The following is a 56,458-nucleotide window of genomic DNA, read 5'->3' on the forward strand; positions in this document are numbered from 1 at the left end:
CTTGCACTTCTTTTCACATGTTATTTAAGCAGACATTCCTATGATTCTTCCAGGACATTTAGACTAATAGTATCAGATAGTGGAATTCTAAGCAGCAATTATCCAGCATGTTCTCTCACGGAGCAAGTAAACGTGAAGAATCCGAGAGCCGCTGGCCAATGGCTAACCTGACTTAAAATCATTACATGCAATTACAAACACCACCCTTCTGCTGCAGCAATTTGCACAGACGTGCCTGATCAGGAAAAAAGAGCTGCTTTGATGTTTGTTGACGTGCTGATTTACACGTTGTCGTGCAACGGTGCTTTCCTTCGAGCAACAGAGATTCGGTGCTCATATGCAGTGCATTGTATATATTCTGTATAACATACAACAAAGTAAATATTATTCAGCATGATATACCCACAGACACAAACAAATACATAAAGGTTTTGTCTGAATGCATGAGAGAACAACAAAGAAAAATGAGCCTATGTGGGTGGAAAAATAAACACAAAAACTTTTACAGTCATGCTATTGCATACTGTCAAACGCCCTTATCTGGTTATAGCACAACGAGTTCTAAACTAGTTCTAGATTGTACTGCACTTAGAGTGATAGCCGAACACAGTACAATAAATAAAATGCACTTAAACACAAAACATGTAAATGTATTAATAGGTTAATATTAATAGGGTGTGTTGACACTTGTTTTGGTCTGGACTGAAAAAAAAAATTATATGTTTAGTCCTCATACAATTCACATTCACAACTGTCTTTTTTAACACCAAATCAAAAGACAAAACTAAAGGCTAAACCTGATTGGACCACTTTAATGATGTATATTTTGCAAACTTATGAACATCCAAAATTGCTTTGGGCTGGGTTAAATGCATTTGTTGTATGTGTGTAAATATGTTGGTATTTTTACAAGCTGATAACTGACAAAGGAGTGTCGAGGAGTGAAAACAGTGCCAGGAATTCCTCCATATGTGGTTTTGTACCGAACTGTAAAGGGCGACTTACTTTAGCTTCTACGACTAGAAGAACAAGGTGTGTTTGAGCATTTTATCCATTTTATCTTGTGTCATCACATCCTGTTTATAGTTCATTTAGATGTATTTGGCCCACATTGCATTCCTATTTTCAGTCAAACTCCACCAGAGTTAATTTGGAAGTGGACCGAGGCTCACCTTTTCCGAGGTCTCGGTCTTCTTGTATGCTTGTTGTCAAAACATTCACATATTTATCCTCGTTGTAAGTGAATTGTGTTTAGTCTGGATATTTTTTCACCTTAGGTAAATAGATTTTGCATTTTTCCCCTGCAGCCTGCAGCTCTTTCAGAACAGACTTGCAATCCACCAGAACCAGAGATCTATGCATCTCCCTTTTCTAAATAATTATATAACGACTGAGACACTATTGCATTCATTATCAGCTGTGACGAATCTCAGCAATCTTTCTGAACCCTCTTCTCTGATGGCTGTTGCAAGCAAAACATTTTCAAAGAAGAGGAGGAAGGACTGCATGCCAAAAACGGCCTTTGGTCTTGACGGGTCTTATAAACATACCAAAAGTAATTGCTCCAAAATGCTTACCTGGAATGAGTTACATATTGTGAAGGGACAGTTGGGTCTTTTCACAGACCTGGAGGAAGGTGACGCAGTGATCACTGCAGTGTTTTTGCATTGTTGGCATCAGGAGGCTGGGACAGAGTTAAAACAACAGATTTGATTCATTAAAGCCGTCTTTTTGCATCATCCCCGATTTTAAACACTGTGTGCATTTTTTCTCCCTGTTTAGTTGAGCTGCTTATTGCTTAGTCTACTGTATATAGAGGCATTCACCAGTTAAAGTGTTTTATTGGTGACAGGTGATTGGTTAAATCAGCTTCTTTTAAGTTCAGCTAACAAGGTATTTGGACTCGCACACTAAACTGAATGTCACTGCTAAAATATCATATGGTTTAGCAAAACATTGCATACTTTCCAAACAACATTTTTTTTTTTTTGTTGTAATTTTTAAATAATAAAACAGTAGAAATACTGATCAAAATGTATTGTAACACTTTGTGGTTGTCACACATTAGTAGATCGTGTTCATTGTTAATGGGATGATACCTTTCTCTCAGACATTGCTATTATTAATATTATATTAATATTAATATTGCTATTATTTAGCAATGGATCACTAAAAAGCAGCAAATGGATTAAACATTTTAAATGTGGTATTTCCTTCCAAAACATACATGATCATCTTTATTTATAACTTCGAAAAACATTTTTTCATGTGTATAGTTTTTTGTTTTGTTGCAGTAGCTTGATTTAAAATTTTCCAGATTTCTTATTGGTTTGATCCCTGATGTAGCTGTCAGAGGACAATCTCAGCATTATATAAAATAGATATAGTTGCCTGTGTTTTTGGTGTGACTGACAACATAAATGCCCTTGACAGTGCTAGCTGATTTGGGTTAAAGAGGTGCATTGACACTGTCTGTTACCATTAAGTCTCTATTATATCCAGTCAGGCAGAATGAAGGGCAGCTTCACGTATGATTTTCATGCTTTTCAGTCCACCCAGACCTTTGGATGGGGCACAAACAGACATGAAATGGACTGAAGCATGGCTGATGACAGCTGGGATGAGGCTCTTGTCCACAGACACAGATACTCAGATGGTTCGCTTCATGCCCTCCAATCATCCATGCATGAGGAGGAAACTAGAAACAGTCTTCTCAGGGGTATCATTTACAGAGCCAAACACTGTTTGGTGCCAGTGCAGACAACAATAGGTAGATTTACTCATCGCTGTGACATAGAGATTTTAAAAAGGTGACAAATTCAAAATCACAAAATTATATTATGACGTATTATGTATGAAAGTAAACAGCATGGATCAGTAACTATAGTTCACGCAGCTTATTGAAAAACCTTTCTGGCATGCATAGAAACTATTTCTAAGGTGCAATATTTAAATAAAAAATTGCATTTTCAAAATATGTTTGAGAATTGCTGACTACATATTTTAAGCCTAACAAATTTAGAAGTCTTCATGGATTCATTATAACGCGTGAAATAAAATGCACTCTCTTAAAAACAGAATAATGTTGTGAATGAATGTGCCCTAACAGCTGTTGTTTTGTTTTTATTATACTATAGGCTAGTTCAATTTTAAAAAGAAAATGCTGATGATATAAGTGTAGATAGCATCTATTCCTAACAACTGTGCATGTGTAGTGCGAGTTTTTTTTTCACAAACCCTGGTTAGAAGCACATTATAACACTTACACTTTTTTCAGCTTTATTGGTGAAACTAGAGCATAAAGTATAATTATTACCAATATAAATCTAAAAATAGCTTTGAAATTTGAAGAAAATAACTGTAAGAGAAAAAAACATGAAAAAGTGCTTATTCACAGGTTTACTTAAGTATAGCTCTAATTCTTATCGAGTAAGTCTCATAGACAATTTTTTTTAACTCTCCAAGAAATTAAAAGCAGATGTTTTGTATTTAGGTCTAAAGATTTTCTCAAGAAAACACTCTTCTACTAAAGACTATAATGATGTCCAGGTTGTGTAGATTTACTTGGTTACGAAAAGAAAGAGTTTGCTAAACTGAGCTTTTATTCATGGGCAAGAATCAAAAAGAACAAATTAAGTGAGACGGTCATGAAAGCCAATGCAATTATCCCCCCTGACAACGTACAGGCTCTCCTAATAAACTTTTTAACCTAATTTTATCGCTTTTTCTCTGGCGATAGATGCAGACCGTGTCTCAAAACCTAGAGTGCGTTCTACCTAGACAGCCTCGACTGCTTTCAAACGATTCGGAAATGCTTTCTAGGTAGGCAGCTCGCTCGGTTTGGAGACACAGCCACAGTTAATTCGTCGACGGGCTCTGCATATCAATGAGGCGCTCGAGCGTGTGTTTATAGAAGCTCAGAGCGCGAGCACCTCGTCAGATTGAGAAGAGCGTGACGTGAGCACAGAGACAGAGACGGCTTCATCTTCACGCTCGCGCTGTTTGAGCATCTCGATTATTGAATCTGAGTGTTACAAACAAACCGGAGACTGCTGGAGCTTCTCAACAAACTATTGGGGATGAATCGCTGTACGGCCGCTTTACTTTTGCTGGTTATCGCAGTTTATTCAATCAACACAGAGGGTGAGTGTGTGTGCCATGTTTATTTTTATTTTTTATATTCTATTTTATTTTTATTTTTTTATGTATGGTTAAAGTGTAAATCAATACAGAATGCGGCGTTTTAGTTATTTAGGTCCGGAGTGCATGATTTTAATATCTAACAAATGCATGCTTCTTTTTTTTTTATCTCTGCTTTTAACTTTTCATGCAGAATAGCAGCGCCTTATGCTGGTGCAACTGTCAAATATCTCCACTTGTCTCAGAAAATCTAGTTCATTCTGCAAAACCTGGCCAGGGGTAGTAAAGAGTGGCTCTTTGTGTTGCTGGATGAGTCTTGTTGGCTCGTTTGGAGATGATGCTGAATGGAGCGGAGAAGATTGATGAGGGATTAGATGTAGGTCACGCGTCTTTCAGCATCAGCTCACCTGCTGGAGGAGATCGAGGGAAAACAGAACAGCATGACACTTTAATGGATCTCCACCATGCAGTCTGCTGTGCTGTTTGTTGAATTTTGTACAACCTCGTTGTCAGTTCAGTTTTGAATGCGTTTGAAAGTCACAAAATGCTGCCGGGAACATATCAGAAAGCATCTCTGGAAGAAATGTCCATGTTATATGCATATTTTACCAGGAAAAAACAACTAATTAAGCACATCTACATCACAGATTTTCATTAGCCTACATTAATGCAAAAAGTCAACAAATAAATGCTCATTAATACAGCAGTGAAGTTATTGTTTAGACACAATGTTAAAATCAGAAAACAAAACTATTGTGCATATCAACAGTAATTGTTCTTTTCTATTTAAAAAAAAACATACAAATGAACAAATTACATGAATGCATGCTCATGCATATAAAATATGTAGTTTTTATAAAAGAATGCATTTGTAAAAATGTGTTCACATTCACATTTGGCTTTTCATTTTTAAGCTCTATTATGCAAACTTCGTTATCTTCTCTTCAAATGTATTTTCTTTTTGTGATTTGTGTGCAGAATGAATCAGATATCTCTGATGATTTTTCTTGAGACTAACCTCTGTGTTTTATTCATTTCTTAGCATACAAGTGCAGATGCACGAGAAAAGGACCGAAGATCCGGTACAAAGATGTACAAAAGCTGGAGATCAAGCCTAAGCATCCATACTGCCAAGAAAAGATGATATTGTGAGTTGCAAAAAAGAATAAAAAATTAAATCTTTGATATTCTCGTTTGGGTCAGTAAAGTGTGTTCGGTGTGTTTTTATGATCATTAATGATTTGCAGTAGGTGCTTATTAGCTATTTATTATATATTTATTGCGCAGCTAAAATTTCCAGTGTCGGCTGCCCCTAGATCAAGCTTGATCCATTGTGATCCAGCTCAATCCAGTTCAAACCAGTTTCAAACCTGACTGTAGCTGTCAGGTAATGGCCACCAAATGCATCATGGACTTCCTATTGACCATAGATGACCATCGTAGATCAGCTATAAATCTTATAAAACCAGCTTCCAGCAGAAACCATTTTAAACTGGATTTTCAATTAGGATCCGGATGAGAATGTAGTGGCACACTTAGAAGATTCGATGGTCCAAATGAAATTGACATTGTTAGGCATGGTTAAATTGTGACAGTGCATGAAGCCTGAACAGTGTTTATGAAGCTGTAAGATCCAAACATGTGTTCTATGGTGTGAAGCAAACGTGTGTTTGTGATAAGCATGTCTTTTTCATAGACATTATTATACATTCTGTTCCCCCTGCTTGTCATTTTAGGTATTGCAGCATATTTACAGAGCTGTAATAAATTCAAACGAAATTCATGATCGTAGTTAGATAATTTTTTGAGTGTTCAAAAGAGGTTTTAGTATCATATGCTTTATATAGAAATCTCATTACATATGAACAGAGAGAGAGAGAGAGATCTTTCTGCAGTTTAGATCCATAAATGTTGTTCTGAACTGCAGGAACTGTAAAATAAAAGTGGTCAAATATGTGCAATATTAGATATTCTCCATTCAAGTGCTGTGCCTGTGTGATCATTTGAAGACTATATAATATTGTAAGTATTTCAGCTAGTCTTTATACTTCCATAATTAATAGTTAATGCAGAATTTTTTTTTATATAGGAATAAAAAAATAATAATCATTTGTGACCATGTTTGGTAAGTAATCTCTGGACGTTTAGCTCATTTGTCTGGATCTGCATTGGTGAGCTCTGACCAAACCCAGAGGAAAGTGTTGCTTCTCTTCAGTTTATGGCTCTGGATTCTGAGTGAGTTTAACATTCTAGAAGCTTCTCGAGTCCCACAAGAGCTCCTGCCCTGCTTTAAGAGGCCAGTCAAGAGTTTAGGGTCAGCAAACATGTTCGAAATAAAACACTTATTTGTACTCTTGGTCAGCTCGCTTCAGTGTTTCCAGTGACGTGGTAAATATCTTCTTAATAGGCCAAATAAGCTGCGGTATTGAATTCTGCTTTTAATTTGTATTTGTTTACCAGTTACCGGTCGTGATGATTCACCTCAGAATCACTCAGAAAGAACTATTTGTCAGGATTTGTGCAATCTGCATATAACTTAAATTATAATTTAAATCAAAATATTTAATGCACAAGGACATTTATTAACAAATAAAGTAGCATTGTTATTATTTTTATGATTAATGGCATGCATGAAATATATCAGGGCATATTGTTTGTGTTGCTTGATGACTAATGTTCTCCCCGTGTCTCATCCTGTTTACCCATCTTCTCCTCTCATCCTCTCATCCTCTCATCCGTGATTGTGTATGTACTGTATGTGTTTACAGTGTCACCATGGAGAATGTGTCCCGTTTCAAAGGGCAGGAGTACTGCCTGCACCCCAGACTCCAGAGCACTAAGAACCTCGTCAAGTGGTTCAAAATCTGGAAGGACAAACACAGGTAGCTTTCAGTAAACCTTCACTGATTTCAAACATCGCTTCTATGTTAATAGATATAAACGACTGCGAATATAAAACCCTGGTCAAAACCCAAATGACTCATGTCCTTTGACATATTTCCAATGTTAAATATTCAAGCGAAATTCAAAGAGAAAAACGGGAATGCATTGTGGTTGTTGAGCAATTTGCAATTTCAGCCAAAAAGGAAGGTTTTATAGTTATAGTATTAAGTTATAGTTTGATTAAAGACTATAAACATTTTCTATTTTAATAAAATTCTCTAATCTTGTGTACAACAACAACGTTTCTGTGCCTCAAAAGGTCTTAAATCAGAGTTTTCTTCAGTATTTGTTTGTTTGTTTATTTATTTATAAAGCACACAAATTACAGCAACACTGCTGCCCAAGGTGCTGTACAAAACAATTCCAAAATAAATCAAATACAATTTAAAAAATTTAAAATTTAGATATATGATTAATACAGTCATCAAGTAGTAGAAAAAGCTTTTGACAACAGATAAGATTTTGACTCCTTTTTAAAAACGGACAAAGAATTTACCGCCCTAATCTTTTGAGGAAATGCATTCCAAAGTTTGGGACCAATAACCGAAAAAGCCCGGTCCCCTCTAAGCTTTAATCGGGACCTAGGTACAAGTAGGAGCAGCTGGTTTGAGGACCTAAGGGATCTCGTAGAAGTATGAAACTTTAAAAGGTCTCTGAGGTAAATGGGTGCCAACCCATTTAGAGATTTAAAGACCATCACTAAAATTTTGTACTCAATTTGGAAGTGTACCGGCAGCCAACTAAGAGAGAAAAGAATTGGAGTAATGTGCTCCTGTTTTCTTGTGCCAGTCAGCATCCTGGCTGCAGCATTTCAAACAACCTGCAGCCGTGATAATGCTGACTGACTGATCCCTGTATAATGTGAATTGCAGTCCTCCAAATGAGAAAAGACAAATGCATGAATTGATTTCTCCAGATCTCTAAAGGAGAGAAAGGATTTGGCCTTTGCCAGGAGTCGCAAATGAAAAAAACAGGATTTTACAACAGCATTAATTTGCTTGTCGAAGTTGAAAACGTTATCAAAAAGCACCCCCAAATTTTTTACCACCAGTTTGTTATAAATTTCCAATGGTCCCAAATTTACTGACTTACTACTGCCAAAAACAATAATCTCTGATTTATTGTCGTTTAGTTTTAAGAAATGTTGAGACATCCAGCCCTTAATTTCCTCAAGACACTCAAAGATAGCTCACAATCTAGTGAGTTTACACTTGAAACAAGAGCAAACATCTGTCATTGGGTTATGAAAGCTAACCCAGCTGACAGATATTTGTTCTTTTTTCAACCTAACTCAGTTTCTCAGAAAACAAAGACTTTTTTTTTCATCTGATGTCATTTTTTTCTTGTCATGTAAATGTTTCTTGACACTTGCACAGAAAACCAAGAGAAAAATACTGATGAAAATGTAATGACAAAAACAGTTATGTTTTTTTTAAGCTATGTCCATATTCTAGTGGCTGAGAGCAAAGGTATTTATTCAAGTGCTCCATTCAATGTTTTCCTCAAGTTTTCTGTACTTGCTCTTAAATTTATATTCAGAAAACCTCAAACCCCAGATAAGATGGGGAACATTAAAGGTGCACTCAGTTTGTTTTTGTTCTTAAAGTGTTTATTAAAAAGCAATTGAATAGTACTTATGAACATGTATGAAATGTCACCATAAAATCAAAATTCTGATATTTTAGGAATATTGCCGTGTTTTTTATTTTATTCAATACAATTCAATTCAAGTTTATTTGTATAGCGCTTTTTACAAAACAAATTGTTACAAAGCAACTTTACAGAAAATTATGTTTCTACAATATTTAGTAGTAGATAATAGTTTGTGCACATTTGACAGGATTTTAGAAAAAATAATAATAATACAAGACGTAGTCACCTAGATGATGAACTATCAATATTATTAATTAAGTTATTATATGATTCAGTCACACATTTAGCAATAATTAGTTCTGTTTGTTGATTCAGGGTTAGCATCATCTGAGGTCCTTTTTAAGTTAAAATTAACTCATTAACACATTAACTTTCCCTCATCTGAGTGATAAAATCTGTTTCATGCTGGCTTTAAACTCATGTGCACTCAGAAGCCACCACTAGGTGTCAGTATAAGCCCAAGCCTCATACTAAACCTCTCAAATATGTGTTTTTTGTCCCTTTGTAGGGTGTATGAGGCCTAATCGTTCTCCATCATGCACGAGGCTGAAAACATTGCGGGATGCACTGCATCTCCACTCAACCGTGGAAGACCAGAGGACCAATTTTTTAAAGCATGACAAAGCATATACCCAGACAAGCTTATCGAGCACACCAGTTATGTTAATGTGGAATAATTTATAGTCATACGAAAGTGTTTCTTATACAATGTAATTATGAGCCAAATGCGCAGTTATGGCCGAGAAAAAGTCCCTGTGAATCAGCAACATCTGTAAGAAGTGATCATTACATTTTTGCGACGTGTAATGTTTTCTGAAGCATCAGATCTCGGTCTGATTCATTGTGTCGTGGCGTATAAAGGGGTCCTGACACTTATATATAGATACCGTCTTGTTCGAGTGTCAAAGTCACAGTACAAGAGAACAGAAATATTTACCAAGACTTTAAAAGGAGGCAAAGTGTTATTTGTCAAAATCATGTTCAAAATATAGTTTCTCATTGATCTGCCCAAAAGTGCCGTGCCACTTCATAGTGAAGCTGCATTCAATCATATCATACTCTATATTTACACATATACTTGGGTGGAAATGTACCGCCACACGACAAGCACATGAACTTTGGGGCCTGCAGTGGGTCATGTGTTCAAAATGAAGCTTTTTATTAAATATCGGCCCTTCTATCAGCACATTATGAACTCCTCGTTGAGGTGAGCAGGTTTTGTAAGCTATTGTTTTCATTTGTTTGGTATGGCTGTGTTTTTCTTTCTGGTAAATGGAATGTTTCTCTACATCAGATTGTATGTATAAGCACACAGAATAGGTTCTTGTGTACAGACCACCTCGTCTAGTCTAGCTTGTTCAGAATTGATTAGTGAAGCCTATGTATTGTATCAGAGATTTGTTTTACTATTTAAATAATAAATAATAGAAATGTTTGTGTGTTTGGACTGACCCACCAAACACCCCACTCAAGTCCAAGGAGTGTAATCTTCAAACACAGCAATAAACATTTAAATAAATCACTGGCTGTGTCCGCTTTATATTGTTTCATTGGTTTATTTTTTTTGAATCTCGGTTGTGTGATGATGATATGGTTTTGTATATAATTTAGTAAAAACTGGTAAGTTAGAAAAGGGCAGATGACATAAAGTTATTGTGCAGTGATAAAATGTTAACTTGATTGTCTCGTGCTGAGATTAGTCTAGGGGCTTCAGGGTTATTATAGTTACAAAAAAAAAATTATTAAATAAAAAAATTAAAATTAAATGTATGCATTTATCCTTTTATCCAAAGCGACTTACAGTGCATTCAGTCTATCAATTTTTACCTATCATAAATAATTAATATTTATCAAATATTAATATTTTTCATTTAAAATAATTAAATGAAATCAAATACACAATGGCTGAAAAAAATATTGTAAAAATATATTATTACATTTTTTTATTTAGTTTAACTCAACTAAAGCTAAAACTGAAATAAAATGTATAAAAACTATTGTTAAAATATTTTTTATAAAGGCCACAAAACCATACAAAATTTGTACATAACAAAATTACTTTTATTATTTTGGTATTATTAATGTATTATTTATTTTAATGTTACTTTTACGTAACTTGAAATAAAAACACTATATATATATATATATATATATATATATATATATATATATATATATATATATATATATATATATATATATATATATAATTCTAACTTTTAATAAAGACTATTAATAGTATCTCAGTGATACTAAAACACTAAAAGACATCCAAAACAATTGGAAAATATAAATAGACATCTTTTATATGATGATTGTAAGAATATTGATTGATTGATTATGTTATAGCCCCTCACACATTATTCCACATTATTTACACACTATTTCTCATATCTACACAACTACATCATTGCTTAGGATCCACTGTGGAGGGCAGCACACTTTTAAGAGGGTCTCAAGATGACTTAAAATATTAAAATAACCTTTGAAATAATGTAAAACAGCCAAATATCTAGATCAGAAAATAAAATTTTAAGTCAAGAATATGAAAAAAAATTGGTATTTATGAGTAATATAAATGTAATGGTCATAAAGTGTATATGGTGATAAAAATACAGATACAGAATCTTCTGGAATGTAGTTGTTTTAATTAGTTATATTTATTTGTAGTATACAGCCACTAGTTAGTGTGTAATGGATAAAGTTTTTGTCATTGTACCAGAAATACCATATAGTCTTTGTCAACACTGCACTGCATGCTAATTTTGACCAATTAATTAATTTATACAGTTTATTCATTACAGTCTAAAACAATGGTATGATAAACTGATAAAAATTTCTCTTTCATGTTCTCTTTTAGAAACAGATTATTTACTGTTAAATAAACTGAATTTTCGTAGTTAATAGAAAGTGTGCGTTCATACAGAAAATTATTTTACAAAATTAAACTCACTATTTAAAATAAGCCACTCACTGGTGGAGAATAATGTGTGACAACTTGCCCCGGTCTTGTCTAAAGTGTGCGATGCATGTATGGAATCAAACACTGGGTGGCGCTGCAGAACCACGTAAAACATATTCTTTTCTTTTGACAACAGTTTTAAATTGCATTTCTTGAGTTTTTCTTTCGTTTAAAACAACAAATAATTTGTGTATATTTTAGAATGCAGTCTATTTATATATTACCTTTATATATTACATTTTAAACTACCACTAAAAACAGAACTGTGTTGTTACCTTACGTTAAAATAATTAAATCGATACCATGACGGTTAATTTTGCCATAATGTATTTCTAATGTTAGTTTTATGCGTTTGAAAGCTTGACTGTATAAAGCTTCTATTTAATCTAAGATAAAAGTTGCATCGTGTGAAATATAAATTGTTTTAATGGAATATTCTGGAAAACAGAGTGTGCTGGGAAGAATGCTCGAAAGCTGAGAGAGAGAGAGAGAGAGAGAGAGAGAGAGAGAGAGAGAGAGAGAGAGAGAGAGAGAGAGAGAGGGAGAGAGGGAGAGGGGCGTGGTCTGGGTGTCTCAGCATCGCTGTGGGTGTGTAACTAACACTGTCTCCATTCCACAGAATCAACTACTCACATTAAAACTGGCCATGCCAGCCCAACACTGTAGCTAGTCATCATCATTATTCCTATCGGCTACTTTGAACCAAGGACTACTGGAATAATTCTGTTTGCTGGTCGTTTATCGTCTGGTTTGACCTGGTAAGTGCGGAGAGCATCGATGAAGAAGTGACTTTAGCGGATGCTAGCAGTCGCGTTAGCCAGCTGAGGGATCGCCTCACAGCGACTCATCCTGTATTTGCATCGAGCTATTGATTTACACTCTACTTTGTTCTTGTATGATGGTTGTATTTTATAGTTTACATGCTTACTTAATTTCTGCCTTCGTGAGATGATGATAAAATGCGATAAAATCGCTGTTTTGTGCATTGACTGGTGTGTGGCAGCAGGAATAGACGTTGACAGTGCTAAGCTATGAGGCTAACATCAAAGCGTAACGTCAAAAAGACGTTGGTTTTTTAAATAGCGAGAATTATAAATTTGGTTTGTTTTTGAGTGTTTGTGGTACTTTGGTCAGGCGTTGTGCACAAACAAAAGCTTCAGAAGCTTTGAATTCATTTGAAATTGTATTTCTATTTGTTCATATTTTAGTCGAAGATGCTTCTGTAAATTGAGTGACAGCTGTAACGAAACTGACAGAGTAACTTCCTGCCTATAAATATAAATATATTCGTGCCTTATTCGTTTTGAGATGTTAAACGTGTTCTGAAGTAAAACCGATTGCTTTGGCTCCTAAAGTAGCGTTAGTTTCGTTTAATTTGGATGTGAAACTTGAATCCTGTATGGAGATCTTTCTGGAACAGCAGCTGAGGGGGATTGTGCTGTTTAATAATAGATTAATTATCGGAATTATTTGACCTTGTTTTATTTCTAAATACATAAACGACTGTTTTTAATGCTTCATTGTTTCATAATTTAATAAGTGTTTAGTTGATCAAATAAATTTTTACATATTTACTCTTATATTTTTCTCTGTACATTTCATTTATCTGTGCATGTTTTAATTGGTTATCAATTCATAAAAAACGTGCACTGTTTTTCTCTGAATAATCATGCTTTGACCCCAGTTCAAAAACCCATGTAGACTATATACTGTGTACATTGTGATAAATAAACAGGGTTTTTTTTTTTTTCTTTGCCTGCCCTTTGGCACCAAGCACTTTTCAATGTTTGTGTCCTTTACGACATCAGAAAGTTCAAGGAAATTCATCAAATCCTGAAAAAGCCATGGATATATCCAGCTTTTATAGTATGTCCAATATATTTACCAAGCTAGAAATGGCTCTTGTTGGATTTGTAGCATTAATTTCCTTGTAATAAAAATGTAAAAAAAAAAAAAAAAAAAACCTGGAAAAGGCATGATGATAACTCAAAAGAGAAGTCATAGAAATTCAGGTAATGCTGCACTTAGATTGTGACCTTGTAAGCCAAATACATTTTTCCATGCGTACGTGAGTGATCGGAGCAAAGTCATTGACTGTTGTCCACTCCTATTACAAACTAGACAAACCCTTGCTTTCACACCAGCGGGAAACCGGGCTGATCGTAGGCTTCCCAAAACAGAAAAGTGTGTACTTAGATAACTTCATTGGGTTTTTAGCTGCTGTATGCATGGATCTGGCGATAAGGCCCTTAAAACCTGCTGAACGCGTCTTGTTCAGATTACAGCTAAACCCAGCTGTCCTTGAGGAGATTTTAATGCGGCTGCTTGGCTCTTTTCTGTGACAGACTAGACTCTCTTTAGATTCATCCAATCGCTCGTCATGAAAACAGTTGGAGCACCATACGGGTTGAGAGCTAGATTTTGGACAGCTGCTTTCATTTGTAACGCCGGTTCTCTGTTGTTATAAATATGCTCTAATAGTTCCCTGTGCAAAATAGCAGAATCATCATGCATGCTTGAAATCAGATCTTGAACATTGAACTAAGCGATTATTGCTGTGGTGAGCACAGTCATGTGATGAGCTGCTTTTTTTTGAGATAGCGAAAGTGAAAGCTTCCTGTCAGTTCTGTAAAGTATATGACTTTTATTGCGAGTGGGATTCGTGGCCAAAGAATTAGCTCAGACCAAAACTACATCAGCTACAAGTATTTGCATTTTGTAAATTAGCCTGATACGTGCATCCCATCTTTGTCAAATGGACCCCAGCTTTCAGTGTGTGTTGTTACATAATAGTCATCCGCAGTGGTGTGCCCACCTCGTTTGTGTTACTCACTATTTGCAAATTTAGACAACAGAAAGCTTATTTGTATGTAAATCCCAGTGACAAACATTTGCGTTAAGCAAATCTACACAAAACCTTTTCTCGGTGTGTTTGTCAGTGCATGCTCATTAAACTGGAAAAATAAAAATACAGCAGACATGCATTGAAAAAAAGAACCCGATTCATATCCAGAGACTAGAATATCATACAGACTTAGAGATGAGCTCTTCTGAGTTTAGTAAAACTCTAGGATCAACCACAAAAAGCATTGTGTGAGCAATGACAAGCAACACGTACCGTTTACTCCAGTGATTTAAGTTTTGTATTGGTAACGCATCTCCAGTACGGAAATTTCTTTAGAGATCATGTCTGAACAGGACCGCTTTTAGAAATAATGCTAAATCAGTTGCTTTTGAATTATCAGGGGTAAAAAGTTTCATTTCACATTATTGATTATTGTCACAGGTATTTTAGTGCTGATGTGTGCATGCTGTCTGTTAAAGAAGAAAGCCGCTGTATGTGTGAAAAGCAAATACGATGATAAAACAAGCTGTAGTTGCTCATTTTATCCCTTAAAATTAATCTTTGATCATCAAAATGACATATATATCCAGTGGAAATAATTTCTTTATGTGTAGCCTTTCAAAACGTACTCCATTCGAGGTCCCCTGTGTGGCGTATACTTGGCCTTTACCTAATATACAAAATCATGAATATGCAAAGAAGTCGTGTCCCCACTCAATTACGCCTGCATGGACTTCCTGCTCCACTTTTACTCGGTTAACTGAAGTAGTGAATGTTACACAATGACAAGCATCAGTATTGGATTAATTCAGCTTTATATGTTTGAAATAAAAACTGATTCTAAAGAGGAAAAGCAAATGATATACAGGGTCATCTGCAAGTCTTAAACTGCTTTCTACATGAAACAGTAATTAATATCATTAGTCTTTGGCTTGACTAAGTTACTGAACAAGTTATAATGTGTTTCCAATAATATACAAACCCTGTTCCTTTTCACCATCCTTCAAAAATCAACATCTTTAGGGAGAAATGCTTTGCTAATGATATGAAAAGTTGATGGGTTGATTGGTTACATGTTTGTGACAGTAGGAAATGGTCTACATTTTTTAAAAAAAGATTAGTTTTTGGCATTTTTACTTTTTGTTATGATATGAGTCAAATAAATGACAACTAAAATGATTGAAATTGGATGAACTAAAGAATTGTGGATTGGTGGTGGTGTTTGAGATATCACTGATCATTAAATGTTGCTATTAAAAAAAAAAAAAACAATAATTCTAATAAAATAGTAATAAAATGATACTAAAGTTATATTCAGTTACACTGTTTCTACTTGTATTTAGCTTTGATTTGAAAGAAAACAGCGCATCCTTGTGGCGTGGCATACGGTGATATGGAGAGACACAGAGACTGTTGACAAAGGAATTGTTGAATAAAATCGTTATTTTTGTTTTATTTGCTTACAAACAGTATTCTCGTCGCTTCATAATGTTACGGTTGAACCACTGACGGCAGATGCACTATTCTGACTATGCATTTCATACTTTTCTGGACAGTCACAAGCCTCCCGGTTTTCATCCAAAATATCTTAAATTGTGTTCCGAAGATGAACAAAGATTTTACGTGTTTGGAACGACACGGGGGTAAGTGATTATTTACAGAATAAAAATTTTGGGGTGGTGTATCCCTTTAAGGTCACAAGCAAAGACAGACGTAGACTCGATGAAGTTGTAGTCTTAAGCAGTTAATCTGGGCTCTTTCTCCCTTCTGAACGTTGTCAACAGCTGATTAGCTAAATTTGTGTAAATTAAAGTTTCCTTCCTAATGATGAGAGCTGCGTTCAGTGTTGCCAGGGACCACCTCACTGCTAGACTGGCGTTTTACTTCACGCTTGAGCATCCAGTGGTTTAATACAACATTTGGAAATTTCCATTCCCTGCAGAGCTGAGCAGGAGACTCTTAATCAATAATGTCGGTGTCAAAGACAATCTCAAGTTGTTCTTTTAAGTGTCAGGACTCATCGCTTGTGTTTGCTGCTGGTTATTTATGAATAATTCATACTTGTCCTGCTTTATTCATTGATTTATTTATTTGTGGATCGGATCTTATCTTTGATGGTCAGGCTTGATGGGTTTTTTGAAGTGTCCAGCTTCTGCACAACATGGAAAACTTTCTTTATCTCATATGCAGCCCATGATATATGACCCGTAGTCTTTGTGACATAGGACCTCAGGGTTTTCTTTTTGTGTGTTTATCCTGTTATGCTTCTTATTATTAAGTTACTTTATCCCACATACTGAACACCTATTCTGATAATTACACAAGACACAGGCTAGCAAACTAATCTGGCTCTTTCGTTCCACTGAGACCTGTTCAACACCATATATATATGTTCATATGTTAAGACCGCTATAGAATAGCCTAGTGTTTGAGTGAGCTTATGTTTTGCATAAATGCAGTTTCACATCAGAGGTGGTTTGCTGTTGTCATGGCTTTCAGCACGCATGTTGTTTTCTGTCTTGAATCAATACATTATGCAACACCATCTTCGCAGTTTAAAGTGGTCTACAGATGCTTAAATAGTCAGCAGATTCAAGTAAATGCGAGAAAGAGGACCCGTTGCAATTCAATACGCAGATATTTCAGTATCATCACTGCTGGTTCAAAACAAACTTCGAATAGATCCTGTGTGTTGTTGGCTGGTTTATATATTTGGACACATTCCAAATCAGATTAGCATCTCTTCACAAAGTGATTTGATGAGTATAACAATAAGGCTAAACTATAATGGATGAACTCAATGAATTATTGATTTCAGACAGTTATTAGCATTTGACTCATATTTAAATAATAATAGGAAAATAATATCATGTTTATACTTGATATTAATATGTCATCTGGAAAATTGGCATGCAGTGGTTAAATGGTTTTCTGTCTTGCATTTTATCTCAAAATGATGGATGTCATGCAAAGTTTGCAAGTAATGCAAACTCCTATTTACATAAGGTAAAAACTTGACTAAACTACTTTTACGACTAGTAAATGATTATTTGTGCAATCCCTAATTTATATTAACACAATAAAGCAAATAAATGATTGAAAACCCATTCAAAAAGTTTACATACGATTCCCATATTTCAATAGTACAAGGGTCCATATTCATACTCGAAGCTTTTGGACAAAGTCAAGTCAGTGATAGACGTTATGCAAAATATACAATTTCGGTCATATCTCCCACCCCTACTAATGACCGACATTATTTAGTCAGAAAATGTAGTCACGTGAATAATTTACTTGTAGTGTAAAGGTTTGAGGTGAATTAATAACACACCATTATGTGGGAGAAAAAAACTAAGTAGAGAAATTTCAGTGCAGTGCTTCCTCATTAGACAATAAAAATTAATATCCAGTTTTTACTACTAGTGCAATAAAGTGTTATATCAGAATTTGAAGTGTTGTGTTCATCCCAGTTCCCCTGATTACCAGATACCACCTACAATAAAGTGCTTTGCTTTGCCTGAATTACAGGGAGAATGCTCAGATCTAGTTTTAACCTTGAGCACCTTTTAATTGCATACCTCCTAAGACATCCCAAAAGATAGCTGTAGTTATTAATTAATCATTGTCGTTTGAGATTTGGCCTGTGTGCTGTCAGTGGGCTGATGATCTCCATGTTAGGTTATCTTCAGGACGCTGTTGTTCCAGGGAATGTTCTGGAATGTTTGCAGCCGCTCTTTGTGTATCTATCGCATGCTTTTCTGTGACTTCATTGACAAACTCGCCAAGTTACCATAGCAAGACATCTTAGCTTTGCAAACATCATGTCACCAAGTAAATGCGGAGAGATTTGCCTGCAGAAAATTCCCTTTATGTGTCCTCCAGAGCTCTGAGGAATGAGCCAAAGTCTCACTTTCTCACTTTCTCTACTAACCGTCTCAGCGCTGAGTTGCTTTTAGCTTCTCTAACAATGGTGAACATTGTGAGTGAAAGGTCATCGTGCGTGATCTGTGGCGTTAGAAGCATATCTACTCTCAATTGTCTGTAGATTATAACATCTGCTGTTAGGGGTCAGTTCGCACATCGCTTCTATTTGTTTTCGGGACATTTTGTTCCTGTTCCACATGGTGTCGGGTATTTAGTCGTGCCTTAAAGAGCTCTGTAATTTGGCACAGTGCTCTTAACATCTTAAAAAGTAATTTGTGTAAATGATAGTATGCTACAGGTGATGGAGTAGATCTAATGAACTGTAACACTCTGTATACATTTCAGAGAAAAGGTCCATCCTGGAACACACTTGGAAAAGTGCCATTCAAAAGAAAAAATATATATTTGAGTTCTTTTGAACTTACTAGTCATCAAAGAATCCTGGGGGAAGCATCAGTTTTCACAAAAAATACTAAGCAGCTCAACTGTTTTCATCAGTTTTTTTTTTTTTTTGAGTACATGATAATATTTAAATTATTTCTGAAAATTCAGCTTTGCATCACAGAAATAAATACATTTTTACTATATATTCGAATAGAATATTTAGTTATTCTAAATTGTAATAATATGCTGTTTAAATGTATTTTTGATCAAATAAATGCAGCTCTGGTGAGCATAGAGACTCCTTTAAGAAACATTAACAAATCTTACAACCCCAGACATTTAAACGGAAGGTTTGTCATGTTTCTGGAATTCTAATTTCCTTGTTTAGAGTCTTGTAACACTTTTATTAACATTCCTTTTCCAAGAAAAATGAAGGTGATGCATCAAAGCTTTTAGTTGCACGATTGGAAACCTTATTTGGATTAAAATTCCACTTAGTATTAAATGTGGTTCATGTGATGCCATATGCAGCAGGGCGAGCAGATTGCCTGCTGTTTTTCTTCCTAATTGAGATTTAAACTTCACCAGATACGTTTTTCAGACCACAGATGTTCATAAGTGGATAAGTGGTTTGTAAATTTGCCCCAGCTAATATTTAATCAGAAAGTTTATTATCCGTTTTGATGCATCTGCTGATGCTGCTCTTTTCTGTGTGTGGTTTATTTCCTCCAGCTTATCCACTAAAGTCCTGAACAGGATTTGCGGTCCGTCAATGAGGAACTACAGGCTCATCTTCTGCCACAACCTAAAGCAGCCATAGATGAAGAATTTGTTTACTACTAGTGAGTGGAGCAGGAGATAAAGTGAACTTCTGGGAATTTGTACAACAAGGTAAGCTCTGCTGTGCCGAAAAAATATTCATGCAATTCATATTGCAGTCATTTGACCATTTGATTTAAGTAAAACTAGCATCATATCACATACACAGAACTGTAAAGGTATTCACGGCAACCTTTCAAAATAAAAGTCTGGTTTAATTTAAAGACAAGTATTTGCCAGAAATATTCAGCAGAATACATAGCTTACTACTACTACTAAAATGAAACAAACATAATTAAATAATAATAATAATAACACAACATTTCTTCCCTGTTTTATTTTTAATAGTAATTCCCCTTTGTTGACCAAAAAAAAAAAATTGCTTAATTTTCAATAATAAAAAAGAAAAATTAAATGAATGTTTTATGCTTTCATTTGATAACCAGAAAAATTTAAATACACAACATAATTTCTGAGGTGGGGGGGGGGGCATTTGAAAAGGCTATTTTAAGAATAAATGAATTAGTTTTATGCATTTAAATAATTAGACATGCTAAAACACAGAATTAGGTAACAATAAAACATATGGTGAAGAAAAAAAAATTCTAAACGTAATTTTTGTTAAACCTTTAAAAAAATGTTGTGAAAATGTGTTAGGATTTTAAATAAAAAAAAAAATTTTTTTGATTAATACAGTTAAATTTAACCATTGAAAAGGAGTTGAGAGATATTGAAACAGGAAAAAAAAATTGCAATCCAGAAAAATTTAAATGAAAAAAAAAAAACAAATTTGGGAAAAAATAAAATGGATTGCATATGGCCCTAAATCATACTTGCTGAGATAAGATGTGTGAAACCATCTGGTGTTGGCGTGAAGACATCATGTGTCCCGACAGATAGAGTTTCGATTTTGTGTACATTTCCAAACACTAATCAGAGTTTTTCCTTAACATGAACAGCTTGTTCGCTGTGTTTGTGTTGTTTGTGATGGAATTTGCATGTTGAAGAAGAATTGCAGCCACCTGCTACCATCAACCAAATCAGCGTGCCGCATCTGACGGCTGTAGGATCCTTGCACATAACAGTCGCTCCACTTATTTAAGCTCTCCTCATCTCCACACTCACACAGGATAAGAACCACCGCTTCCGAGATGGGAGAGGTCCCGCTCCAATTTTCTGCTTGTTTTGTTCTTGTTGTCCGGAGTTGGTCGTTTGAGCTCACGCCCCACCCATGATAGCGTGTTTGTCCGATGTGACCTTACTCTGGGCATCTCTGTGCGCAGACGGACTGAAGCAGCTTGGCTGTGGAGGCGATGAGGAAGAGCCCCAATACTTCCCTCAGCGACTCCCTCAGCACGGCCAGAGTGTTCGGGATCCCCCTGGAGGAGGTGCAGCACAGCGGGCAGCCAGGAAATGAGGTCCCCCTGCTGGTCAGGAGCATCGTCGAGTACATTGAAGAACACGGTGAGTCGGGGGGGGGGGGGGGGGGCACCTGGTGAATCATGGTACTTTCTTACTAGCCTTTATGTGTCGTCACTGATAGAGGCATCATAGCTACTAAAATGACTCCAGGGATAGAAATGAAGATTCATTTTTAAAAAATAATTTAATTTAAAACTTCTTACTGACCCCAAACTTTGGTAGGTTGTGTAATTAGTATGATGTGATGTCATAATAATTGTATTTGCGTGTCTTCAAAACCCCTCTTTACTCTGAAATCTGCACCAAGGCTGTGTAACACATGAGTATATAGCTGCTAAATAAATGGTTTAAATATTTCTGTATTAATCAAAGTAGCACGGCATGCAGAGCATGACACTTTCATCTGATAAAGCCAAAAATGTTGTTTGGTTTGATTGTATGATAGGAGTGGCTTCCCTGTACTCCCAAAACAAAGATCTACTTCCTTTATTCTGCAACATCACAGAGTTAAAAGTCAAGTCTAAGCCCAAGGCATCTATAATACCACTGAATCAATACGGCGAGTCTCTCACCTACTGACTGCCACATGTAGAGACCTAAATGCCAAGTCCTTCACATTTTACTCTATTTTTCAATTACTGGAATTTGCAAATTGCTGAACTTCTCACTCGCATGTCCAGCAGACTGTGAGAATATTGTAAATTCTCTTTAAAGAGATGATGACTGCAGCCTGATGTTTAAACTGCAGCACAGGCAGGATGTTGAAACTACGTTGGCAGGGCTGTTAAGTCCATTAAAGGGCTTTAGCTGCCGCTGTTGTCTCCAAACACCAGCTCTTCCTCTCTGAGTTCAGCACACTGGCAATTCTCCACCGTTTCATACGGAAGGATGTTTTTGTACTGAAGCTAATTTAGACATAACAGTGTGTTAGCTGTGGCTTCCCTCTCATGTGGTGGAAGAGTCTTATATACACACACACAGCACCAGGATCGGGAACCGAGACAGACCGGCAAATGCTGATTTGCCAACTGAGCTTTTAGAAAGCTTCCGATCAGATTTGGCAGAAATCTAGAGTTTATTTTAAAAGCACTTCAGTCAAGAACCAAGCCGTAAAAATATCCATTATGGATTTTATTCTAAACATTTAATTTGAAGAATTTAAACTTGTTCCGTCTTGAAATTAAAATATGCCACAGTTATACTTTTTTTTTTTTTTTAAATAGGCAAGTGTGTTTCATCATCTCGTACATCTCAGAGAACTGATGTTATCATGCTAACAGATCTGACTGACGGGATTATGAGTTTAACAAGCAACTGCTCCGCTTAGTCAGCTGCTCTGTGCAATGATTCAGCGATTAGAGTCTCTTCGGTGAGATGATGTATACGTTATTCTGCCCGTAGGTTTGTCTAAGTGAGCTGTGTCTGTGTTTTTTGCAGGAGGGCTGCACCTGGGTCTATTTCTAGTGAACGGGAACGCAGAACGTGTGGAATGGCTCAGGCAGCGATACGACAGCGGCGTTGAAGTCAACCTGGAGAAGGAGGCCGACCTGGCATCGGCCGTCAGCCTGCTACGCCTCTTCCTGCAGGAGCTCCCCGAGCCCGTCATCCCTGCAGGCTTACAGGCACAAATAATGCAGCTTTATCAAGGTGGAGAAAGCTCTGTTACCCTACCACCTGTCCGAATTGGCTTGACGAGATGACTCACCCAGAATGAAAATGACCCCATGATTTACTCATCCTCAATCCATCCTAGTTGTATATGACTTGCTTCTTTCAGACAAGTACTATCAGAGAAATGTTTAAAAATGGCAATGGCAGTGAATGTATGGTCGAGATTTTTAAAGCCCAAAAAGTGCAACCAACTTTCATAAAAAGAACTGAAAGAAGGTTATATACACCCAGGATGGCTCGAGGGTGAGTAAATCATGAGGTAATTATCATTTTTGGGTGAACTATCTCTCTGCAAATGCTCGTTTTACCTTCTGGAATGTTCTGGCACCTTGACAGACTTTTAATATGATTGCATCATCAAAGCACGGCCATAGTCTCTTTCATGCCTTTACATCAGCCTGCTCACCTCATATCGTAATAAGTTCACGCCCCATGAACGTCCTCCTCGTTCTGACCATTGGTTTGTTTGCTCTCCTTTAGACTACAGCAGTGAGGAAGAGCTGGGCAGAAACATGAAGTACTTTCTTCAACAGCTGCCGCAGGTCAATTACAGCTTGCTCCGCTTTCTCTGCCGCTTTCTGTCTGGTGTGGCGTCTCTTCAGGAGGAGAGCTGGAGCATAGGAGCTCTCGCTGCCGTCTTCGGCCCAGACATTTTCCAGTAAGATGCTTTTTTAGATTCTGATAATTCACATTAGCTATTTTGCTTGCAAAAGAGAAGAGTCATTTTTTCCAGTGTAAGGCTATTTATAATAGTACATGCCCACTCACAATCTTCACAGTTTCGATTGTGTGGGAAACTCTTAAATAGGGTCAAATGATAAACAGAGCTAAGATGAATTCAAAGGGCAGGGAAGATGATGTTGATGTTGACTGTCGAATCAAAAACCAGTGAAAAAGATTAACGCTGAAATGTATAGTTTCTGCATGCATTAGGGGACGTTCACTCAAAACGCGTCTAAAAATCCCAGACGCAACATTTAGGAATGGTTTTTAAAAAAGCACAGTGCAGAATGCCTCCTTTACATTGAAAAACAATGGAAAAAACACATTATGTGTGTACGGCCTCTTAGACTCACCAATTGGAATAGCATTAAGTTTTCAAACTGATTCCCAAACACTTGTTTCCTGTTAGATGGACACAGTCTTGCCCCAAACTCACACTAATGGTTAAGCTAAAGTTTAAGAGTCCAGACGATTGGATACTCAAACAAACAGAGCAATATTTTGATGATTTTGCACCAGAAAGTCAGCATTTACACCATTGAGGAAATCAGCATTTTAAGCTGATATAGAAGAAAGTATTTTACCATCAGAGAATGACACACATTTAACCCAATTCCCTTCTACGGTGTGTAGTTTAGACACGGATGCGGAGGATCTGAGAGAGCAGGAGTCGGTCAGCCGTATTCTGGCAGAACTGCTGGAGAACCAGGAGGAGTTTTTTGACTCAGAGGACGAGGACATTTCCAACACCAATGACTACAGCTCCATTAATGACCAGGTGAACTTTCTTTCCTGAGTGCTTCTGCAGTGCTATTTTTGACATTAGTGCTGCTCATCTGTATTCACACAAGATATTGTGAAAAAACCAGTGCTATTTATTTAAAGCCCAGGAAAACTGACAAGGATGCACCATTCAATAAACCACTGATCTCTACCAGAATATATTGTGAATCGCTGCATGCATCACACAATACACGGACACTAATAATGAATGAGCTTTGTCTCAGTGCTCTGCATATGACAGCAGCCAAGGAACTAAATTGTTGGATTCAATTAAAATAAAGTTTATTTGTATAGCGCTATTCACAAATCGTTTACAGAAAATATAGTTTTTACAATATTTTTAGTAGTAGCTTATCAGTGGTGACTGTGTCACATTGATGTGCATACGGCAGATTCAGATGTTTACAGTGTTTATTTAGAAAATAAATGCATATAAATTGTAGTTTGTCCATTTTCACATGTAATGTGGGTGAAGCAGTGTCCGATTAGAGATAAAAACAAAAATGCAAACAGATGCAGAAGTGAATTAAACAACAAATACATCTGTTACATAAACAGATGTTGTATATGCAGTACATTTATCCCGGGGAAGCATCAAAGTTGTACATTTGTTTTCTAGATCAATAGGCTTAGTGTAAGTTGGTATTAGCTTTGTTCCTCATTAAACACTTGCCCAAACCTTGCAAATGCGATATTGTGATTTGAGTTTTAAAAGGCGATTATATACTTGTGCTCTGTGTTTGTTTAAAGCTTTTCAAATGTGTGCCGTTTGCCCCAGTTCCAGGTGAAGCCAGCGCTTTACACGAGCAGATGTGAAGCACAGAAAAAGGAAAAGCAGTTGTTATGTAATAGACTGAAATCTAATCTGAAAGGCGTGTCTCCTGTATTCAGTTTGCAGACTGCTGGTTCTCTCACAGTCATTTGTTTTAAATCTCATTTGGATGACACTCGCTTCCTTTTAAGGAGCTCGAGATTTCTTACATCACCAGACTTTACATATCTGCTTTCTTTACATGCCCATGAAATGGTTAATAATGGTCTGTAAATTCTTTCCAAGTGACTTCTCCTTCTCCTTTAAGTCAGACGGGCAAAAAAGAGGAAACAACCTTTTTTGTACAGAGACAGTACTAACCACAGTAACATATTTGAGTGATGTAAGTTTGTTTCTGGCACCTGCGTTGGTCTTTTCATAACTTTCAGAAATTTACTGACCTGGGAAAGGTTCATCTAAACGACATAAACTGGAGAGCTGCCTTGCTGTCTAATCTCTATATAGGCAGCTGCCTTTTCAGTCAACACCTCAGCCGTCATGAGTTATTCCAACAGCTTTACATAGACGTAACTCACAACTGATTTCAGTAGACTGATGCAGGGATGACGTGTTTTTCTAGGCCAGAGGACAGGAATGAGTTGGCATTTCATCGTTTTGGGGGGTTTTGAATGTGTTTTTGATTTAAATGCCATTTATATGGTATGTGGTTAACACAAGCTCAAGATAATTTCACATTTAATTCTATGACGTAAAAGTTATTTTTTCCAAATTCAATTTTATCTATCTATCTATCTATCTATCTATCTATCTATCTATCTATCTATCTATCTATCTATCTATCTATCTATCTATCTATCTATCTATTCATCCAAATGTCATTTTTCCTGACTTTTATTAAGGGTTAAATTAAATTTTAATAGATAATTTTCAGTAAAATCATGAAACTTATGCAATTTAATATCAGTTTACTAATCAGTAATTCTGTGTTCAAGCATGTCTAATTATTTGAATGCATGAAAACTAATCCATTTACAACAAAAGGGCCCTATGACATATTATTATTATTATTATTTTTTTATTCTGTGTTGTGTATTTAAATTATTCTGGTTATCAAATGAATCCATAAAACGTTAATTCAATTTATATTTTAATCAAATTAAAATTAAACTTAATTTTTTTTAACAAACAATGGGGTTTGCAATTAAAAATTAAACATGAAAGAAATGTGTGATTATTAATGATGGTATTTTTTTATTCATTCATCCACATTCTTTGGCACTCTGCATTATAGAGAAAATTCTATTTTTATGATCAGATTCCTCCATTCAATCAGGTTGAAACAGATCTTATTGATTTCAGTGGGTTCCACTGCAGACATGCTTAGAAATACTAGACATTACAGTCTGCTGAAGGTGCGGGGATAAGAAACCGAAGGGACAGAAACCACTGTAAGCGGTATGAGGAAGGTCCTGGGTGACCTATCTGGATTCAGGCCAGTGCTCAAGGAGCTGGCATATGCTGAAATGAATATGGGCATAAATCACAGATTTATTTCTAAGTGTGTCCCGCTTGAGAGACTCCCCCAAACACTGGTCATATGCCTCACCCAGGGCTCAGTGAGATGACTTATGTAATTGTTTATCCGATGTCAAGTCTGGCGTTTAAATAAAGCATTCTGAAGTGACAGGGTTTGTTACATAAGTGCCTAAGATTAAATCATTTGGATAATTGTGTATTACTAAGAGATTGGTCTTGGGACAGAGGTCGACGATTCTGTCCATGTAATGATGCACGACTTATTATGAGCCCTCAATGGTGACCGTGCCCTATTCTCTCTAGCAACTCTTGTTATTGTGTGTTTCTCATTCAAACTCTGAAAAGGCTGTGTCCTTTTGTTTTTCAAATTCCTGTTTCCGCCCTGAAATGTTCAGACCAGCTGTGGCCAGACACAGAAATAAAGCAGGTCACCGTGCAGCGCTGCAGATCTTCACACACAGTTGCTGAGCCTGTTTTTCTGTTCCTCAGCGGCTGTGAGATGACTTCTCCATTCGTGTGGGTTGTTTTTCCTCTTTGGTTCTTGTATGTGGTTGACAGCGTTTTTACTAATTAATGAAGAGCGCCTTTAATTAGAGTCTCGGTCAGCTCTCTGCTGTTGGTTTTTGTATGCAGATGTTGTTGTGTAATCTGGAGGCGGCACATTAACAAACAAAGGACGAGTTTCTGCGTGCTTCAGCTTCTTGGACGTATTAAAACACCATGGATGAAGCTGTGAGGATGTTTCCCCCACGCGTCAGTGTTTAAGACCTTGTGTGGTCGTGTTTGATAGCAGTAGTTACTAATAATGAAAACAGTGAGAGGCAGGGGTCATTTCCTTCACATCTGCAAGTATTCCTTTGTTGATTTTCTTACAAAACCTCAGTTTTTGTGTCCATTGACGTCATCAGCGACTACATCAGTCCACACATTACCAATATTAATAATAATAATAATTATTATTATTCTTATCGACTTATAACAAATAGAATAACAATGATGCATGCTACAACTAATAATAATAATAAATGTTGTTGGCAGCATTATTTTTTGTTGTAATAATTGGTATTTTGTATTATTGTTATTATTAAGTTATAAGAAATAGAATAATGATAATGCATACATACTACAATGACTAACAATAATGATTATTATTATTGTTGTAGGCACTATTATTAGTTATAATAAACAATTAATAATTGTTTTAGTATTTTGCAAGTTTATATTATTATTAAATTATAAAAAATAGGATAATAATATATACTATAAATACTACCACGGATAATAGTTATTGTTGGCATTATTATTAGTTATAATAAACGCAATTAATAATAATTGTAGTGGTATTTTGTAATTTGTTTTATTATTTTTAAGTTTAAGTTATGCAAAATAAAATAATAATAATAATAATAATACAAAATACTACTATTAATAATAATATTTAAAATTGTGGTTGGCATTATTATAAGTTATAATAAAATGTTTAATAATTGTATTGGTATTTTGTAATTTTATTATAATCGTCATTATTATTATTATTATTATTATTATTATTATTATTATTATTATTATTATTATTATGCATTTTGCCACTGATGTTATCATTATAATTAATACAAATATTAATTTTTTAATACAAATATTATTATTATTATTAATATTATTAATTCTGATAATAAAAAAACAACAGGAGGACAAATCATTACAGACATTACACTGCATGTAAGTTTACGGCTAGATTTAAAAGCACATATTTTCAGAAGAAGCAACCAACTAGTATTTTACATCATTAAGTACATTTACTTTTATGCTTTTGGCACATTTATCCAAAAGAAGTTTTACCCAGTGGGACCCAGAATGCTAGATCTTTACATAGATGCGCATTTTGAGCTGTGCTGTTGCTGAATAATCACAATGCAGTCTTGTTGTAATTGCTTTTCTTTGAAAAAAGCAGATCAAATAAATGGCGAGGTCCCTAAGGATTCCCACCTCTAAGATGTGCACTATAACACTCAAGTCTGGAAAAATATAATGTGAAAGGCAGGTAGAATTAAAGATCATAAAATAAAATGACTTAAAATTGCAGAATCTGGAGCTTAAGTGTCCAAAAGGTAAATGAGAGTGAAGCGTGGCTGGAAGCATATAGAGATGTTCTGCACGCTGCATGTGACTCATATCTGCACAATCGCTCAACAGCAGCCCGCTCGGCCAATCAGATGTGGAGGGAAATAGTTGCTATGGCAACATGGCAGCAATACTGCAGCAGATGCAGGGTGCATTTGATGGTGTGCTAGTGCCAAAGTTTGTCTGATATTAAATACTGTCAGATAGATTTACACACGGATGTGCAGCCTTGAACGCCGTGTGCCGTGCTTTGAATTCCCGTGACTGACTCTTAGCACATATTTCATCGAAACCTATTTTTCGCAAGACTCTTATGTTACGCAACTCATCCAAGACTTCAGGAAAACCACACTAGTGATAAACGCATGCCATCAGATAAACAGTGGTGGTCAAAATTATTCAAACACTAGTATTTTCACCAGCTAAAATGATTCGCAGTCAGTTATTTGTATCTTTTGCTGTAGTGTGTCAGTGGGAAATATCAGTTTACATTATATTACTGCGTTATATAACGTCCTGTAGTTATCACCAACCACCGTACGCGTGATGTCACGAGTCAGCATGCGTGTAAATTAGGCTCCCTGCTGATAATCGGGATAAGTGTGGGGCGTTGCATAATGACTGGATCTCACAGGGCGTGAGATGTTGACATGTAATGTAATACTAATGATGAATTAGACATAAATGCTGCTGATGTAGTGTCAGCAGGCCTGTGGTGTTCACATTTCCCTCTCTCTCTCTCTCTCTCTCACCCCATAGATCACTGAGCTCCTGGAGGAAGAGAAGTCGGAGGCTTGTGAGGAGCTCCCACGGGACGGAGAGGACGGTCCCTCCTCCCAGTCCCCTAAACATGCCCATGTCGCCCCCTCCTCCAGGTAAAAACAGTTTTAGAAACATCTTCATCTGGGATCTGTCTAGTCTGAGATCCCTCTCAGGCATCTCCCTGTGCAATTCAATATGAGAGCTTGTGTGTGTGTGTGTGTATATTTAAGGTACAGTAACACAAGTTACCTTTACGTAACCTCACATCTGTGCCACTCACCAGCTCTTGATATGAATCATTTGATTTTGTTAATGTAACAAAAATGTTTTTTTTTTTTATATAAAGTAATTGATCTAAAGTGACAGCAAATACCGTTACAATGTTACAAAGTTTTTAAATGCATTCTATTCTTTTGAACCTCATCAAAGAATTCTGAAAAATGTATCAAAATTTCCTTGCTAATCAGTACAGCTGTTTTCAACATTGAAGATAATGAGTTACATTTTAAAATCAATTCACATAGAAAAGTTATTGAATTTTAATAATATTTTGCAATATTACTGTTTTACTGTTTTCTTGATCAAATAAATATAGCCTTGGTGAGCAGAGAGACTTCTTTCGAAAGTATTTCAAAATCTTACTGAAATTCGATACTAAATGTTATGATGCTACAAAATGTATCATTAGTCAGACAGATTTTAGTTTCAGTTGAATTATATAGGCATGTTTTTAGCTTTTGCAGTGTGGAAAAGTGGACAATACCGTTCTGACAGTTCATGTAAACAAAATATTGATATAATTAAGAATGATATAAGTATTTCTGGTTATTTGCTATGGATCTGTCCACGTTTAATGTTGTACCCTAAATGGGAGTTAACCTAAATGAACGAACAATAAACGAGTAAAGTGTGAAAAGTGTTTTTGTGCAAGAAAAATATGCATCGGGTTAAATTATCAGTTGCATGATCGAATAGTAAAATAAAATACATATTTCTTTTTCAGTTGCTTTAGTGAATTTGGTTACTTTTTGTTTGCATGTTGCAGTTTAGCTTATTACTTTCCCTAAAGAATTGCTTGATTATATGAGTAGTAAATATGAGTAGCTTTTAGCTTTCTCAACACTGGTGTCTCTGACCCTAATCTGCCCGCTGTGTTGAGATCCATAACTGACCTATCAGCCGTCTGAGCCGTGATCTCTCTTGGCCTTTGTTCCTCTGAAGTCGATCAGAACACACTTTCAGAGGGTGACTTCAAACCCACAGCGTCCTAAATGTCAGATGGCCTTGCCTTGATGCCATGTTATAAAGCTAGCACTTCAGAGCCATACCAAGTCTATGAGTCTGACATCTGTTTTAATGTCTAGCTGTTTTTATAGACATGCTCTAGATTTTTAACTCTGTATGTGAGGGTGTGGAGAGTATGATTAATGGCTGTTTTTAACCTGTAGCTCTTCTCGTGAGACATCGGGCGGTCTGCTGAGAGGTGTCTGGTAAGATAACACAAAATGGATTGGTAGCGTGTTTCTGTCTGACACAAGCTTAATTGGATAGGTGTTTTGGATTGAGACTAAATGTGAAACGTTCGTGACTCAAATCAGTGATAAGGTAACGGTGTTTGGACAGTCGCTCCGTGTTTAAGGTGATTAAGTGCTTCAACCTGTAATCTTAATAAAAACGAGGGCCATGAGTGTTGGCATGTGACATTGAGAAATACTTGCTGAAGTGAGACAGATTTATATTCTTGCATTCTATCCAAAAAACCAATTTGTTTGGCTCTGCTGCTGTCATTGGTGTTGTTCCATTAACCGCTCCCTTCTAAGTGTTCTCAGAAGTGAGTTATTTATAACATTTATAGGCATTGCATCATGGAAATAGCATGCAAGATACTTTATTCACAATTGATTTTGACTTTTGACATTGCTTTTAAAACAATTTGACACTCTAATGAGTGTTACAAAATACAGACCACACCAAAATATGCGTCTTTTTCAATTTTTTTTATGATTTCCTGTTGATACTTTTTAATGTTTTTGAACAAAGTCTCTTATGCTCACCAAGACTGCATTAATTTAATAAAAAATACAGTAAAGTTCAGAAATATTCATTTAAATGTATATAACTGCTCTCTATTTTTAAATATTTCACAATGTAATTAATTCCTGTGATCAAAGCTGTATTTTCAGCATCATTTCTCCAGTCTTCAGTGTCACATGATCCTTCAGAAATCAGTATAATATACTAGTTCCCTTCTCAAGAAACACTTCTTGTTATCAGTGGTGTTGATTCTTCTTATTATTTTATTATTCTTATTCATTTATTATTATCAGCAAAAATAGTTGTGCTGCTTAATACTTTTGTGGAAACCCCAGATATATTTTTCAAGATTCTTTGATGAATAATTTTTTTTTTAAAAGAACAGTAATTAGTAGAAAATACATTTGTATAATATTTTTGTTATAGATAATTTTTTGTGTCATTTATAAATGCATTAAATATCACTTCTGATCGAATCAAATTATATAAAACAATGATTCAAATGATTCTTACATGATTCAAAATCTTTGAACAGTACTGTATATATATTGTCAGCTTGTTGCAATGCATTCTGACTTTGCTTTTTTGTGAAGGATACATGCTGTGCTGACAATAAATAGGTCTTAAAAGGCTTTTAAAAGCCTTTGTGTCAGGACCACTCATGTGATGCTGTGTAATGCCATTTTGGAAGGTTTCGGAACATAAATCTAGTGTGCATTTGTGTTGCATAAACAATGTTCCCCACCTAAACAAGTTGAGACTATCTTCTGTGTGAGACGAAGCTCCACACGCCCTGTCTGTTTATTCGTATAAGGATCTTGCGTACACTTTGCTAATCTTATTCTCTTTGAAGTGTTTAGTCTCTGCACGAACAGTTTTGGATGGAAGCTGCTGGAGTAAGTCCAAGTCAGACACAAGCAAAAAGCATGATCCGCAGGGAAATGGGCGGAGCAAAGCTGCTAATTAATCCGAGCACATCCAAACGCTCTGGGTCTAATAAGATGTTGATCAGTGCCAGGCTTTTAAAAGATTCGCCCACAGCTCTTTTCAGCACAAAAGCATTTGGATATTTTAACATAATTTCTTTCCAGTAGTTTTAGCACGTATATGAAAACATTTGGGCATTGTTTTTTCTTCCAAATCACCTTGAGTATTGCATTATTTGATGAATTTATTTGACGATTTGGTGATTTATTTGCTATGCAAAGATGATAGCCAAGCATTACAATTGCTGTTTGCATTGAAGGAAAGGCCGTGACAAATTCACTCAAATCATTGAAAATGGTTTGGGTGCAAACTACATTTTTAAAGTATGTCATGACCCTTTTAAGGCCAAGACGGCTTTCACATCGTAAACCTCCTTAAGGACATGGGCCGTGTCACGTCAGAGGCATTCAGAGGCATTGTTATTTTTTTGATGCAGCGGTGCTATCTCTAATGGCCTGTCATTCACTGCAGTAACAGATAGCATTTTATAGCTTTTATGATATGTTACGAGGCATTTTTGCTGTGTCAGGATAGCAAATAATTAATGATTAACTTCAGAGAATGCAATTTGCTCCAAACAATGTGCTATAAATACTTTCCGGCCTGTATTTTCAGTTTCAAATTATATAGTCGGCATGTTTTTGTCAAATTGCTTTATTGTTGTATAATTTGGCATGCTTCTCAAATCATAAGTGAAGAACAGGTTATCCAACAGTCAAGTGGATGTTTATCAAGCTTGCCCCCATTGTGCCCCAGTGGAATCTGAAAGGGTGTCGCACATAAACCTAAATATAAGTGCTGCAATGTATCCTTCACCAGCTATGGAAAATACTTTCACGCAGCCCTAAAATAAGCATCAGTAGATTGGTGTTCTTGAGACATGTTGTTCAAGCTTTGGAACGTGTGAACCGTTTTTGACAGCATTGGTCTGTAGGTGGAAGGGTCAGTTACTACTTTCACACTGCCTAAAGACTGCCAACACAGCTTTACATTATCGATGGAGAGGCCGTCATAGATACTTTCACCCTCATGGAGAGTGCAGAACCGGGAAAACAAACAAAATTTTGAACCAGAAACAGAATCAAATTGTATAGTTCCGAACAGAATCGAAACCTTGTAATGGTTATTAACCGGTTAATAAAGTGATTTCATCGTTCCATTTAATATTTGAAATTTGCTGTCAACCAATCATGAATTCAAGTAGTAAGGCCTATGCAGATAAGATGTGAACCTATAAATCGCAATGTCAGTGCTCTGATGTTGTGCCAAATTCTGTTAGAGTTTATCCGAGGATAGTGTAAATGGATTTAGCAGATCACACGCACCTGAAGAGCTTCTGTGAACGGATGAAACAGAATAAAACTGTAAAAAGGAATATATAAGTCTATACATTAAATATGTTTCACTTAAATCATTGACAGATTAACAACATGAAAGATAAAATGCGCTGAGTTTCAGTTTATTGTGACATTATCCGAACTCCGGTGTCCACGGAAAACAAGTATTTGTTGTGGAGAGAAGGGAACTTTATCTATGTTTATAGTCTTTTATAGTCTGCATTTTAGCTTTGTTTGATTATGGCTGAAGCAAAACTCTGCAGGATTAAGGCTCTACAGGACCGACATTCACCACCCCTGGTCTATAGTTTGAAATAATATTGATAACTTGATAACTTTTTTAGAAGATAGTTGCCATTTTCTAGTGAAAATAAGAGTTTTGTGGCTTTAGTCCATGTTTATTAAGCCTGGAACACTAAGGGTGTAATGGTAAACATCTTTGTACCAAAACCTCTGGTTTGGTATGCATATGAAAAAAAAAAAACTAGTATTCACTTAACAGACACTGTTGTCCAAAGTGCTTGTGCATTCAGGTTGTACGTGTAATATGTTCATTCCCTTGGAATCCAACCTGTGCTGTAATATGGTCGACCGATATGTGTTTTTTGACTGTCGATGCCGATATCTTGGAAAGCAGGGGCCCCGATAGCTGATATAAAGCAGATATGATTTTTTACATTATTATTATTAATATTTAAGAAATTTGAAATAATTTTACAATGGATTAAAAAATAAATGTGTAAAAGAAACATGTTTATACTTTAGATGACGATGACGAACAAGAGAGAGAAAGTGTGAGCACTGTGTGCACTCAGGTGATGCCGCTCTCAGTGTCATCAAAATAAAAGTCCCGCCTTGAGCACATCGGCCAAGTAGAAAAACTAATCGGCTCATGTCGATATTTAAAAAATGACAAATATCAGCCTTGGCAATAAATCGGTCGACCACTAATTCAAACCTACAATCTTTTGGTTTCAAGATTAGATCTTCGTTCACTGTGGCACACTACAGTTTGAGGACCGTGGTTTATTGTGGCATCGGAGATGTTGGGACCTCCTGGACAGACCTGTGTCAACACATTTAAGTTTTCCCTCTGGATCAAGTCTCCTACTTTTCCCATGCACTCCTGTACTGAGCCATCAAAACAAGTGCAGTGTTGACTCGACGTGAACTCTTGGCCTATTTAGTCAGCCATTCATGGAAAGTGTAATAACTCATTTCCACTCGTCTTTTTAAGCGTTACCGCAGGCATCCAGCTACATTTATTGGGTTTCACCCTTCTTTTGACATCCTATCACCTGAGCATGTCGAACAGCAGGCATAACACGCTGGGAAATTTGATACTCGCTGTGACCGAGCTATCAGAGTACATGCCATGAAGACAACGTCTACATGACTCTGCCATCCTCTGGATCTCTCTTGTTTAATGGGGTTTCTCGTTCTCATATTATCTCATCCAAATTTCGTTGGGAATGAAAACTGGGTCATTTCACTGGTGACTGAAGTGGAAACTTCTAATTTTGTTTCCAGTTAATTGATACATTGCTCATCCTTAGACCTTCAGGAAGTGTTAAAGGGATAGTTCACCCCAAAATTATAATTCTGTCATCATCAACATTTCAATGGTAGCAATGAAAAATAAATAATTTGTCTTATTGAAACCAGAAAAAACGAAAATATTTTTTTTCATTTACCCTCAAAAATGAAACAAAATTTATTTATTAATCAACACTTAAAAAAAATAGTTGCATATAAATTTATTTAATAAAAATTTATTAATGGGTGTTTTTCATCTTATTAGGATGCAATAAAACAAATGCATGATATATTTTCAAAAGCATTGCCTTTTTATTTTAATGTTTGTATTCCCCAGGATACAAAAAACATTTAGGGTTAGTTTTGTTTTTAAAATTGACAGAATCTAAAAGCTGAGACTTCTTTCATGTAAAAAGTGAAAATGTATTAATCTTTGGCCAAATGTTTAGTTAAATGCTCCTCTAGATGTGATTACAATGAATTAGAGGCTAAAAAGGACACAAAGTCTCAAAAAATCTATAAAAATTTATTGAATGCTGTTTTTTTTTTTTTGAAAAAGCCAGATGATTGTTTTGTGTGAGAAACCGACCTAAATCTGAGCGGTTAGTGAGCAGAACAGCAGAAGCATTGAGTTTTGAATGACATGGGTGAGTGAATGATGACAGAATTTCAGTTTTTGGCTGAACGATCCATTTAAGATGACATCTGTGATGGTATTCATGTATTTATGTGTCATTTCGTGAGTCAGTGTTCCCTTAACTGTTAACAGCAGTGCAGTAAGGGGTGAAGACTGTCAGTTGTTTGGACAGTAACAGGGTTATATAAATGTCTAACAGGTGTTTGAGTTGAAAGGAGGGAGTGCTCTGTCTCTGTCTGTGTGTGTGTATGGAGAGACGATTGGCCCAAAGCACTAGCGACGAGCTGCGTCAGACGCTCGTGTATTTAAGCGAGGGTCCAGTGTTTCCACTGCAGCACTTCTGTAGCAGTGCTGAGTCCCACACACAGACAGACAGCACATACAGGACTCCACAGAATGAGCGCCGGCAGCCTGTGTTTGCTCTTTGATCTGCTCATCCAGACTTTAGCACCACAGAGTGCCCAGTCAGGATAACCTTACGCCCAGAACGGCTCATCGACGAGAACCAAACCCAGCAACATGGCTTGTCAAGTCCTTCTCCACAGGTAGTGTTTCAGAGGAGAAAAGCTCTTATCTCTGCACATTCTGTTGAAAAACGCTGCGGATGTTGTGAGAGAGGCTGTCGTTCATGGTGAAACTGGATTGATTTGTTCCCATCCGACTGTCTTGTTCTTTGGTTTTCGGTCAAGGCTGTATGTGACGTTCAGAGGAGATGACTCACTGCCTCCGATCGCATGACGTAAAGCCCTGCTAACTCACTTAACCCTGTTGATGAGTTGAAATAGGATTATTTAGGTGAAAATGAGAGATGGAGATTCGGCCAGAATTGTGGAATTGATGCATCACTGCATGATACAGCATTTAATTCACAATCAGTGTGTGTGTGTGTGTGTGTTTTGCCACTCATGCTGATAAGATAAAGTGCAGAGTCAGAGGAAGTCGTCTGTCTGTAATCCTCTTAAAGCCTCAGCTGATCTCATCGTGAAACAACGTATTACTCTTAGCTCTGTCCAATCTTTACTTCTAGATGCTTCATTATTTACACTTAAGCCTTGTGAAAATATTCACTATTCATATTATTAAATTAAATTCAGTTATGTAAGCTATCAACCAAACTGACTCTGTATCATGCATCTGTAGTTTAGATGCATCTCAGGCCTCAGAGTTCAGGTGAGGTCTTGCTGAAGAACTGAATGGAAACAGAAGGGTCTTTATTAGAGTGCTTCATGCTGAGTAATGCACGGTCACTGTGAACGCATTACTGTAACTGATCTCTGCTACTGTTGTGTGAAAGATACTGAGGATGTCTTAAACAAGGCTTGTTTTGTTCTCTCTTGTGACATCGAGCGATGCACTTTTAAATGGCACAAAAAAACACCCGAAGGCATTTTTCAAAAAGTGCTTCTCTTGTCCAGTTGCTTTCTCTGTGACACTTCCTCTTTTAATAGCACTGTTTTTAAATTAGCAATGCCCTTTCAATGTGCTATAGATCTACATTAAGTTAACAGAGATAATGAATGCAATGTGTTGCAAAACATTCAACAAGATTTTTTTTATTTATTTTTTTGTAAAATCTATAGTGGCTTTGTGACCTCGTTGTACAGAGAAACATAGAAGCTTAAATGAGCTATAGTATTATTTAGTAGTAATCATTGTACTTACAATCTTTTCCACTGTAAAGAACCTTTTCTGGAATGCAAAGATTTCTTGGATATTAAAGGTTCTTCATGAATCAGAATGAAGTAGACTGCAAAAAAAAAAAATCCTTTTATTAGATTTTTTTGTTTCGTTCCAGACAAAATATAAAACAATTCTTAGATTTTAAACTAGAAAATAATTTTTGGCAGTGTGTTAGCTGGTCATGTGATTATATCTTATTTTCTGTGAGCGAACACTATAATGTATAATATTATTTATTCTTTTATAAGGAAAATATAGTGGAAACATGAAGCTTTTTACAAAATACGAATGATGAAAGAGTTCTCAAAAATCAGAAGAAGAAAAAAGTAAACTGGTCTGATTCGGTGGTCGTTTTTTTTTTTGTATATATATATATATATATATATATATATACATACATGCTCACATCCTAGAAATCAGGAAATTGTTTGAGTCTCTGACCTTGTAGACTAGCACTAGACCATAGTTTCTAGAAAGTGTGAGGATTTTCCTCTTTCATGGGATGACATGAGTAGTCTTCCTAGCAGCCTAGAGAGCTTAAGGGGTCAAGACATGACACCATAGACCGCACAGCTGCCTAAAAATGACACGTGACCTCACGCTTGTCCTGTTTTTGTACACGCTCATCTGCGTGTGTGTTTAAGGCCTTGTCTGTTCTTTCCCAGAACCTGACACGGGTGCTAACAAGAAGCAGGCAGCTAGTGTTATGTAAGCAAGCGTTCCTAGCATGTCTGAATATGTTTATGGAGCTGCAGAGTCCCCTTGCCCCGAATTCCTCTCCGATGCCCGCTTCCTGACACTCCTGATGTTTCCTGTGACCTTTACAGGAAATGGAAAAACCATGTTTTTCTACAGTGTACGTGACTCGTGAAATGTACACTAAATGAGACGTCTTTTCCCTAGATGGCACACGCAGCGATTATTGCATGAGGATGCAGTCATAGTTAATATAATCATCCTAATGTTTCCTTCCGTTTCCTCTTTTTCCAGTTCGCACATTTCTTCCATCAGCATTCTTCCAGGATCTGCCGCGTAAGTGTCTTATTTTTTTTAAAAGAGTGTGTAAATAATACGTTTTATTTTTATAAGTCTCAACTAGAACCATATGGTTTGCTCTGAGTGTTGTTTGTTTGCTAGTGACATGAACAGCATACAAGGCCTTTCTTGAACCAACAGGTCCATTTGATGTTCATCCCTCTGACATTGATTTGATACATATGCAATTATCCTCTGGATTAAATTAGATTTGTTGACTCAAACAGCCACAGTATGCAATAAACAGACCTTTAGGTGGACAGAAGGCGAAATGGAGCTTCACAGATGTGATTATGGTCTTAAAAGCAGATAACTAGGGCATGACATCTTGCCGACAGAGAGACCGTCTGGACTTTGTGACTTAGAGTGGAAAATAAAATTATGCCAAATTGCTACATGTTGCTGACATTCCACTAATTGTGGACTAATGAAAGAAACCCACCAGCAAATAGAGGGTTAAGCTTGTCTGGATTTTATTTAGTTGATATGACACAACTAAGAAAACTAGAGGAACAGCCATTAGACCACTATTTCATTAGACCAGTAAACAACTGAAAATTAAGAATTTAACCCTTTCAGTATCTTTTTATTTGCTTTGAGGAAACAAAATTTCCAAAATTCATGTAGCCTATTTTTAAAAGTGTGACTTCTAGACGTGATAAATAATAAAACCTTAAAAACACATGGGCATTTTATTACAATAACACATTTTACTTTTTTTTTTTTTTTTCATTTTACATTTTATGCTGAGCTCTGAAATATTTTATTGCGTAGAAATTGCAAGTACGAAATAATGACATCTGTATCCTGTCTCTGTCCTTATCCTGTAAAACACAAACAACTGGAAGAGGCATGTAGCTTAATCGAAACAAAATTACATTCAGCTTTTAGTTTTCTTACTAGCGAACGGCTTTTCAGCTGAAACCTCGACTCTCAGCAGTGGGATGAATATTATCCCATTTTAAAATGGCCTTGGAGCAGAAAATGCATTAAAGTATCTGTAACCGAACAGCAGCTTCAGGCAAATCTAGTGCATCTGGCCATGAAATGCTGCACAGCACAAACAGCACCATCCTCTAATGATTTCTTGTGCACACCGAGGCAGCGTGACTCAACGAGACTTTTGGCCCAGATGAGCACGTGGAGGTGGTTTAGGAAGGCATGCTGGGGGTCCATTGCTCTTATGACTTCAGCATAGCCAGACCCTCAGTGCAGGACACATTAGAGACTTCAAAACACTTCTATTTTCAGACACAAGAATCTGAGGTGCTCAGAATGGAGGGTTATTTGTTTGAACTCTGAGCTTGCGCTGAAAACTCCTTGGCTGACCTTATTAAAAAGGTCGAATTGTGATTAATATGGGTACTGTGTGTTCTTGCCTCAATAGGAAGCTTAATATATACATATAGTTGTTTCAGATGTCTTAAATGTGTTTATTTGCAGTATAATCCAGAGGAGCATCTGTGCTGCAGTGGAACAGCACTTGTTGGGCTTACAGACGTCTATTGACAAGGAGCTCGGCTGCTATGAGAGTCAAGTGTTGGACTCCCAGCCCTTCCAGGGGTGAGTTTGACAATACACACAGCACATCTGGTGTTTAGTTGCTTGTAGCTGAAGTTTGAAGGTTAATGTTTGGTGGAAATGTGAATCTGTATGTATTTTCCTCCACAGAAACAGCCCCTCTCAGAAGACCGCAGGGCCTGAGGAGCATGAAGATGTCCAGTCTGAATCTGAAGAAGAGACCGAGACTCTCCCGGAGGTTACAGAGGAGAGCCTGCCATCAGAGAATAGCGAGGTAAGCAATTAAAGGGTTAAACTCTTTAAACTACTTATTTGATACGACAGAATGAAGAAAGCCAAAGGAACAGAGATTAGACCAGTAATTCTTAAACATAGCTGAAGCTAAATCCAGTTTAACATAAGAAAAAATCAATTATATTCACCCCCTCGACAGCTTTTTGTTTACTTTCGAGAACCAGAACCCTCACAGCATAGGAAAACCCGAATATATGATAAAACCGAATTTTAAAAGTGTTACATATGTGAAAAAGTCATTCAAATCAATAAAATCATCAAAAAAAAATATTTTTAATGAATACACAGCTCTGAATTGCAAGTGAGAAAATAAAATCTGTATCCTAAGTCCTTATACTGTAAAACACAAACGACTAAAAGAGTTATGTGGAATAATTGGTTATAAAGAGTATTCCTCCCTGAAGAACATTTCTGGAATCCTGAAATTTAATTATTTTACTTGCACGTAGATTATGTTTTTAATACAAAACTAGGGCTTTGAATATCATTGTGGACAGTGGAGTCAGAAAGGTAAAGAACCAGTGCATTAGATCATTTCTGGAGTCCTTGAACATATTTAGTCTCTATGCTATCAGCAAGGTCTGTAAATCCTCCTCCTCAGCAGAGTTAGAAACAAAGGCCTTGCTGACAGATAAACAGACCGTCATCTGTTCTCAGCGGACACAAGCGAACCAAACCTTTCAGATAAAGCTCTTTCCTTAAGTAGTTAATATAGTAACTGGTTCAGAAGTGAAGTGACGAGTGTGTCTGACTTCTCTTCTCTTCCCTCCACATGCAGAGTTCTTGTGGCCTGGCCACAGTTTCGAAACATATGAACTGGGTCACCTTCTTTTAATAGCCGTCCCTGATTAATGACAGCACCACCTGGTCAAAGCAAACACTCCCTCCCTCACAGATCCACCCCATTCCTCAATGTTATCAGCTCCCGAACTTGAGACGCCGTCGTCAGTAAACACACACACAAGGCCTTGATGTGTTTGAGTGTTCAGAACATTTGGCATTGTGTATTATCTCCAGTGCAATGCCAAACCGTATTATCTTTTTCACTTGTAAAGCTGTCAGTGCAGTCAGTGGTAATTACTCTTCTCTTCCCCGCAGGAATCTCAAGGCTCTCAGCTCAGCAGCCCTGTCACAGAAGAAAGTCCTGGGATGGACCTTGACACGGAGACTCGCATAGATGCTGAGAATCTCCGCACAGAAAGGTTAGATTGGAAGCATTGAGATGCGATCACGATTAAGGGTTTGCACTGTTTCTTTGGAGGCGAAATCCACTCCTTTTAATAGGAATCCATGCATCTGGAATTATGCCATTTGTAATTCCCTCATGCAGATTTCTCTTTTAATCAGGACGTGTAAACAAATATCAAATCCCTCCTCCCTCAGAGATCAGACCGGTTATTAATGGTTATATATGAAATAAGTGGCAAGAAGAGTTAGATACATGTACAATTAATAAATTACATGAAATATATCCAAACTGATTTTTAATCTCTTTTCAAACTAGATTTGATCAAGTGGTATTTACCAGATGATGAATAGATCACACAGGATTCCCCTTTCTGTCAGACACATTTTTTTGGACCATCCAGCTTCTAATGTATACAGAAAACTCTTTTATGAAGTGAACTCACTTAAAGAGTTGTTTAATACAATTTTCCATGATTTTTCCAAAAATCTTCTGTAATATAACTTGTGTTTGTTAGTGTACTGTTTTTTATTATATTTGTTATACTTGTATTTTTCTTTTGATTATTTTTTCCATTAAAATAGCCTAAGATGCTGAGATGGCATTAAATAAAAATATACTACTACTACTACTACTACTACGAAAAATCATCTTAAGGCCTACTTGAATGCAAATGCTTCTAGCTACTTTCAATATAACGGTCTTGCATTTATAAAGTATGCTTTGTAGGGTCATGAACAATTACGGTCACATTTGGGACCCAGGACCACAAAACCAGTCTTAAGTGTCAATTTTCGATATTGAGATTTATACATTATATGCTGAATAAATAATAATTATACATCATATAAAGCTGAATAAATAAGCTTTCCATTGATGTATGGTTTATTAGGATATGACCATATTTGGCTGAGATACAACTATTTGAAAATCTGGAATCTGAGGATGCAAAAATATCTAAATACTGAGAAAATCATCTTTAAAGTTGTCAAAATTAATTCTTAGCAATGCATATTACTAATCAGAAATAAAGTTTTGATATATTTACGTTAAGAAATTTACTAAATATCTTCATGGAACATGATCTTTACTTAATATCCTAATGATTTTTAGCATAAAAGAAAAATCTATAAATTTTGACCCAAACAATGTTTTTTTTTTTGGCTATTGCTACAAATACACCCCAGAGACTTAAAACTGGTTTTGTGCTCCAGAGTCACATTCTATTTGATAAAGTCCAATTCTCATAAACTAGCATTCAATAAACTCCTAATTTGATTCTTATTGATAATTAGTAAGGCATTTGTTATAGTTTATGTATTGAGCAGGATCAGGGATGTAGAATATAGTCATGCAGAATATGTGCTTTATAAATACTAATAAACAGACAATATGTTAATTATCACTATACTAAAGTACTACCACAAATCTGTTATAGTCAGGTTAACTACTGTCATGGTTTAGTGAATACAGTAGCACACACTATTTAATCTGACACACCTGAATAATAGTTTTAGTGGCATGTGCATTTGAACAGTACACACATTTTAGCCCCTTGAACTCCGGCATGCAAGAACACACATGGAGTATGTATAGTGAAACCTCATGCATTCATCTCACATGTTTCTGGAACGATTTTGAAAGCTTCCAAAAATAACGTTTTACAAGGCACATACAAACCTGTTCTGTTCCTTTAGTGAACAATGATAATAGAAATCTCTAGCTAGGAATCGCTTGTAAACGTCGAACTGTGTTCTTGTAAAATCTTTTGTAAGCCTGTTACTCCTTGCACCTTTTAAGCGAGCGTCTTAGATTCAAGAGTCACAGTCTGTTAGCTTGTGGGTGTGACTTGTAAAGTTTCAATACCATCCTGCCTGAATGCTCTTTGTTTGTTTTACGCCTTTATTTATATACTAAATATAAAGCAAGATATTTAAAGAGCTCTATAAGTGACATGCATGAAGGGAACAGATCACAGAGTAGTTCATAGTCATTTGTTTCCATCTCCACACAGACGGGAGAACCACCCAGACTATGAGCTGATGGAGCAGGCTGATGTTATCCCCCACGTGAGTATTTTTGAATAGCACCGGATTTGGTCGGGTTTACTGTGCTGAAGCATCTAATCAAAGCTCTTCGATGTTTCGCAGGAGCTCCTGAATGCTAATAATAATGAGTCCACAGATCCAAACAGCAGCCTTCGGTCTTTGACCAGACGCAATCTCTCAGACAGTGAACAAGAAGGTAGCTATTTCTGTTATTTCTCTGATGCACTGTATTAACTAATAATGTGTACATTATGAAAATAAACAGTTTATGCAAAAAAACATTTTTAGCGAGATTTAAAAAAAAAAATGAAACGTTAACCAGTTGCATAAGCGCAGGGCAGCATCTGTGTCATTATTTGTAAAAGTTCGATTTGGTGCAAATTGTGGTGAAGAAAATGCACCTTTCACTTTTAAGCTTGTGTAAGAGTGATGAGATGTGTATTGTGTATTCATATACTGGCTGAACTCGAGAGATGAATTTAATAGATCACAGAGATATAAATATGGACGGTGAATGGTTATAAACCACCAACATACACCGTTTTCTCATGTATGTGTAGATGTATGCGAATCATAAATATGGTTCATGTGGTCTGAGTGAATGCTAGTTATGACTATGTTAGTTATTTGTATTTCTGTTGTAGATCCACAGCATTATGTGTCTGTTTGCGTGTGTGTGTGCGTGTGTGTGTGTGTGTGAGAGGCTCATAGCTCAATGCACTCTTCTGTGCTATATCTCTCTCTCTCCGCCTCTCTCCGTCAGAATCATGCCCCATCAATGTCCCACCCATTGACTTCACATGTATGCACCTGCAGAGAGAAGGGAGCGGTAAGTCGCATCTCCACAGCCCTCCCCGAGCTCGTCCATCGCCCACTGCTCCTCTCAAGCTGTTTTCACTCGTTTCCGACCCGAGTTTGGCTCCGCCCCTTTCCCCGTTTCCCCACAGCCACCGTCTCATGCTGCCTTATTTTGAATGCAAACAACTGTACTCTTTCAACATCTACCACAGAGTTACATTGTGAATACACACTAAAGATGTAAAGCTTGTAGTTATTGTTTATCTACCATAACTGCACCCAAAACAACACTTGTGTGCGATTTCTTCCAGGAAAAGTAGCATCAAGAAATTCCGAATGGAATCTTTCCGGCCTTTTTTGCATTTTTCCACCTTGGTTTGAATAGAAAATGGGTGGAATTTTGCAGAGAAGGGATTTAAATGCGGAAATGCGTCTGTTGAGCAGAGTGTTAAATTTAATGTATTAAATAACCCAAAATATTTAATATACATGCATGACTATGAGGAATGTTGTGAATCAATGTTCTTAATTCTGTGGGTTTGGATTCCACGTAGAAATAAATAATCTCATAGCAGACAAATTATACTAAGTGTGCTTATACGAAAGCAGTTTACTTTTTAGGATGGATTGCTTTCATACAAATAACCAGCTCCAGCAATAACTATAACTGTAAAGATTTACAGAGTCTAGCATTCACGCCAACCAAATTCAGTTCTGACGTCAAACGGACTCTTTATGTGAAAACAGTTTGAGTTCTCCCCCCCTGAGACTCTCCACATGCACACAGTAGGTCCTGCTGACACCCACTGTTTACCATCTGCCATCAGCAAATGCATCAGCTTTCTCCTGATCAACCACCATGTCAGATATCTAAGCAGTGCAGTGATCAGCTAAGTTTCCTAAGCAGGCCCCAGTCCAGTACATTCTCTGCGTGACTTCCTCTCTGAGCATGATTCCCTGCATCGAGCACTCATTGCTGTCATTGCAGCTCTTTAAATCCTTTAGCTGTTGAATGTATATGTGTGGATGATATTCAACCATGCACTCTTCCCAAATAACACAGTGCTTGTCTAATTCAACGAAGGAAGTCTGATTGAGTTTTTATGTCCTGTATGGCTCGCTCACTATGTGTCAGAGTAGCTGTGATTTCTGCGCACCTGTGTAGACTTTGGGTTCATAGCACAAAACAACCCAGGCCTGTTGTGACCTTCTAACTCTGTGTGGAAGTGTATGCGACTGAACTGTTGAGTTACGCTGATGATATTGTTTTTTAATGCCTGTGCATGTGTCTGTGTCTTTGTCAGACCCTGTGCCGGTGTTCATGTCATGGCAAGAGGAGACCGAATCAGGAGAGGCCCAGTTGTCGCCGCTGGCGGGCCGCATGATGCCCCTGCCGCTAGAGGACGACACTCAGCCACTTCTGGCTCGACGCTTCCTGGACTTTGGCCACAGTCAGCGCTTCTTGCAGCAGGACCATGATGCTTCATCCTCCACCAAAGCTTTGCCCTGTGGGAGGTGAGAAGAGAAACCAAAGACACTCACGAATGCTCAGATACACTGACAGCCAAACTCACGCTCGTGTCACGTCTCTCAGGCCTCGCCGTGCTTCCCTCTCTTCCAAAGACAGTCTGAAGGGAGACAACGTCTCCCACCAGCTCACCAAGAAACTCCAGAACCTCAAGAAGAAGATCAAGCAGTTTGAGGAACAGTTTGAAAAAGAGAGAAACTACAAGGTTAGAATGATATACATACACTAGTGGTCAAAAGTAATCTCTTCTGCTCACCAAGGCTGCATTTATTCAATCTAAAATACAGCAATGTTGTGAAATATTATTGCAATTTAAAAAACTTCATTTTCAGCATCATTACTCCAGTCTTCAGTGTCACATGATCCGAAAATCATCCTAATATGTTAATTTGCTGCATGATAAACATTAATTATAATTATCAATTGTTAAAAACAGTTGTGTACAATTTTTCTCAGGATTATTTGATGAATATAGTAGTATTTAGTATTTAGCTGAAATAGATGTTAATGTTATTTTTGGTCAGTTTAGTTCATCCCAGCTAAATAAAGGTATTCATTTCTTTTAAACCTTTAAACGCAATCGTGTATAATGTTATAAAAATATATATATTTTAGATAAATGCTGTGCTTTTGAACTTTATATTCATCCAAAAAAAAATCTTAGATGCTTCTTGAGCAGTAAATCAGCTTATTAGAATGATTTCTGGAGCAATGATACTGAAAATTCAGCTTTGCATCAACACAATTAATTACATTTAATCATGTATTCGAATAGAAAACAGTTCTTTTAAACTGTAAAAATATTCCACAATATTTAATAAGCAGAAGATACTTACATTTTAAAATTCTAAAATCTGAAAATTCTAAATTTTTTAAAATTTCAAACTTGCAGCACACGCGTGGATCATTTCAGAAATGATCGGTTAAATTGATATCTGTGCTTCGTTTGCAGCCGTCTCATGCTGAAAAGGCCGCTGATCCGAAGGTGCTGAAGTGGATGACTGATCTGACCAAAATCCGCAAGCAGCTCAAAGGTGAGAGTGTCTGTGTGGGCCGGATGAGTGATATGGGTGTGGAGTCTCTGATGTTTTTGGACCGTCTCGGTCCAGGTCTGCTCCCCTGTCCTCTGTGGGAGAAGTGCACCTTACACTGCATGTCTGTAGAGGCTCTGGGGCTCTCTCTGTCATGGGACCACCCTCATACTCTACTGGAGAGCCCTCTGCTCACTGTGTTTGGCCCCCCACACTTCCCATCATCCATTTCCATTTGATTCCCCCCATCAGAGGTGCACTGTCGTATAAAGTCTTTCTTTCTCTTTAACTAAATCAACTCGGACGGCTCGCATCGGCAGGACGACAGCAGCACCTCTTACCCAAAGGTTCCCTGAGGCACCAGGCCGTGCTTCAGTCATACAGATGCCACTCGTCCTCTTCCTCCGTCCCGAACACACCCCATTTTACACTGTCACGCCCCCTCAATGCCTCTAGACAGGCGCCCCACTCCTGTAAGTACTCTTAAGCAGCAGTAAGTAGACTTGAGTTTGACACTCTCTGCTCTCCTCTCTCTCTAAATTTCTCTGACCGCGGTCTCGCAGACGCTTTCCCCCTACGGGACGCTCTCAGCCACGTGTCTCATCTTCTGTAATCATCTAAAGTGTATGTTTATGAGGACGGGCTTACAGGCTGTTCTCAAGTCGCCGAGACAGTGTTTCCGCTTCTTTGGCCCACTTATAGCGCACTTTGTGAGGTTGTCGGTGCACTACTGATGGACTTTTTCGTAGTTTGTGGTGATGCTGAGTGAGGTCAATCACTGACCTTATATTTATTTCGGTTAGAGTTAGGACTGCACGATAAATCAGTCGTGATTAGGCAAAGCAGTGAAGCACAGTTCTGTGATTAGTAGTAAATCTCCATCCGAAGGCCAGAGGGCGCTCTCGCACAGAAACTTTAAAATATGGTATTACATATTTGCATATAATTTATCTGAATTCATCTTATTAAAATTTGTATTATATTAAAGTATATAATAATGCAATGCATTATTTGAAATAGTTCATTGAAGAAGATACACAAACAGCTTTCATTGTCACGAATAATTTCATAATCGCAGGATTATAACATCTGCAATGTTTTTTTTTGTCAGTGAATTACAATTCTGAAAGCACGTGATTGAGATTTACTGCTGATTACAGAACCGGCTTTACTGACAAGAATTGTGCAGCCATAGTTAGTGTGTTCAACTCCATCCAAAAACCTCCTTGCCTCCTAATTCAGTCTTTCTTTTCGTCTCTCATCCAGATGCCAAACACAAGGCTGAGATTGAGCTGACACCACAGACGCGTCCACGCAGTAACACTCTACCCAAGAGCTTTGGATCCACGCTGGATCAGTCGGTTCACGAGGACCCCGTGGAGAGCGAGGCACGGAGTCACCAGCCCACAAGAGAAGAGACGCTGGAGCTCATTCAGCACTGCATCCAAACCAAGAGAACTGAGGACGGCTGGCCAGAGGACGTCAGAGTGAGTCCAGCTACTTTAAAGGGTTAATTCACCCAGAGACTTTCCAGAGAGTTCTCAGATTCCATCAGAAATGCCTTAATGTGTGTTCTGAAGATTTGGTTTGAGCTACTAATGACTGAATTTTAATTTGCAATAATGTGTGAACTTAGCCTTTTAATCAGCCGCTTTGATGAATGTTCTCAGGAAGTTAGATTTGTAACATCTGCATTACATGGCTTTTGTACAGATTTTAGCCCTTATTTACTTCTGGATGAGTCTCACAGAAGCCCAGTTTTTCTTTATATTACCATTTAAGTCAAGCTAGTATTTTAAATCTGTTCAGATATTAAAAGTCTTGTAGTTTATCCAGCCGTTACATCTAATTTAAGAATGTAATTTGTTGCTCTATGCAGAAAATGACCAAGGAGCAGCTTTCAGATGAGAAAACAGTAATGCAGAAGAATCTTCTGTACTATGAGGGACTTCATGGACGCCCAGTAGGTGTCTCTCTCTCTTTCACACACACACACACACACACACACACACAGACTTTTCTCATGAATGCAGTCCTCTGACAATAGTGTGTTCTTGCAGGTGACCCGAGAGGAGCGCTTGATCGTGAAACCCTTGTATGACAGATATCGTCTGGTCAAGCAGATGCTCACTCGTGTCAGCATCACCCCTATCACAGTAAGACACCCTGTTCCTCTTTTTGAACCACTTCCACATTAGCCTTTTGGATATTTGGTGTTATGAATAATACATAATTATCGTCATTTGCAATCCGAAACTGACTCTGGAGTTTATAATTAATGCATATTCTAAGAATGATATTGAAATGCGATAGGACTGTGAAATGAAAGCTGACACTGCTGAAATGGGATCTAGTGTTGTTTTAGGATTGTATGGTACACTGGCTAGACATATGGCACAGAGGAAGCAGAATAACTAGGATCTCCTCTCTCTCGCACAGACTTCTCCCTCCAGCAAACGACGCAATCAGATGCTACAACCCATCATCGAGGGCGAAACTGCCCACTTCTGTGGTGAGATCGAAGAAGAGGAGGAGGAGGAGGGCAGGGGCCAGCAGGAAAACACAGAGATGCAGACTAGCGAGGGCTCGGAAATCATCATGGACCCTGTAGCCCCGCCCACTCAGGAGAACATCCTCAGCTCTGGGAAGATCAATCTCGATCTGCGTCTGTCCAGTTCTAACGCCTCCTCAATGTGAGTGTGTGGACCGGAAAAACCAAAGTGATATTACTTTCTTACTAACTGTTCCTAGAACAGTACGGAGGTTAAATGGAAATGCGTTTTCATGTGGATTTAAAGAAATAGTTACCCAAATATGAATATGAAAAAGTCAGCATTTAAATCTGCGTTCACACTGCCGCTTCTTTTTTAGCAGCTTCTTTTCAACTACACAGAATTATTTCATTTACGTTATGACAGAATTACAGGGATGAAAGTTTATAGATCAGATAAAACACTGATGTCTATAGCAGCAATCAAAATAGAGCAAGTAATGTATTTAAAGTAATTGGCGCTTCAAATAAAAACTTTTGTCGATTGCATCGTTTTGCCACTAGGTGGCAACAAGTCATTGAATCATTCATTCAACAGATTCATTCAAAAACACTGATTCATCCAGTAATGAAACAAGTAAAGTATTTATGAGTCATCATTTTAATATTAGAATTGGTACATTAAATACTTTTTATATTACACATTTAAATGTTTAATAGTTAATTCAAATTAATTAAACACTTTAAAATAGACTGCAGCAATTAATATTTTTTCACACATTATTTTCAGTTCAGAATCGTGGGAGAATATGAGTTCTTCATATTCAAGATGAGTTCATCATAGCTGATTTGGAGAAATGTAGCATTGCATCACTTGCTCATCAATGGATGTTCTGCAGTGAATGGGTGCCGTCAGAAAGAGAACAGCTGATCAAACATCACAATAATCCTCACATCTCCAGTCCATCAGTTAAAATCATGTGCCAAAAAACAAGTGATGTTTTTAACTTCAAACTGTTGTTTCTCCCCATAATGTTCTGAATCTGGAGAGAAATATGCACAGATCAAACACCGTTGCAAATATGTGGGTGGATTTTGATGTGAGAGGACAACAAGGAATGGGTTAATGTGATGTGTTATCAGCTGTTTGGACTCTCATTGTGACGGCACCCATTCACTGCAGAGCATGTGATGCAATGCTGAAGAAACAAACTAATAAAAAATATTATCCGAAAATGTGCGTTCTTGGGTGAACTATTCCTTTAAATCTGAAGCAGTGTTGAAGGCCTCAGTCTGGAATTACCCAGCAGGTCTTGGGTTTACAGTGTAACCTACATTGGCAGAGACCTCGATCTTTACACCTTGATTTATGTGCATGCTACGCACGTAGTCCCGCGGTTTATCAGGTCGGAGCAGCAATCGGCTCATGCTCTCATCATATGAGGTCTATTAATAGAGTTTGGCAGAGCCCTGGAAATCTGCAGGAGTCTTGAGCTGGATCAAGCCGTAATCCTGTATGAAGGAAAACAACTGCTCAAGCAGCCAGATCGAAGTCTAGTGTACCGTATTGGGTGCCGCCGAGATCCATGTCACCTTGATTCTAACCTTTACCGACCCGAGTTGACCTCGGAGCCGCTCAAAGGTCGCAGTGTTTTGAGTACACAGTTTTCTGTTGCTGTAGCCTCCTGAGAGTTACAGCTCTATGTGTGGAGACCAGCAGTTTAACAGCACCGGTATCCCACAGGCCCGAGCTCCTGGAGCAGCTGTGGAAGGCCAGAGCAGAGAAGAAGAAACTGAGGAGGACCATCAGAGAGTTTGAAGAGGAGTTCTACCAACAGAATGGCAGGTATGACCCAGGAACACACAGGACATGTTTTTGAGATCAAACGCACCAGACGGGAGTCAGCGCTGGACCATAAACCAGCAGAAACGCATGATGTTTTCAAGCAAGGAACCCAGCGTTTTGGAAAGAAATGAATACTTTTATTCAGCAAGGATGTGTTAAATTGGTAAAAAGTGATAGTGAAGATTTGTAATGTAAGAAAGTATTTCTATTTTGAATAAATGCTGTTCTTTTTAACCTTTACGCATCAGAAAATCCTGAAAAAAATCACAGAATATTAATCGGCACAACTGTTCCCAGCACTGATAATAACTAGTAGCAAATAGTTTTAAGGAATGAATACCTTTATTGTGTTAAAATTGGTTTAAAGAGGCAATACTACACATTTATAATGTTACAATGATTCATATTTTAAGAACTTTCTGTTCATTTAAAAAAACTATCAGTTTCCACGAGAATATGTAACAAATCATCATATTAGAATAACTTCTGAAGGATCTTATAGACAATATTACTGTTTTTACTGTCACTTTCGACCAGTATTTGTAAAATATTCTGATATTTTTTGTTTTGACTTGAAACAAATCAGAGCAGCATTGTAAAACGGAAAGCGTCGTTGCATGTTTTTGTTTCTAACAGGTTGTTGCAGTGTTGTAGTTGATAAGTCATCAGACACTGCGTGATAAGAGCCTCCTCAGACACTGTACCAGCTGCTACTGTAAACACCTGAGCCTCCGCCAGATTCGGTTCAGCTCATTATTACACAACTGACATCGATCTACTGAGATACAAGCGTTTACTTGACTCTGTCTTGTTGCATGAAACGCTGTGTAATGCAAAGAAATTCACCTGACGTCAACCTGTTTAATCCTACATTTGTCCCATGCATGAAAATTTCCAAACGATATGTCATTAGTAACCCTTTGATATAATCAATAATTAATTTTTGGAAAAGTGTATGGACATTTGTGGATAATGTGCGTTTTATATAAATATATATAAAAAAAAAATTGTTAGATATCCTAGCCCAGTTAAATGTTTGATCATTCTAGTATTACTATTATGCATTAAAAAAAAATAAAACTGCATTTCAAAATTGTTACTTTTTAGTAAAATATATCATCAAATTTTTATATTAATGCTTTCAATATTACAAGATCATTATTGTACATTTTTAATAACAATTGTATTTTTTTATTTAGTGCATTGCAAAAAAAAAAAAAAAGTCATTTTGACTAGCAACTGCAATTGGATTTATAACGTTTACCTAAGTCCACTGTTATCCATCAACATGTTTACTCATTCTGTGAGCACACTCAACAAAACTCAATAAATGTGAATGCATATATTAATACTAGACACCCTTAAGATTATGTGTAGCAAAAATCTGTGTCTTGTCTTTATTAAGACACTTTACTTGCCTTTAGTTTTGAAACTTTGATGCAGCCTTCCTCTTCTCAAGATGCAAACAGGAAGTAAGCTGCTGGTCATGTGACAATTTCCACTAATCATGTGAAACTGCACATATTTAATTTAGACCTTTCCATATTTACAGGAAGTGCACTAAAACATTGGATGAAAAAAGCAAATCTTCTTCATATCAGCATATATGTTTTTCTTCCCCCCGCAGGAATGCTCAGAAGGAAGACCGCGTGCCTATGATGGACGAATACAAAGAGTACAAGCGCATTAAAGCCAAACTGCGGCTTCTGGAGGTCCTCATCAGCAAGCAGGATTCATCCAAGTCCATCTAAATCATCAGACATGGCCTGCAGCATCAACATCCACCGCCGTCCCTCCTCACTCAACCGCTGGAGAAGAAGAAGAAGAAGAAAAGCCTGTACTCCGTCATCCAAAATATCACCTGCAGCAAGAACGACGTTCCCTTGAGTTTGATATTCAGACTTCTGTCTTTCTTTTCCACATTGACAAGCTTTCTCATACTGAGAATCACGCTGCGTTGAGTATCGCATCAGTTCTACATGTGTGTGTGTGTATATATATATATATGGACATCAAGCACTAAACTGTTCCTCGGACCACACAGATGGTCCTCTTATTTCAACACCCTCATCATACTCCTCCTCTCACTTGATTCATAGGGGTCTGTGGGTTCTGTGTATGTATACTTGTACAGATCTATACTATTCTATATGTAGACTCAAATATTTCAATGTTGTTCTTGATTGAGATGCATCAGTGAATTATCCAGAGCATGTTTTCAGTTACAAATCAGAGGACTCTTGTATCAAGCTGGTGCTCTTTTTGTGGTTTATAATGAGGACTGATAAAAGCTACTCCAGCTGTCACGAACTCTTTCTGATTCTCATGTAAATATCATCGGTGATATTGCATCTGACTAACAGATGTTGTGACGGAAGTGAAGATAAATGCCAAACTGAGATGTTAGATCGCAGTGGTACACAGTAGATCGTTTCTGATGCTGTAGTTAGTATGTGTAGATGGAGCTTGTTTGGGGTTTTAAATGTGTTTTTCTCACCTCTAGACTCTTGGTTTGCCAGTGTGCATGTATTCAACATTCAACTTCAGTCCGAAAGCATCCGCTCGTGACCAGTAATGCTATTAGTTGGAAGAACATGATGATTAGATGACCCTGACTCCTGATGTGTGATGCTGTCATAATCATGTCATGTGACTTCTGGAGGTTTTCTGCACTTTGCAGCATATCATCTGATCTGTCACGGTCTCTTTTCTCATATCGTAACAGTTTCGGCTTTAAGGTGCTGCGGGCGTTGAGCTCGACTGATAATAAAGTCTTATCGGAGAAAGGATGAGAGGAACTACTGGTCAAGTTTTTGCACAGAAGTGATGTGTTCGTGACAGATGAAGGAGGTGATGGAGATTATTTGCACAGCATTCTGGGAATGCGGTATGTTTTGTTTTGTTCCAGCTGTTTCTCGTTTATTCAAGCACTTCTTGCACGCGAACGCTGCGAGTGTGGCTTGTTATCGGACGTGTTCTGGCACATCTATCACTTTTTTTTTTTTTTATGACCATTATTTGTACTCCGTGTTTTTTAATCATCTCACTTTCCGCAGTTCATCTTAACGTTGTGGTTTCCTCTGTATTAGTGAAGCACCTGCTTTGTCCTGTTTTGTATAAGCTTGTCAGTAGTAGGTTTGCATGGCTGAAATTTGTATTTCTATTTTTGTGCCATGAAAATGAAGCAATAAATTAGCACCGGGGCCAGTATCAGTGGAATGAGAGCCCTCCTGTATCCAGTATGTGCATTTTCATTAAACAGCTTGTGAGTATTATTACCTGTTGTGTTCATTCCTATAGGAGTGCTCCAAAATCAACAAAAACATACAACATAAAACACCACAGAAGAAGTCTATAAAAAGAGCCAATGGTTGTGACTAGAAGGGATACAGCTATGGCTGGAAGCTAACAATAAATTACCTATTAGATTGTGTTTTATTAAAACTACCCCTTATGATGCAAAAATAGTTTTAATCACACTGTGCAACAATAATTATTATATTTTTATAGATTGTATCCCTTCTAGCCTTAATCACTATCAATACTGCAAATGTATGATGTACAGCTCACAGAAGTCACTTTCAGAGCAGGATCAATGCATTGGGAAATCTTTTGTCCTCACAAAATCCCTGATGGTTGGATGATTGCGTCTGAGAAAAGATGCAATGGTAAATGTTGCTTATTTTTGCAAACTGGTGTTTATTTTTTTATTATTTTCAAAGGTGCTATATATTTTTATTTTATTTTGCTGGACTAAAGCATACAAATACACTTTATTTAGGAAACATATTAATTCCACATACTTGTTTCTCTGAAAACAATGCAACAGACGGTTATTCTACTCGTCCCATATCGGAATGTCTGTTTTTGTTTTGGTCTGTGTGACTCCGCCCACTTCTAATTTATCCTACAGTATTTCCACACCCTGGGTTGCAAGTACAATGTATTTCATTCAAGGAAGCCTAACAAAATGTTTTCCATAAACATTTGTGTTATAGTGGTTGAAAGTCTCTTTGACATCCTGATAGCAGTCAAATGTTATTAAAATCTGTGGAAGCCTCAAGACCAAAAATGTTTGTCCAATCATTACAATGCATCCGAATTCAGTAATAGGATGTCTTACCTGCCTCCTTTTGTTTTATTTTATTTTATTTATTTATTTTTGCATCATAAGACCACACTCAATACATCGTAAGGAGCCTTGTGTATTAAATTTAAATATAACTATGTGCTTTTTTATTTCTAAAACAAGGTCAGTTGCTGACTTGAACTTTATAACTCACCAAGGACCATGGTTTGAGCTAAAACAAATACTACTTGAGGGTGAGTAAATTAACAGCTTACCTTCATTTTTGGGTGAACCTTTTAACTGCCACCGGTGTCGCTAAAAACATATATATTAGTGCTGTCAAAATTAGCGCGTTAACGCATTCGATTAATTTGAAATATTTAACGCGTTAAAAAAAAATAACGCAATTAACGCGGTTGCAGTTTTTTTTATTTCCAGTTGTGGCCTATGTGTGTTCAAAGTGCAAAGAAATATGGATAAGACCAAGGAAGGACTTTTAGACGGAACGTTTCAGTATAAAACTCTGCCGGATTACTCTTCAGTCTGCCACAAGAAACATTTTCATTTAGTCTGCCACAAGAAACAGCAACATTAAAATAACGAAATAATTGTGTAGCGGAGTATTTTTTGTACACAGTGCCGCGAACTGTCAATCACTCCTGTGCGCGCGCATCACTGTCCTCCTCGCAGCTGCAGCAACTTGCGCTCTCTCTCTTCATCAAGCTTTAAAACAAAAAGGGGACAAAAAGATCATATTGTCTTTGTGCATAGGCTATAGATTAATTAGATAAATGAATATCTAAATTTTTTGCCTTGCCGTCTACGGTATTTTTTTAGAACTTAGAAAAAAGATGCTGCAGCCAATGAACAGCGAGCGGGGGCTGCAGGACGACTCAACCTCCGCAGACAGTTTTTAATGTTTATCAGACAATAAATACTC

The 56,458-nt window shown here is 37.0% G+C and overlaps 2 protein-coding genes across 4 annotated transcripts; both read left to right on the forward strand.

The window, feature by feature from the left end:
• The first annotated feature begins 3,914 nt into the window (after positions 1 to 3,914).
• LOC113114287 (C-X-C motif chemokine 14-like) lies at positions 3,915 to 10,259 on the forward strand. Its single transcript, XM_026281178.1, has 4 exons — positions 3,915 to 4,143; positions 5,183 to 5,288; positions 6,909 to 7,022; positions 9,245 to 10,259. The coding sequence occupies exons 1-4, from the start codon at positions 4,080 to 4,082 to the stop codon at positions 9,258 to 9,260; spliced, it is 300 nt and encodes a 99-aa protein (XP_026136963.1). The 5' UTR covers positions 3,915 to 4,079; the 3' UTR covers positions 9,261 to 10,259.
• A 2,013-nt stretch (positions 10,260 to 12,272) lies between these two features.
• Positions 12,273 to 54,727, forward strand: LOC113114288 (protein FAM13B-like). Of its 3 annotated transcripts, XM_026281179.1 has the most exons (24): positions 12,273 to 12,456; positions 19,584 to 19,742; positions 20,954 to 21,134; positions 22,530 to 22,739; positions 23,244 to 23,421; positions 24,120 to 24,264; positions 29,458 to 29,573; positions 38,662 to 38,703; positions 40,150 to 40,269; positions 40,378 to 40,501; positions 41,620 to 41,723; positions 43,722 to 43,776; positions 43,858 to 43,951; positions 44,519 to 44,584; positions 45,858 to 46,068; positions 46,148 to 46,286; positions 47,034 to 47,115; positions 47,433 to 47,585; positions 48,379 to 48,599; positions 48,992 to 49,075; positions 49,173 to 49,268; positions 49,552 to 49,805; positions 51,348 to 51,449; positions 53,077 to 54,727. In XM_026281179.1, exons 3-24 carry the CDS (start codon positions 20,984 to 20,986, stop codon positions 53,198 to 53,200), a joined length of 2,871 nt encoding a protein of 956 aa, XP_026136964.1. In that variant the 5' UTR covers positions 12,273 to 12,456; positions 19,584 to 19,742; positions 20,954 to 20,983; the 3' UTR covers positions 53,201 to 54,727. The 3 variants fall into 3 exon arrangements, with proteins under 3 accessions (XP_026136964.1, XP_026136965.1, XP_026136966.1); XM_026281180.1 differs by lacking the exon at positions 44,519 to 44,584; XM_026281181.1 differs by lacking the exon at positions 47,433 to 47,585 and having other exon boundaries at positions 12,274 to 12,456.
• Positions 54,728 to 56,458: the final 1,731 nt, after the last annotated feature.

The sequence above is a fragment of the Carassius auratus genome, chromosome 14 (assembly GCF_003368295.1).
Source record: "Carassius auratus strain Wakin chromosome 14, ASM336829v1, whole genome shotgun sequence".
Lineage (NCBI taxonomy): Eukaryota > Metazoa > Chordata > Actinopteri > Cypriniformes > Cyprinidae > Carassius > Carassius auratus.

Coding starts and splice junctions, on each gene's coding strand:
- LOC113114287 (XM_026281178.1), top strand. CDS start 4,080: ATGAATCGCTGTACGGCCGCTTTACTTTTGCTGGTTATCGCAGTTTAT. Junction 4,144..5,182: donor TTATTCAATCAACACAGAGG/GTGAGTGTGTGT, acceptor TTCATTTCTTAG/CATACAAGTGCAGATGCACG. Junction 5,289..6,908: donor TGCCAAGAAAAGATGATATT/GTGAGTTGCAAA, acceptor ATGTGTTTACAG/TGTCACCATGGAGAATGTGT.
- LOC113114288 (XM_026281179.1), top strand. CDS start 20,984: ATGAGGAAGAGCCCCAATACTTCCCTCAGCGACTCCCTCAGCACGGCC. Junction 23,422..24,119: donor TTCGGCCCAGACATTTTCCA/GTAAGATGCTTT, acceptor TACGGTGTGTAG/TTTAGACACGGATGCGGAGG. Junction 44,585..45,857: donor CCTGCAGAGAGAAGGGAGCG/GTAAGTCGCATC, acceptor TGTCTTTGTCAG/ACCCTGTGCCGGTGTTCATG.